The 69,362-nt window shown below is 40.3% G+C and overlaps 2 protein-coding genes across 2 annotated transcripts; both read left to right on the plus strand.

Moving 5' to 3' along the window:
- Positions 1–32,889: 32,889 nt before the first annotated feature.
- On the plus strand, positions 32,890–44,959 carry LOC131699733 (prolyl endopeptidase-like). The gene is made up of 15 exons (XM_058997684.1): positions 32,890–33,148; positions 35,351–35,425; positions 35,991–36,124; positions 36,693–36,823; positions 37,783–37,992; positions 38,250–38,371; positions 38,492–38,597; positions 38,807–38,998; positions 40,612–40,809; positions 41,251–41,354; positions 41,530–41,666; positions 42,081–42,175; positions 42,491–42,622; positions 43,523–43,679; positions 44,194–44,959. The coding sequence occupies exons 1-15, from the start codon at positions 33,107–33,109 to the stop codon at positions 44,486–44,488; spliced, it is 2,130 nt and encodes a 709-aa protein (XP_058853667.1). The 5' UTR covers positions 32,890–33,106; the 3' UTR covers positions 44,489–44,959.
- A 1,020-nt stretch (positions 44,960–45,979) lies between these two features.
- LOC117413307 (prolyl endopeptidase-like) lies at positions 45,980–60,295 on the plus strand. The gene is made up of 15 exons (XM_034022291.3): positions 45,980–46,232; positions 48,071–48,145; positions 48,321–48,454; positions 50,723–50,853; positions 52,798–53,007; positions 53,390–53,511; positions 53,650–53,755; positions 54,319–54,510; positions 55,284–55,481; positions 56,163–56,266; positions 57,189–57,325; positions 57,593–57,687; positions 57,849–57,980; positions 58,597–58,753; positions 59,653–60,295. The coding sequence occupies exons 1-15, from the start codon at positions 46,191–46,193 to the stop codon at positions 59,945–59,947; spliced, it is 2,130 nt and encodes a 709-aa protein (XP_033878182.3). The 5' UTR covers positions 45,980–46,190; the 3' UTR covers positions 59,948–60,295.
- The last annotated feature ends 9,067 nt before the right edge of the window (positions 60,296–69,362 follow it).

Genomic DNA, 69,362 nt, shown 5'->3' on the forward strand with positions numbered 1-69,362 from the left:
ATTATGAAATGGCAAGAATAGAGGGAACAATCTCATTGGTCAACAAGTGTTCCAGCCTGTGCAGATATGTCACAACACCAGCACAGCTTGGAACTAGCTGATTCCCTGGGGTAGGGTGCCATTTTATAAGCACAATAACACACCGAGTTGATGTTCAAATATGACATCTCTTATACAATAAGAGACACCCTACACACCACGTTTTAAATACAGCAGCTTGGATTGGAAGATTCCTGATGCTGTATTTTTTATGATTATGTTTTCTGGGTATATCATTTATACCTCTTGTATATACAGTACAGAATCTGATGCTTCACTAGTTAAACCAGGGACCCTAATGCTTCCCCGAACTAACCGTTCATGGATCTGCATAGCTCCAGAAAGCCAGTCTTCTGGGCAGGGTACCAGCACACAGATGGGATGGTTGATCTGGATGTTCTCCATAACCGCACTGTCACAATCTGATTGTCATTGCAATGATTCATTTCAAACCCTGTTGTCTGGGATTGCAGGTCTTGGCTGCCTCTTTTCTTTTTTTTTTATTGAAATCACTCAACAACAAAAGGAAATACCCCAAGCAACCCTTTGAAAATGCACTGCTGTAGCGGCGGGACAGGTAGAAATACAAGAGCCTATTGAAAGGTTAATTGTTACCTGGAATATCCAAGCACATCCGACACGCATGTGGATAATATTTTGTACGCGAGAAAGTACCATTTCTGCTGTCTATTAACACGTTTCCATCTGAACCATTAAAACCAGTGTAAATAAACAGAGACTTAACTTCGGCTTCAGACTGTTTTTAAGGAGGATTCCTGACAACCACACGTCTTCACAAACCCGGCTCATGTCTTTTAACTGCAGCTTGCATGCACACGGTGGTCTCTAATACAGAGGACAAGCTCTGCCTGGGTAATGCAAAACATCAGTGACTGTAACTGTGGTCTTCTGTTACGGTGTGGGTATCCGCTGAGAGATGAGAGAGACACAGAGGTTTGACGTTGAAAACACCTCTCAGGCGTCCAGATTTTAATTAAGAACACAGGGACAGTCAGGACCAGGCCGTCACCAGCAATGGTAGCTCTAGTGCGGAAGGCCACCAACACAGTGTAGATGGTGTAAAGGATTGGACCCACTCGAGTTCGTTGCCCCTTTAAAAATACGACCCAGCACACAGGAACTTGATTTTAAGCGCGGTTGCGCTATACTTTAATGAACACAAAATGAAAACAAAACACACAAAACAAAACAAAACCTAACTCCTCTTGGAGCACTAACTCAACTCTCAGGAACACCCTGTCTAACACGGGACAGCTAAGCTGTTTCCCTGTCCTTACATAAACACACGTTTGACACAGCACTTACTTTTTCTGGCTGCTCGGAGACAGAGCACCTCTTCTGCCTCCTTCTACTCAGCAGCCCTTAGCAGTCTAACCTCTCCTCTTAAATACCCTGCACCTGGTGCAGGGGATAATTGAATAATGAAACAATTAAACTAAACAATAAGACAATCTCTTATACATTAATACACCCTACACATGACTTATTCTAAATCACACAAATGAAGATTGTTCTTAGGGTCAGCTTTAAAAGAAGAACTCTCTGTATTTTTGTAAACCATAGCTTGCCCCTCCCTCGTCACCATGTCATGGCGAGACTGTTTATTAAAAACAAAAGCTGGAGAAATATGGGTTTTTAAATGTTTGTAGCGATTTCAGTCAATATTAGCGTGAAGTTAATTTGATCATTCATTTTACAAAAGGTACCGGGTGGTCCTGAACATCAGTGTATGAGGGAGTATCTGCATAAGCGGAAATGTTTCTCTCATTGAAAGTGAACAGCAGATACACTGTATTATACACTGTATATATGGATAGTCTGCTAAATGACCTATTCATAATAATAGCAACTTTATCCCATGCAAACAAATGTGATAATACTTTACATTGTGTCTCTAATTATTGTGTATTTATATAGTAGTTACTTAGTAAATACATGTGTACTTACACATAATTAAAATGTTATTATGCATAGTTACAATGTACTTAATGTGTACATTTTCTGGATGATATAACCCTAATCCTATCCTTATCCCTAACCGTTTCCCTAACTTTAACCCAAACCCTAACTCTAAACCTTGCCCTAACCCTAACCCTTTTATGATACAATTGTGTACTTAAATATATCATGCAAAAAGATTAAAAATGTATGGAATAGCCTACCAGGTGAAGTAGTTTCGGTGCTTTTAAATGAGTTCTTATGTTCTTATGTTTTCTAATGAGACTCATTTCCCAGGTGAAATTTCTCACTCGTGGTATAAACCAAGTAACAGGCCGGGAGTCTGTTTGGTAAAAATTGTAACTCTGTCCCAATGCAAGTGGGTGTTTGAATACAGACAAGCAGCACAAGGTTCCCACAATTGCTCAGCATGTCTCAGCTGTGTTTTGGTAAAAGAAAAACATCTGTGGATTAAACACAGCTTGCTGAAATAACTTGTCAACACATTGTCCTACAAACATATCAAATCAACCAGCAGCCTGGTTAAAGTTTGATCTGTGAGTGATTAAGCAGATTGGATTTGTTTGTACCAAGATCTGTTTGATGAGTCATTTGTTTTGGTCTTATTATCCCCTCCAGCGAAGCGTCTAAGTGTACAGTAGAGTGAATCGTGAATAAGGATATTCGTTTGACCTGACTGTCTTTGTGTCTGAAAATGTATAGTTTTGTATGAATCCAGATGGGAGATCAGCTTATCCAATTGTGGTGAAACTTGCACCCCCCACCTCCCAGTGTATCAGAATCTGGGGGGATGTGCAGGCAACCTGTTTGTATGTATGTCTCTAGGAAAAGTAGACATACTGTGACAAAGAGCGAATGAATCCTAGTCAGCAATCTCCCTCCCGACCTGTGAGGGCGCTGTACAACAGGAACAGAGTGCCTCGTACTGGATGGTTAGGCAGTTCATTCTAGGGTCAGTCGGAAGCCGGCCAGCCAGGAAGGGGGCAGAGTCACAATACCAGAAGTCATCGCCCTAGTACTGTAAGTGATGTGTCAGTCATGGATTGGAGGAGACGTGATTGAACTAGCTATCGGAGGGGGCGTGACTAAGGGTATTTTAGGGGATGTGACGATGCAATCTGTTCCTTTTGTTATGGTTTTAGGAAAGGACCAGGAAGGAATAAAAAACGAAACCGTGAGTGTTTGTATTTGTTTGGTTAATCACTGTTTATTTGTATTTAGTAGACGGTTAACAACCAGGAGCTGTCGCTGTTGCAGCCAGCATTAAACCTGGATTACAAATACTGCACTAGTCACCAATAATTGTGTATTCACCACCAGCACTGGAGCACCGCGAGAAAGAACACAGAGCCGTGCTTGTACTATTGTATTATTATTTCAGGACTGAAACCCTGATTTGCTTAGCTGTGCAATTACACATTGCTGTGTAGTTGCCAGCATTATTATGTAACGGTGCCAAACCGTGACAGCAATTAAAAGAACTGTCTGGACCGTGAACACTGTGTTGTTGTCTTTGCATCGCCTCTACACCTGCACACTGCTAACCACTTTGCCACACATACATGTTATTGTTGGCTCTCATGAACTAAAGTTTACCTTTTCACTGCTCTTCTGTATATATTTCTTTACCGGTACTGTGTTCTTTACTAATGCAGCTTCAATAATTCTAATATTCTTTCTCTCTAATGTGGATCACGACTGCAACGTTAACATCGTCCAGAATAAAATGTTAAGTGCCTTGATTTTTGCACCAAACGTTTATCACACATTCCAAGCCTCCAATATACAGTTCACATTTGGCTCTCTATTATTCAAACATTTTAAACCATTATTACGTGATTATGAGGAACCATTAGTTTCTCTTAATTCCAAAAATGCAAAGCTACTCCATCCTGGTAACTTTGCTTTTGGCCTGATCACAGACAGACCACCAAAGTGAGTTCATGGCACAACACATGAAGTGATTAAGTACCAGGAATGGTCTGGATTGGTTAAACCTACACAAAATCTCTTGAGTCTTACACTTATAAGAGATTTTAAAACCTTGCTTAGCACTCATTTAAAATACTCTGTCCAAGATATTTCGTGAAACAAGCCCTCCACCACAAACCACCTTCAGTACATTCTGTTCTGTACATTACCTCAATCTTTACAAATTGTGTAACCTAATTATAATTCAAAGTAAAAGTGGGGTATTCCTGGTAGCTCAGTGTCAGTAATGACATGACTCAATGTGTTATTGTAGCCACTTAGTGGTATTAGGAAAAGCCAATACAGCTTCGTTGTCAGACACCATTTTTAATAAGGGTATATATTACAAAGCCATGCCGGGAAACAACCACCGTCTGTACCAGTAGCCTGACTGTGCAAGACTGTTTGTCTTACTATTATACTCTTGTCACTTACTCACTGGCTCAAAACTAGAATCCTTTTTTAAACTCACTCAGTAAAACAGACTGTGATTCACAGATTACAAATATACGATAGAGAAATGACTGATATGTAGACACTGTTTCTGATCAAATATCACTGAATATGTTTCATAATGTTTAATGGACTAGTCAAGAGGGTCACAATCCACGTAGTGTGAAACCATGTACCTGGATCATACCTCAAGATGTGGGTCGACACACTTTGACCCAGGTCGAGCGAGACACAATGCATGATGGGCGCTCATAAGTGGACGAAGTTACAAACAGCCACGCCTGCGTGAAGGTTTCACTTTGTCTGTTTATTCTGTTTAGCCATATTTCTGTTGATTGAGACACACCATGAGCCGGATTGCAGCAGGGATGAAGAAACATTTGCTCTAATCAACATTTGGGCGGACGATTCAATCCAGAGAAGCTTGGATGGAAGTGTCTGTAACAAGCTGCTTCCAGAGCATTGCTATGCACTGTGGACTTGCTTCTGTCACCCAGGTTGACCCTGCTTCTTCAAAAAGCAGTGTGAAATCACGTAGGCCCATTTACATAAAATCTTCACCTTTCCATAAAAATAGTTTCATTACAGACTGGAGTAGTTTCTCATAACATTTTAAATAGGCTGCAAAAACAAAACTAATTGCGTAGGCTACACTTTCAAAATGGAAAGTGGTGTTTCAGTGGATAAAATGTATTTTCACATATCTGGTATGAAAAGCACTTAGTGTGCAAATAGTATGTAAATATAATCAGGTTATCAGATATATCATAAAATAGGCTCAATTAAAACAGCTCTTAATGCCTCATTTCCACTGCCAGTCACTACAGGCTTCGGCTGCCCACAGCTAGGGCACTGGGGGATTGTGGGATGTTTTCCCCGGATAAGAGCCATCAGCCAAAATGAGTTTTTCAACCAATATCTTTCTAAAAAAAAAGAGTTCACCTTGGAGTGTAGCTTTGCTTTTGAAACAATGGATTCTGCTGTTCAGACACAAACACAACCTATAAATAAACTGCAGTAAACAAGCTTTGATAAGGCCACTTTCACATAAAGCCTTTATGTAAAATCTAACTTCAACACCAGATTGTACGTTTTCCGATGTATTTATTTTAAGTGATAAAAATATGTGTATTTACACTATTCTTTCAGAAATTACAACTGTCACGGAGAACAACATATTACACAGCAATCTGTGAAAAAATACAGCCTTAGTCAGGCATGTTTTCAGTCATTGAAATCATGAAAAGCTGAGCTCAGCAGTAGCATTAGACATCAGGATAGTAAGGGAGGTTCTTATCTGAGATAAATAGCACCTCGCTTTTATGTAGGACACAGTATAGCTGCAACTAAACATTGTGTGCTATACAAGCGCCTTTTCCCCCCGCTGTGCACATGTTCCTATCATCAAAAAGTGAGGGGGCATGCACCCCCCAGGCCCCTCCGGCTCCGACACCCCTAAAGACAAACAATAAAGTAAACGTCATATGCATGCTTTACGTATATGAAAGAAAATCAGCCACAATGGTAGCGATTTCCCTGTCAGTTTCTTCTCTACATGCACCCCCTGGCTACACGATGACACACTTCCTCTGAGTATGAGACACAAAGCCTGACCAGTTGCTTGGGGGAGCCATGGAAACACTGTTTTGTTGCCGTGGGCAGCTGTTGCCGTGGGCAGTTGTAACCGGGACCGCCAGGCAGTGGAAATGCGACTTAATTGTGAGAGTTTGGCAGCAATGTACAAACCCTGTTTTTATCTCAATGAAGAATTCCATACCGTGATACTTCCATTGAATAAGTAGTTTCTAAGTGATGTGACAGGGCAGAGACCCTGCACACTGGGGAATGTGCTTTGTGGCTGCTTTACATAGACATGGGTTTAATTGTTTCATTGATTCACTGATTATCACAATCACCCGGCACTAATGTAATTAGGTACACCTGACTGTAAGGCAGGTGTATATAAGCAGGTCACAATGTGGTACAGTATCACATCTAAATGATTTTGTTTCCTGTTGGATTTGCATACTGCTACATGGAATATGCCCTGGTCCACCTGACACTGTTGGATTCCTTTGATTCTTTGACAAGTTAACCATGATCTCATGAAATAAAAGGATCAGCCTTATACAGATATGATATTTACATAAAAGCATCAAGTGTCAAGATTTGGTATGTGCAAACATATGGAATGTTACTTCACAGCCCTTTTCCACTTGATCAATGTTCAGTTGGATTCAGAAGATGTGTTAAATAATTTAATAAAGGTTGATTTTTATTGTCTCAGAGGAATAACACAGAAATGAAATGAGATGCACGGTGGGTTCCGTGGAAATCTTCCCTCTGACCGTGGCTGGCATGGTGGGTCATACTGGGGTGCGACGCAGGTTACCAGTCAGTTGCTGTGGACACTCTTTTTTGTAAAATCATGCATCTATTACAGTGGTACTCAACTCTGGACCTTGAGATCCAATCCAGTCCAGGTTTTTACTCCAAGCATGTTCTAATGTAGTTAATTAAAGCAGTTAAGAGACAATTAGCTAATTTAGGACCTGCTTGGAATAAAGAGCAGGACTGGAATGGATCGCGAGGGCCGGAGTAACACTGGTCTACCACATTTGTGAAAAATCCTGTGAAGAACTGCCAGGGCACCCTGGCTGTACAGCATACGGTGTCGTTTCAAAGCATGCAACACTGTGTCACGTTGTGGGAGGGGGTGGGTGATTCACTGACACAAGAAACAGCAGGTGTACTTGAAGCACCGCACAGGTGCCCAGTTTTATTGTGCTGGGTGTACTTTTTATTTTTAGCCCGCAGAGGGCGCTGTTCACCGTGGTCTGCGTACCAACTATGGTAACACAGAACCACGGGACATACCAGTACGGTACGGTTCAAGTGCGGGCGCACTTACAAGTGCTCAAACAATAATTCCAAAACCAAAGGTGGGAAAAAAAAACAGGAAAATAAAACACAGTAACAAAACTACAAAAGAAAAGGTGCTGCACTTCGGCAGCGTTACCCCAGCCGTCGCTAGCCGCACGGCCCGGGTCTCCGTCCTACTCTGGCCGTCTCCTCAGCCTACCCTCACACTACACAAGGGGTCTGCCCACGGGTTCCCCACTACAGTTAGGTTTTTTCCGTTCTTTATCTTTTTTTTCGTTGTTTTCCTCGTTTTTCTTTTTGGTCTCGGTTCTCTCTCGGTCCCGGCTCCCGTACTTCCCAGTACGTCTTTTGTTTGTTTCTTTAAAAGGGCAGACCTGAGGAAACAGCAGAGTATTATTTTTATAGGGCACACAATCCCATTAGAGCCCGCCTACCAGCCACTCAGAGAGGGGGAAAGCGCACCCCCCCTCCTCCCCACCTCTCCGTGTCACCGCCATGACTGACAGACCGACCCCACGGGACTGCCGCCCCCTCCCTGCAGCATCGTGCCTGCGTCAGACGGCCAGTCCAGATCTCTCCCTGTTACACACGTGTTAAACAGTAACTGAAGCCCACTCTCCGAAAAAAGAAAGAAATCTATACTGATGAGAGAAAGAAATTGTGACAATTACATCAAACCTAAATGTGACATTAAAGCAAAATCCGATTGCGTCTTATTTTGGCTTGAAAGCAGAATTGATACTGTCACGACCAAGATTTAGACTCTTGTTTTCTCTGTCAGGTTCGAATGTAAAAATCAAGAACTGTGTCGTGGTTGAGCTCAAGTCCTCCGTCTTGCTAACGGGTTGCTAAACCACATTTGTTTTTACACAATGACTCAGTTGGCCCATTGATACATGAAAAGAATAATAAAATTTACGGGAAAAGAATCAGATTGCTTGGCAAGGCACACTTCTAATCACACCTTCACTGCAGTCTCACCGCTTGTCTCATCACGTACCTCACAGAGGCAGAGAGAGGACTGATGGAGGTGGGAGCTGAAACTTCTCTGTTTCAGTGCAGTCTTTCAGGGCTGATGTGAACATGATAGCACAAGAGACCCATACTGAGCAACCATCTACTTAAAAAGTATGCAGACGCATGCATTATAAACACAGTAGTGTGTGCATGTATTGGAACAGCTCATTGCTTCATTTGTTGGGTATATGAAATCAAACTATGTCAAAATAGGCAACTTAGTGATTGTCTAATTTAATTGACTTTAATAGGTCTCACATGCAATTCATTTAAAACAGTAAGAGTCAAGGAACACATAGCCACAAATGGTAAAATGCATGATACTTTATTGTTTTAAGTACTATTCGCCCAGGACTAAAAAACAGTCGGTACATTTTTTATTAAATTCAAAATTGTTACCAGAGGAGATGCACGTGATCTGTGAACGTGATCTGTGAACAATGAACCGGATGTAAAACTCGCGCAAAATAATAATAACATAAGATTTATTTTTCTGTGTACAATTAACTAAGTTTGAAGTCTAAATTTTCGTTCCTTTTCCGTAAACAAACAAGATTTACAGGAAAAAATGACATAAAAAATAAAAAGAAATTGCAAAACTTACCAAGTGCAGTGAAGATCGAAGCACAAGTTGAGACTGAGACGATCGTCATTTAATTTGTATTCTTTTTTTAAGTATCTTGTCGACATTGAATAAATGTTTGTTCACATTTTTTTAAAATTTAGTAATCGCCAATTATTTTATTATTTTCTCCCAATTTGGCATATCCAATTAATTTTTAGGCTCAGCTCACCGCTACCACCCCTGCACTGACTCGGGAGCGGCAAAGACGAACCGCTTTTTTTCACACTGCAGACTCACCGTGCAGCCACCTCAGAGCTACAGCATCGGAGGACAATGTAGCACTGGGCAGCTTACAGGCAAGCCTGCAGGCACCAGGCCAGACTACAGGGGTCGCTGGTGCGCGGTGAGCCAAGGACACCCTGGCTGACCTAAGTCCTCTCCCCCTCCCCCCAGGTGGCACTCGGCCAATTGTGCACCGCCCCCTGGGAGCTCCCATCTACGGTCGGTAATAGAATAGCCTGGACTTGAACCGGCGACCTCCATTCAGAGTGCCTTTACCAGATGAGCCACTCGGGAGCCCCACATCCAAACATTCTTTGAGATGCATCGCTGAAAGCATCCACTTTTAACTTGTATTTTCACTCTCTTCTTCTACGAAAAGCATTGAGGCGAATAACCCGGCAATATTGATATTGATTTTAACATTACACTGACATGGACGATTTGCACGGGACTACAAAAACACATGACGACTGAGTTTGAAATTTTACAGGCGGTCGCGATGCCCTGTGGAGGACAAGCGGAGGACCGCTGGAAAAATGATCTGGGGTAAAGCGAAATGCACGATTCGCACGAGACTAAATTTCACAGATGTCAGCAAAAATTCTGAAGCCAGCTGAAAATCTGGTGATTTTCACACATGCATGCCTATTCACACATGCATGCCTATTGTTTCTATATCACTGATTACTGACCGAAAATTGAAATTCTCACACCCTGAGGTTTTCATGCAGGTAGGGATATAAAGGATACAAATGACAAATCTTAGGGGGTTCTAATAAATCTGTACACTACTGCAGTGATTTTTAAAGCTCACTGTATATTTAAGGGTAATAGCATTGCTGAAGCGTGTTAAATAGAGATTAATGCCAGGTGTAGTGCGTGATATGAGAATTTAATTCACACCCGAGGCGTGGCATGCTACATATCCAAGCATCCCACCCTGAGGGTAGGCATGCATGCTCATTTATCACACACTGTCCCATGCAGTATTTTTTAGAATCTCTGGTGAGCCATTTTTGGCTGCCAGAGTTCTAAAGTTCTGTGTTGCTTGTTGTCAAATTCCTTTCAGTTTGACAGCTGGTTATTACAGGAAATATCAACTGGATGAGCCCATTGAAAAAAATGCTCACCAGGTATTATAAGGCAATAGTACACAGCAATGGCAGTGTCACCATTATAGTTCAACTTCGCTTGGTTTGTCTGAAATAACCCTTGTACCCACTGAATTCTTTTGAAGAGCAGGGTTCTGTGGCAATGTGGCCACGCCCTTGTGCGTAGTTTGTTTATATGTTACATGTTGTGTGTAAATGTTGGTGTATAGAGATGGCTGCACGGGATGTAAATGGGTGTGTGCAGCACGAGTTATTTACGATGTAATTGTATTTAAGCACAAGGTTGCACATAATTAATTCACGTGCTGGGATTCAAGTGAATAATTAATTAGTAATTGAATCCCAGCACATCAGTATATATAGATGCACATTTCACTCACTCGGGGTTGGGTGTTCGTGAGTGGAGAACGGATGAGAGAGAAGGAGAAATAAAAGCTAAAGTAAAGAATAACAATTGCTACAGCGTGCTGGAAGTGCCAGCACGGTACTTGTTTAAACGTTCGTCCGCTTGTTATGTGTGTTAGTGCGTTTTGTTTATATATTTATTTTGGCGTAAGTGCCGTGTGCTGTTTTGTGTTTAAAACCTTTTATTTTGCAATAAACCTTCTGAACTCTACCATTGTGTCTCAGTTTCACTCACCACTACTGTCTGTCTGTGTTTCTTCCGGGTCTGACGTGTCACCACTCAGCCAGCCTTGTGACAGGTTCCTATAAAGCGTTTCATCAGTAAGAAGTGGTTTCAGAACAGGTGTCATTAATTAGGCTCATCTTCTCAGCCATGCTTCATTTGACCTTCAGTTATTGAGTAATAACTGCTGACCTCCATAGAAAACAACTGAATATTTTAACATCATGTAGCTCAAGGGTTTACTAAAATAAGGCCCAGTGACTGGAATTAGAATATAAAACAAGTTAGTAAGCCAGCAAATAGGTAATGTGTAAACAGGAAATCACATCAAGGGCACCAAAGTTACAATAGGCCCTAAAGACTCAACTCAGATTGTAGAATAAACACTTCATCCATATAAATAATAACACAATAATATAATAAAGATAATCGAGTAAAATCTCTACTGAAAAACATTACAATAGAAAACTGTGACAATTCCACCGTAAACTATGCAATGTGTTCTTAATAGCGATGTGTAGATTATCCCCATCTCTCCACTGCAAGCCACTGTTTTGATAATTCAAAGACAATTCCAATTACCTCACCCAGCCCCACCCATCTTAATTTATGTCACTTAAAGGGAAAGATAGTAAAATATATACAATGCCTCCAGGTTTCGCTATTTGACTTGCACAATAAATATTGAGGGGTGGTAAATTAGTAAAAAGTCACGCTAAAATGCAATTCATGTTCAATTTACTGTCAACATGTCCTGACCAAACAAGAAATAATGAAACTAAAACAAGTTAAACTGCCCTTTTTAATAATGACAGGACTGTAATGATAAGGCATGCCTTATTTCATTTAATTAGGTCAAACAATGGTGCTATAATCACATGTTCTGTAATTACAAATCACACAAATACAGTATTTCCACTTACTCTTAAACTACATTTATTTTCATATTGTAGTGTATGTCCCTAATGATTACACAGACCCTGATTAGCTCTAATCTTGGATTACCTTACCTAAATGAACATTATCCAAGACAGAGTTTAATAATTGAAAGTGGAAAATCAGGAGTGTATTCCTATAAAGTCTGTGGAAAATATGTTTAATATATGAAATATACAGTATATAAATAGATCAAATGGTTTGTTTCCTTGTAGCTGCGAATTATTGACCCAGATATTGCCTTTCAGGTAGCAATGATTTGCCTTCATTTTTAATGACAATACATATTTGTAACCAATAGTTGGAAATAAAAAATGAACATTGAGTCAAGTACAGAAACGCCTAGGAACACCTGGACGTGACCTACTTTGGATTTAAAGACCCATTAAATGCTGTAGCATTACTACATGCAATGCATATGAAATGAGGTTTGCAAAAAATCAGGTTTCTACATCTGATCTATTTCCCACTGTGTGTCACTGAACACTTCTAAACTCTGTTTACTCCTAAATGAGCTTAACCAGCACCTTAAGGATGTGCCGTTTTGCACATGCATCTCTTTAGCCCAATGCATTATAACTACAAGCTGAACATGTTCTGTTGCACAACCTCTTGTCTAAATATAAGAAAACCTAAAACACAAGGTCATGGCTCAGTGCCAAATACTATGTGCGCTCTGCAGAGTGTGTAACAAGATAAGGATTGGATCTGAAGAAATAATGAAGATGTATACCAGTACTGAAGCAGCCCATGCTTTGTTTAGTTCTGTTTCCTATGTATTTCATTCACTGGAAGGCTCTGAGCACTGTGGAGAAGCAGCCCTCTTTGCCATGTTGGGCAGACCCTGGACTGTGACCTCTTCCCTTTGGCATTGTCACTTAAGTCATGCTGTGCCATCATGTTTTCTTTAATGGGTAACACTTTACATTAAGAGTCTCTAATTACTGTGTAGAAAATAAATAAATGTGTACTTACACATAATTCCAATGCTGTTTTGCAGAGCTACAATGTACTTCATGTGTACATCTTTTTGCACGATATTGTAAGTTCACAATTCCGTGGGGAAATGGTTAGGGTTAGGGTTATAGTGTGAAAAAATAAATGTAATGTAAAGTGTTACAATTTGTTCTATCTTCTCAAACTGTAAGAAACCCCAAACCAAACCAGTCACACTTGTGCTAAAAAAAAATCACTTGACTCTAAGGGTTCATTATCTATAAATGTGTGAAATATATATATATATATATATATATATCATACTTTTATTATATTCAACTATCGTTACTGATATGATTAATTTGTAATCTAAAAAAATGACCTATAAAAAATATATATTAATTTTTTTTTAAGTATTAATGTTTTGAAAAGTGCAGGTATACGGAAATCTTCAGAAGATAACATTGACAATGTATACAAAAAGAGTTGAAAGTAATTGTCTCAACAGTTGAAAGTTTCAATGCTGCAGAACGGCCAGGTGAATCAAAATGACGCTGCATTCCAGGTGCACAGCTTGATAGGAGGAAAACAGCCCCCTAGAATTAGAATTTCCGTTTAAATGTTCTTTCTTGCTCATATATTGTTACACAAACAGAATGCAAAATAAACCAAAACTAAAAAAAAAAAGAAGTTCAGTACACAGGTATGTTTCGGTGGAAATGAGTGATTAATCAGTATCTCCGATCTGTGCAGGTGTGAAACACGCTGTGAAACTTACCAGAACATGCTTGTTCTTTTACGAGAACAACTTCAATAACACCAGTACCCTCTTTGGGATTGATTTCTCAGTAAAGGACGGCCAGATTCTAGAAAGTGAGAAGAGAGGGGCGAGGTGTGCGTACAGTACAACAGACAGGAATAAAATCAATTTAAATTAATACATTACTTCATAAAAGAAATGAATGAATTCATACAAACTTTTTTATTAATGATGAACTACTAGTAATGTTTTTTTTTTGTATACTGAGCATCAAAAGAAATGTATCACTTATATTTGGATAAAATTCACTAGATGTGATCGAAAAATGACAAACTCTGTTTTAGAGCAGGTGCAGTGACTTTTTATTGTTCTGATTAACAATTGACATCATGAAGATGCTGCAAAGTGATCTGTCGATCTTGGGCAGGTGTTGTGACTCTTGGTCTCCCAGTTCGTGGCCTGTCATTGACAGAGTGTGTCTGGTTATGCCATCACGCCAGGTTTGATATAGCTGGCTGTGAGCACCCAAGACGGCGAGCCACAGTACGCTGCCCTAGTCCAGCCTCCAACATTCTGATGCACGAAGGCGCTGCTCTCTTGACAGATGTGGCATATTGTTTTTTTTTTCTGTGATTTTCTTTATTGCTTTTATTAAAGCTTGCAAATCAACAGCTGAAATCGCTCCATATCCAGTGTCCAATCAACTGTCTCACTAATTAGGTGATTAAGTTCCTATGCTTCAGTCATAGTCACTCAAGTTTGTCATGGTCAAGGATGTATGATCGAGTGATTAAAAAGAAACCAAAAACATTTTGTCAATGTCCATCATTTATATACCTTATTTTTTTCGGAAAATAATTGTGTTATAATTCTTTTAATGCTTGATATATATAAAATGCATATATAAAATGCTTATAAATGTTTAGTATAAATTACATTGTAGTTAAAGGGCCCTATTAACCATTTGTGAGTACTAGGCCTCCTAAATCTCTCTCTCAAAATAAAGAAGTAGTAAAGTTTATCGAAACTACAAAAATAGTAAGTAGTTTCAAATGTCCTCTGTAATCCTTAGCGTTCACTAGCCTTGTTATCATGCTTGCCATTAGGGTGATTGATTATGGGGCTCCAATGCTGTTCTTAGCATTTTCTCTAAATCTGCTTTTCTCTGTCTGAATTCTGCATAACACTGAGTAGACTTTCTCATTCCATTCAAAGTGGCTTTTCAACTTGGCTAGTCCCATATACTCTCTCTCTCTCTCTCTCTCTCTCTCTCTCTCTCTCTCTCTCTCTCTCTCTCTCTCTCTCTCTCTCTCTCTCAGTATACACACACACTGCTGTGAAAAGTCTTAGACATGTTTCATTTTTCTACTCTGATGCATTATGAGTATCAACAATTTAACCAAAGCCTCCAAGTGAAATAGCTTGCATCACTTGATTTTCAAGGTGTGGTATCTGAAGAATCATTAACAAGTACAGAGAATCATCTGTAATTGACAAACCCAGCACTGGAAGACCCAAAAAGCTGTCTAACAAGGATGAGCAAAACTTAAAGACAAAATCCTTAAGGAATAGAAAGAAGACAAGCGTTGAATTGACAACAGAACTGGCAGAAGGCACAGGTGTCGTTGTCCATCAGATCAACAGTACGAAGGTCACTCTTGAAATCAGGACTTAAAGGATGTGTTGCTGTAAGAATACCTCTTAAGAAAGGGGAACAAGACTAAAAGGCTAGAATATGCACAAGAACACAGAAATTAGACTATGGAACAATGGTCAAAGGTGCTTTGAGTAAATTGTTGATGCTCATAACGCATCAGAGTAGAAGAATGCAACATGTCTAGGACGTTTGTACAGCAGTGTATATATGTATAAGTCAATTATTGTTCAAATAAGCTTGGATTAGTCAAAATCCCTGATACTACAAATTTTGTACATGGTCCAAACCAAATTTAGCAGTCTCTTTTTGTAAATTACTTCTTGTAATACAATTTCACTTGCACTAATGTCCTGATAGTTCAGGTATCCGCTTGAGCTCACAGGGTGTCTGACCAGTAGGAGCTGCTGTAGTCAGATCACTCAGTCTAGCCTCCTTTGATCGCCCAAGGCGTATTTCTCATTTGTGACAAGTCATTTGATTAGAAACAGCGTTGCTCATTTTTACTAGATGACCGTAAGCTGTAGTGCTGTGTTTAAATTCAGAGAAATCCTTTCCCTGGTTTGCATGCAGCCTCTCACTTCTCTTTGAGGATTTGAGCGGCGTGGGGTTGAAGAGGGTTGTGGTTCATGTCAGTGCGGTGGATCCCAGCCCTCTCTGAGTGTGTGGGCCAGCGCTGAGGGCGAGTGAAAATGAAACATTCTGCAAAGAAACAGGCGTTACATGAGTCTGTGTCCCTCCCACATCTTTCTCTGTTGGGTTTCCAGTAAAAATGACATGATGTATCTGGCACTGATACAGCAATGAGCTGAACAGCCTGTATAATATGTGAATGTGCTTACTATCCCAGGATCAATCTTAATCAAAATATATCTTACTTTGTTACTTACTGCACTCATGGACATGTGGCAACTGCAAGATCGGCAGTAAAGAACTGACCACTTGGGGGGTGCGCTGGAAACAATGAATTTGTGAAAGATTTGCAATTAAAAAAACTGTCCATTTCAAGGGGAAGAAATTACCGATGCACACTCAGTGTTTGTTTTTACAGAAGCTACTAACTTGTGCGAACAAGGGACGAGTCTTGATGGGCCTTTTCTTGTTCCCAGACTTTTCTTATGCTCTTATATTCTCAAACATTGGCCAGACATTGGCCAGTAAATAGCTTCAAATTACATTCTTACATTGTAATGATGTTCCAATCATTCTCAGTTGTTCTTACAATTCAGGAGATCAAGACAAACGCCCCCCTATGTGTAGAAACATTCTTTTATTGGACAGAATGCAAAGACGGTAGACATTGAATACATGTGATATAAACAGACAACAGAAGCTCTTGTGCTGATGTACAATATTTGGCCTCTTGTCTGCTGGGCTTAGTGAGACAATCGTTGGTAGATATTTTTATGGCAATCGGAGAGCCCCACGATAGTCTGCAGGCAGCTGCACAGGCGGAAAAGGGAGACGTGGAGGGAGAGCGATGCTAGTAAAAGCATGATAGACCGGCTGTAAATTGGTTTATTGTACACAGTAATAAACATGATGTACCGCTGGAGCTTTTTACAACAGCTCCTGACTTTATTACAGACGATACCTTGCTCAGGCTTGCTTTCATAAACATGTCAAATATACATGAGTCCAGAAACAAATGAGGCAAGATATATTATGATTAAGAGCACAGATGATAGGATAATAAACAAATACAAATATCAAAGCTGAAACATGCCACATATCCAGGAGTGCAGAAACATGATTAGATTAGGATTAAGATCACATATGACATGATAAACAAATATTATGCCAACTAGAGGGTATATAATTATATATTTAAGCCTTTCATTTGATATATAATATATCCTGGAAGTGTATCTGGGTTGAGCACCATTTATAGACGCCTAACAAAGCTTGATCAGCCTTAATTAGGTTTTTTTTAGCAAGCACCAGTGCCATCTAGAGCACTGCTGTGTATTGCCAACAAAACAAAAGGAAACTTGAGCCAGATAACTAAGTCTGTAATTCTATAAAGTATTGGAGTCGCTGCCATAGGAGCCACTCAGAAGTGATTGCAAATATCAGCCCCTGTAATAGGGGTGATTGCACCCACCCATCATGCTCCTTACTGCACAGTGGCACACACCTCTCACTAATCTCATATACCACGCCATGTGACCACACATGTGTATACATTGCCAAGTTCAAGTTGTCATTTTTTGGCCCAGTCACTGTGCAGTATTTACATCAAACATGTGCTGGGTCTGCACCCTGCTACAAGTGGCATTTGTCTGCTGTTCAGATCAATTGAATGCACCCCCCTGACCTTTACAAGTCGTCAAAACAAAAGTGAATGTGCTTCTGGGTATTATGATATCTATAGCATTGGGAACCCACAGAGTTTCGGAACTCTGTCAAAGATTCCCCCACCTTCTCCACTTGCTGCTGGAGGTATAGATAGTACACGGAGCTGCTTCGGCCAGGATAGGATGATATATGTCAAAGTGTTACTGAACATCCTTTAGTGTTTACAACAAACACACGACTTACAGTTGCTGTCTCCTATGCTATATGTATTACTGAACTATCTTTTTCAGCATAATAATGATCTGTATTCATATACCCTGGGTCATAAATCTACTGAAGCATGAAAGCAAACAAATTATATCTCTAGTGAATATTTACACAGTAGTTACTTTGCAATCATGTGTAAGCACACATGTATTTACTATGTTATTATGCATAGTTACAATGTACTTAATGTGTACCAATATTGATATTTTGAGTCTTTGTAACCATGCATTCAACAGCAACCTCACACACATAAAATAATGGAAACACAGGATATTTTATTTTTTAGCAAAATAAGCTTTGTTTAATATAAAATAAATACATTATTACATTAATAAATATAGAATTCACTGTGTATTGTCTCCCATCTCTTTGTGCGAAAGGAAAGAATAGAAGACTTTTAACTTTGAAATCCAAAATGAGTTATTGTTCCTAATTTTGTAACATTATAGTTTTATTAAATTGTGTTCTGTAATTCCCATCTAATTACAAAAAATAAATAAATAAATAACGTTAAATCTTTTTTTTTTTTTTAAAGCAACATTCAATTTACATATAATTAAGCACAATAAGGTCAATACAGATTTATTTCTATGGTGAGTGACTGTACACATGAATGGGGTCCTAAATCATGGAATTAGGGGTAACAAAAAAAAAAATAGCCTATGAACATCCATCCATAAAAATGTTGTCAACCATTTCAGAATGTTTAGTTTAACTAAATGGCTGCACAACTAAAATCTTATTATTCTTTTCTAAATGTCCAGTGTATAGAAACGTTTCACAATCACTGTGCTTCATCAGCATCAGGTATAAGGCACACATGGGAAGAGGCAGGCAGATGCACAGCCAGAACATGCATGGCGTAATCCTCGCTGGGGCTTTTGCCGTCTAACGAGTCTCTCCAAAGAAGTTTTCTGATTTCTTTTCATCTTCATTCCTGAAGTTTAAAATAAACATATAGGCCTGCTCTGTTTAAAACCTACCTGTGCTTGTGTGGAGTACTGTTTCTTTAACACAAAGGACAAGTGAAGACAGCCCTGCATGTGGCAGGGCTGTCTTCACTTGCATTTGTCACACCAAGATATGCAAATAAAAATATCAAAGCAATCAGTGTTATGCTGAAAAAGATATTTCAGCGATATGTTTAGCACAGAAGACAGCAATGGTGAGTAGTGTGTTTGTTCTAACATTAAAGGATGCTCTGTAACATTTTCACAGAAGTACCAAAGAGCTCAGTTTAATGAAGTACTGATTGAGAATTTCCAAGGGGCTCATGGGAAGTAGAACATTCTAGTAAGAGCTCAGGGTTTCAAGAGCAAATTGCTTCAAAATGTCATTTGAATTGCTTTTTTTATTTACATCCTCCTTACTATTGTCTGGTGTTTGAATCAAACCATTCTGAGCGGTTCTGGATTCTGTTGCTCCAAGACTTCCATTCAAATCATGTGACAGTGTGACCTCCAGCCCCACCTCCCCCTGCCCCTCTATATAAATGTGGGTGGGTCACATGGTCACATGGTCACATGATTCCAATGGAATGAGGAATACTTTTTCAGTCACTGCATTTCTCTTGACAAGCTCTGAGCAACTCAAAGCCAGGCAAAGGCAGATTTTGAGGGAAGACTCTCTTTGAAAAGGTAATCCACTGTGATCCTCACCCCAGCTACATTGAAAGAACCATACTTGTAGATTTGAATCCACACATCCAAGTAAAAGGCATTGAATCTGTGAATCATCCTGCTGCTCCACTGCCCTCTCCACGTTGACGAAACCAGTGACGGGAACGGTGGGAGGCATGTGGTGGGAGCTTCAGTATTTCAGTATTTGCAGGCATTTTGAAAGCAGTTGTAGATCTGTTTACGAGAGCAATTGCTTTGGGGCTTCTGTCTCCATCCCTCCCTCATTCCACCCACTGTTCTCTGATGCAACCCTGTACAGCAGCTGCTAAGCTGCTGGATTTGCAAAGCTGAATACACTTCTAAAATGAATAAAAGGAGGAAAAATGTAACCTGACCAAGATAATTATGTTCACATAGTGCACCTGACATCAGAAACATATTTAATAATATATTTCTTTAAAGTGACGACTAGTTGACTTATTGCACTATTTTTGCTATAATTATTCTACTCTATAAAATAGAAGTCTTTGGGAGATGTAATATAATGGAGAGTATCTGTGGGAACGAGATTTGAGGGACATTTGGTGTCCCCTTAAAGGGGAGTCAATGGCAATGTGGTCTTAAATAGGGGGTGGTTAAACATTAGTCAATGGGAAAGTCCCCCTGTAGGTATCAAATAGATAACAAGTTTTTAATATTATTTTATATAATCCCACACAGTTCTGCATTGATAGAAAATGAATATTATTTGGGATATCTCAGCTCCTGGTTGCTCATTACAATCTTTTGTGTGATCTATTCAGGGATACTAAATTCTGCATTATGGAAAATGAAATGATAAATAGATCATGTATAAAAACAGTACCTGCAGTGAATGACAGTTCTGTAAAAGAGTACAATAAAAGTTAATGATGCGGAACAGATTATAGCATAGCTTACGGTATTTGTTGTTGTTTTAAATCTTCCATGAGGTATACCGAGCAGGTAAAGTGATTCATCTTTTCTACTAGATTACAGCGGTTTGTTCCCATAGAAGAGACATTTTTAAAAAAACCTAAGAGGACAGAGAAGAAGAAAGGCAAATTACTGAAAAGTGTCGGCCAGGTTCCCGTAGATCTCGGCGCGTGGAAATGCCTCTGAGCGCGTGCCGTAGGGCGTGGGTGTTGCTGAGAGTGAAAACACGGGCAGAGTCATAGCTGGAGAGGTACAGAGGCTAACCTGAACTGAAAGTACACCCTCTTAACACAGCCCCCTCCTGATCACCCGCCCCCTCGCCGATACGAAACCAAAACAAGATCTTCACAGCTCAAGCACTCTTCTCTAAAAACGCTTTCATGAAATGGCATTCATGTATTATGTTTAGGGGTTATTTCAGTTCAGTTTCACTTGTTTATTCCAAATTCTTTCATAAAAGGAAAATAAAATCAATGTCTTTGTATCTCATGAATCATTATGGGGAGAACCAAACTGTCACTTGGGGGGAAATTATTTAGTCATTTATTATTTATTTCTTAGCAGACACCCTTATCCAGAGCAACTTACACATTATTTTTACCTACAATTACCCATTTCTACAGTTGGGTTTTTACTGGAGCAATCTAGGTAAAGTACCTTGCTGAAGGGTACAGCAGCAGTGTCCCCCACCTGGGATTGAACCCACAACCCTCCGGTCAAGAGTCCAGAGCCCTAACCACTACTCCACACTGCTGCCCTATATCCTGAACACATGGTTTAAACAAACAAACTAAAAGCAGGCTCTCTGTATTTACTGAGTCTCAACTGGGATAGGACTGTAGAGATGCTATATCTTATTACCAAAGTTCTGAAGGCACAGAAACACTACAGATAGATTACATTAGCTGCTTTTGCTTATTTAGCAAAATATTATGATCTGTTACATCAAATGCTTTGGACAAGTCAAGAAGAAACTGATCCAGCATGCTGATTAATGTCCAAAGTGATGGAGGTGTCATTTGTTACTTTCATCGGGGCACTGCTGTCCTGATCTAAAACCAGACTGATAACCAGTAAGACGTGATTCTTTAATACAAAATACTCAGATGCTTGTCTTGTTTCTCCCACCTTTTAGGGAAGTACATACCAAGTCTGCACACAATTCTCTTTTTCAACCAAACCTCAAAAGCAGAATGAAATTTGTTGAGTTTTGAAGCTGAATGGAAACCCAGATTTGTATGTGTTAATTGAATGTAGCAGGTGTTTTTACTCATGGATTCGTTTGAATGGTACTTTATGAATATTAACAAATATTATGAATGCAGACTCTTTCCAGAACACACTTTGCCAGTAAAACCAGGATGTTGGCAGATTGGTCCGAGCCACATCCTGTTTCCTGTGAACTGCACTAATGGTGCCCTGAGCAATGAGGCAATTTGTCCGGTCATGTGTATATCCCAGCGAAGCAACGTTTAGTTTTATGCTGAAATGGCAAGTTTTTCATTTTTATTTGAATACTTTGTCCTTTTTCTTTCTGTCTGGATTCATGTGACTCACCAAACCCAAGTTGCAACCCAGGCATTGATGAGGGAAATTTAACAGACTGTCCCGGCTATTCTCAGTGCTGTGCTAGCCTCAGAACTAACCAAGGGTGATTTTGGAGCATCTGCAAGAACCAAATTCAATGTGTGCAACCCACAAGGAATATTTGTTTGTATCAGTCGAACAAGGCTGAACGCCTTTTGCCTTGCATGTTTGCCCCCCTATCATAAGATTGACCTCTGCACTCATCGAATGGAATATTGAGCTCTTCAAGCTTTTCCAAAATTGCATTTGACAAACTGAGACCAGTTGTTTCAGGCACTATCAGGAATGTTCTTTAATTTCTGGCTTTTCATCATCTGCAACAACTCTAATTATCACAGACACCTGTTCCTGATGGCTAACATCAGGGGTGCAGTCTAAAATGACTGAATAGCATTTTGACTCTTTCACTTGTGTCACTATTTTTTGAAGCAGTTTTTTGCTGACAAACAGTTCATCCTGAATAAAGAGAGCGTGTATTTCATACAATATCTCTATTCCTTTTCTGTTAATGTGTGTTGGTGTTTTATCTGTTAATGTGTGTTGGTGTTTTTGTTCAGTTTACATGGATCCTCTTTAAATAGCTGTTTTGTGGGTTGATTTTCCATATGTCTGATTTAACACTTTACACTTTAAGTCTTATTCTGTTGAGCAACCTATGATTAGTAGGACAAAACCTACTGACCGATGAATTCACACAAGAGTTTTCTTTTGGTGATTTCTCTTTTTTTTTTTTTTTTGGTCGCATTGCTTGAAGAGGTGGCTTCATCCCTTTCAGAATGACTGTAAAGTAAAATCAAGTTTGTATCTGCCCCCCTGCTGTTTTAAATCAAAAAGTGTTCATGTTTGGTGATTTGGCAGCCTAAAAAGGGTGACTGTGTAATTTCTTACACCTGTGCAATATTAAAAGGAAAGTGTTTCACAAGATGGGAAATCCCCGAATGGTGCTTTGGACTACAGTAAAAGACACAGTGAGTCAAACCCCAATCCCCAAGTGACTGTAGTGGCAGCACAGCGACATTTAGAGGCACCTTCACAGGCACAGAGTTGTGTTTAGGGAGGAGGATACTGTATAACCTTTAGAGAAATTAATACATAGACTTTGGAGTTCAAAGTGTGACACACAAAGCTGACTTAAAAGATTTTCAAGTTTCGGGTACAGCAGCACAGCTTTGTTTTCTTCCTTGTAATGCATGCAGTTATTGCTGTAACCGGCTGCCATCTTGCTTGCTGATCTTTGTAGTTTGCCATTTTAAGGTTTCTGCCTGTTCTTGAGAACTCATGTGACATTGTGACCTTTCACATGATTCCAGGTGTTTCATTTTTGCATCGTGTCTGTTTGTGTTACAATGATGAAAGAGCCTGTCTGATTGGCTGTACTGTTGTTGGATGCACAATCTTATGTACCAGGATATCCAATCAGAGGCCTGGATGAACAGTTCTGAATTTTAATGAGTGTCAATAGAGGTTCATGTGATGTAACTTTCTCTGAGAGCAACACATCCATAATAGTGCTGCTGTGTATGTAGACATGTCCTGGTTTGCAAATGTCCACAAAAGAACAAACTATGTGGGAATGCGGAGAACCAGCAACTAGTGTGTTTTAGTTTAAATAATCATGATTCTAAGATTTAAAAAAAAAATAATAACTTTGGTTATTGTGACCACTAACACAGGGTAACCTGCTTCACTAAGAAGTTCCAGAATCCAGACAGTGGAAAGGCCCATTTTATATAATTTAGAGAATAAAATATATATATATTAAAAGGTGTAAATTAACAGTTATAGTCTCCATCTTGCAAATAAGCTGTTTGTTTGATTCCTCTCAGGACATCTGCCCTTGTGCTTGCGACCCTGTGCCCAGTGTGTGTTGTACTGAATCATGTCACAAGAGCACCACTCACTTCTGTTTTACTCACAGAAGCTTTTCTGAGACCTACTTTTCTTTTACTGTTCCTCTGTCCAGTTTTAGGTACTGCAGAAAAAGGGAACTGTGGTTTCAGAATAGCATTTGTAAGAGGAAGAAGAGTGTTGAGCAATGAAGGAAAAAGTGAAGAGATGGAAAGAGGCCAGGAGGAGAGAGTGGCAGATATTTGCAGGGATGAGCTTTAGAAAACTGGGATCACTTAAACAAAATAACATGCCGTTCTTGAAATGCTCCTACCTTGTTTAAAAAACATTTACTGCCCAAAGAGGGAGCCTATCAAACTGAAAGCTGTTAGAACCCAATCCAGACTTGGATTCAAGGACGGAACTAACAAGGCCAAAAGCCACAAGGGCTAGTTGAGGTTGAGCCTGGAATCCTCAAGGCGGTGCTGAGGCTGGGAGGCAGGTAGTCAGTGTCAAGGTAAACAATCTTAGCCTGATTCCAGACCAGGGACATCCAAGACCAGACACCCAGACACAGGTCAGCATGCCAACCTTGAGGTTGAGGGCTTCAAGGCTGATACCATCCCTCCCTGACAGAAAAGTGTTCCCAAATAGGAGCATTGGCATGATTTTTTTTTTTTTTTTCCTAAAAGTGTCGTAATTGCTGTACCTCCAGAGATGAAAGGAATGAGAGGCTGGTGAACCAAACAAATTGTATTAAACATTCCAACCCTATTTATACTGCTTGTGTATTTCTTGTTTAACCTCATTTTAGAATTTCTCTCTCTTGCTCAATTGAACTCCATCTTGCTGGCACGCATGTGTGCTTGTGCTGTTTTCTTTGTTGCTACTTCCTGGTCTTGAGAAATCATTTGATATTGTGAAGTGTTTGTCCCTTATACAAGTTTACCCTGGTATTTTTGCACTTTTGCCTGCTTTTTCCATGGTAATACCATGTATTAACTATAATGTACCCTGGTTTACCATGTTCATTAATACACTTTACCATACCTCACTGTTCTTTACATTGTTTTGCTGTGCTTTACCATGCTTTCACTATGCTTTATTACGCTTTACTATGCTTTTACTGTGGTAAACTTTTATAAGGGGTTCATTAGAACAGAAATAAAAAAGAACCAAAAACATAATAAACAGGTGTACATTGTAAATACAATTATGTTAAATGCAAATTTACCGTGGCAAACTTTTATAAGGAGTGTTTGTTTTTGTTTCTTTATAAAATACTGTAAAATTGTGCAAGATGTGTTAAAACTCATTCATCAGTTGCTGTGACTTCTCCTGACCTGCCTTTCTGTTGGTGGTTTTGTCACAATGCTCCAACATGCTGTTTAGGTATGTCAATTTATTGCACTCTGTTAATACTAGTCATTTAAAACACTACCCATTTAAAAATGGCATATTCATATAAATGTCCTTTTACTCTGGCAGAGACATGACTAAGCTCCCTGAGGGTAGTCTATTTAAGTCGTGTAATTATAGATTTTCCCGAACCCAGAAGGCACTTACTGGCACACAGTTAAAAAGTTTCTTAGTCAACCTTGTCAGGTTGGAAACTTTTAAAATTGACATTTTACTCCAATTCTGTTTTACTGACATTTTTTCACTCCACACACATGTGTCTGACCTTCATAAAGTGAATCCCAGAATGTTTTAGAAAGATTTTAAAATCCCCACCACTAATACTCTTTTAATTGCCCACCTATATTGTGCATTTCAAACACGTTTTCTTCTCCGTAAAAGTCTGTGGCAGTTAAATGTTAGGTACATATTTTTATTTTTTTTAATTTTTAGTCTCTAACTTTTTATGATGTTTCCAATGTCTTTTTTATTAGTAAGTGCCAGCACCATCTAGTGCACAGCTAGTGTATTGACAGAAAAACAAAAGGAAACTTCTTTCCCACAGAACTCGGGAAAGCACCTTGTAAAATAAATAAATAAGAAATAAATAATAATAATAATAATAATAATAATAATAATAATAATAATAATAATAATAAAATACAGACGACAGTATTGGAGTAATTGCCATTTAGAAGCACTTAGAATGATTAAAAAAAGATAAATAAAATTAAATTTCAATTTACTTCATTTATATTACTCTATTTAAAAAAATAAAATAAAACATGATATGCTAAACAATCTAGCCAAGACCCCAAACCTAAGCACTTCCTGTCCTGTAGGTCACGTTGTCAGTGTGCAGGTAAGCCACTACACATGAATTTGTCACATGGGTATGGTACCAGTAAGAAACAATGGGATGAAAACTAAAATATTTGCAGATCCCGAATTAAAGGGACAAAAGATCTTCAACACAAGAAAAGGGAGGACCAGCGATTCTATTTCTAGTGCTTTTAATAAGTCGGTTATGAAAAGCTTCCCTGGGGGTGAACGGCTTTGCTCCAGGTTCCAAAGGCTTGGACACAGTGTCATAGTCGTGAGTTTATGGAAGACACCAGCAGGGTTCCCATAGCCTTCAAGCCAAGGAACAGAACCCCATTTCCAGTAAAGAGCTTTGTACCCTTTACCAAGCCAAGTGAAAGGTGTTGCACAGCTCTCAAAGCAAGGCAAACAATTCAATAGTGCATATGACACATCTGTGCCAATTACAGCAAGCCTGAATTAAGTTACAGAAAACAAGTAGGCTAGGTTAGAGAACAGCAGATCAAGATTAGGTAACATGTTAAGACAGATCACTTGATAGGGCAAGACCTTAAAAAGGCAAATGCACTCAGTCTGTTATGAATACTGTTGCTTATGACACATCCGTGCCATTGGTAGGTAAAAGCAAATGCAATCAGGTTCCATCGTTTACAGTGGTAGATAGTGCCCAACAAAAATACAAGACAGTCTGCAAACATTTGAAGGTGTTGCCACATCGATGAAGAAATATGATAAACATTTAGTATGTATCAGATCGTTCTGTATCATAGCTTATATCGAATGGCAATGGCATCAATTGCTTAACAATAATAATTATAGTGTATGATGGTGTAAGATATGAGCCCACCCTCACCGTTCAGTGTATGGTAAAAGTCTGGAGAAGAGTAAGATGACAAATTGATGTGGATTGAGAGTAGACCCCCCAAGTCGCCGCCGCAAGTCAGAGTCATCAATCGAATATCACTGGAGTCAGTCGAATGTCACTGGAGTCAGTCGAATGTCACTGGAGTCAGTCGAATGTCACTGGAGTCAGTCGAATTTCACTAGAGTCAGTCGAATTTCAATGGAGTTGTTAGCCTCGTCACAGTCAGATATTTCTGACTGACAGCGAACGCAGATATCTTTATTCTTAGACTGAGAGGCAGTCGGTTCTTGAGTGATATTTTCTTAGTCTCAATGTCAGTGTGCACAGTGGGCATTATCTTGAGATGTCAAGTGGCAGAGCCGGGGAATCCTGGGACTTGCAGTTTGTTTAGCAGCAGGGAACGTTTCGTTTGGTTGAAGAAGACGCATGAGTACTCTCTACAACGGATTCACTTTATCATATTTAAACAAAAATGCAAGTCGTTTTACTTACATTTTTCTTAAATATTGTTTTAGCAATTAGTTCTGTGACAGTGTGTACATTGTTGTTTGCATCCCTGTGGGCTTTTGAAAGTTGATGGGTATAGGCTGTAAAAGGTTGTAATTGATAACTATTCAGTAATTGCCATTTAAAAAGAGCAGGGTTCTGAAAAATATAGTGGTACACGTCCCCACGTGTTGCTACAACTATTTAAATAGCGTACCTGTCATTTTTCTTTTCATTGTTAACATCCTGACAACTTTCTACACTTAGAACTTTCAGGTCTGTTTCAAAGCTCTTTTCAAAATGGCCGCTCTAGTGCACTGATAGTGTAAGGATTATTGCCCACATTATTGCTTATTGTCAGACAGGTAACACAGAACAAAAAATCCAGTGCACTTGTTATGTTTTCTTTTTTTTTTTTTTATTGTTCCTGCATTGATTTGAGGACAGATCTCAAACCCCAGTGCACTAGAGCAGACATTTTGAAAAGAGCTTTGAAACAGACTTTAAAGTTCTAAGTGTAAAAAGTTGTCAAGATGTTAATGAAAATGGCAGGTACATTATTTAAACAGTTGTAGCAGCACGTGGGGACATGCAACACTATATTTCTCGGAACCCCGATACTTTCTCTTTAAAGTCCAAAGCACAGGCCCGAAACTTTCCCCAAACTAGCCATATGATTTTTATATATATATATATATATATTGTAAAAGGATTGCACCCACTCGGGTTCGTTGCCCCTTTAAAAATACGACCCAAGACACAAGAAATGGAGTTTTTTTTAAGCGCAGTCGCGCTATTATTTTAATAAACACAACAAATAAACAAAATACAAACAAACACCTAACTCCCACTGGAGCGCTAACTAAACAGGTTTTTCCCTCACTACCTTGCAGGACGGCTAAGCCGTTTACCTGCTAGTAAAAACCACAACCACACAGGTTTAACACCGCACTTACGACTGCTCGGAAGCAGAGCACCTTCCTTCTGCCTCCTTCTACTCAGCAGCCCTGTGCAGACAAGCTGCACGTCTTAAATACCCTGCACCTGGTTCTAATTTGCAATTGTACCCAGGTGCGGGTGATAATTAATCAATAAACAAATTAACAAAACAATAAAACAATTAAACAAAATGTGCATTTCTTTCGCAGGGAGGTTTTAACCCCCTCCCTGCTGTCTCTCACAACCCTCTATCTCACAATATATATATATATATATATATATATATATATATATATAGTTAGTTAGAATGTAGAATATGTAGCTATATATAAAAGATAATTATCGTGCTTTGTTGGAAAAGATTTTTTTTCAGTTGAAGATAATCAATGTATAATGTTACTAATTCATTTCCTGACATCAAAGTGTAGTTCCTGTTTAATGGTGCTTAAAGTACTTTAAAAAGCATTGTTGATTTCTTCAAAGATATTTTCAAGGAAGAATTAAAATGGCAGAAAACAATCTGATTGGAATTCTGTTTTTTCTGGTGCCTCCTTAAGTTTCGGGTGAATTGTTTGTCTTTCTATTGCTCATAGTGGAGATAAATGTGTAATTGCATTGTAAGCTTACCAATGATGATGAAGATTTTCCCTTCGTGTTTTGGAAAAGAAACAAAGCAAGATATCCAAGCCTTGCACAACTCACAACAATATATCTTCATGTAACTGCTTTAAGTGTGCCTGTGGAAGCATGTTCTGTCACAGGATTCATGATGAACTACCATTTCTCCATACCATCTAAATTATATGTCCTTTGTTCACCATAATTATCCTGTTTTTCCCTCTGCCTCAGTAAAATGCTTAAGAGCACGCTTCAGGTTGAAAACATTTTTAAACAGCAATGTGAAAAACAAGCTAAATATATTTTATACTGAACAGCAAAGGTTATTTCAGTCACAATATGTTTGTTTTTCATTTTTCTTTATTCAACATTATACAATTATAGATTGTTTGTTGCAATGTTAAGCAAGCAGTTCTCTGTTAATTCACTTTTTTTGGTTGGACGGTTGAGGCAGTGCAATATATTTCTGACATTGCTTCTCTATGTTTCACCTTCTGTGCTAATCTTATTTTAAAACGTCTGGTCCGCCCACAGGTCAAATGCATAGGTTAGATAATGTCAATTATGTACTTCTGTTTTATTACAATATTTTCATATTAAATATACAATGCCTATTTTTTTCCTATGCAATTTATGTTTTTGTATGATCTAGCTTGTGTATAGACAATGTAGTGTATGTGATACACTATTGTGGAGTTGAAAAAGTAAGTCACATTTTTACCAGTTAGTTGAAGTCATATTTTTCAAACTAGCTGGGGAAAAGTCCATTGAATTTCCTTTGTCAGTCACATTGTCAGATTCAACTGACTTGCGATTCTAATTGTGAGGCTACAGCAAAATGGGACACTTTTGAAACATGAAAACATGATTGACCCAATGGATTGATCGTCAAAGGGAGTTTACAAGGGGTAATCTAATAATAGAAACACTGAAAGCCCTTTTGGAATGTACCTACATCACTGGGGCCATGCACAGGGCAGAATTCCCCTGGGCACCACATGTAATAAAAGCATTCATTTGCATGTAACATTTACTTTGGGGGTTTCTTTTCTTGAAACATTGCAATGTACTCCAAGAACAGATAATGCTGTTTTACTTTGTCACCACCTAATACACACTGGAGCTGCACAAACTGATTAGTCAATTATCTGGATTTCCATCTTCTCACGTGAGGTTCTGTGGTTGGGCTTATTTACCATTCTGACTAAAACAACAACTGAAGAAACAGCTGCTCCTGATCGCTGCCCTCCACAGAGGCTGAGATAAGCAGCAATCCCCTTATAAAAGTTTATCATACTAAAAGCATAGCAAAGTGCAATAAAGCATGGTAAATCACAGGCAAGCATTGTAAAAGCCAGTGAGATATGGTAAAGCATATTAATAAACGTGGCAAACCAGATCAAACTATGGTTAAATGCATAGTACCACAGGGATGTAAGCACCCCCTATTCCATAGCAGTTTCACCCATTTCAGGTTTTACTATGAGCTTGATTAGCCACAGTGTATAGGAAACAAGCTCAGATGTGTTCTATTAATCTCATTGTAAAACCAGGAATGGATCAAACTGTTATTCAATGGGAGTCTTAATTCCATCCCTGAACCATGGGGAAAAGCATGGGAAAACTGCAAACATGCTTGCTATGGAGATCTCAATCCGAACACTTGGTTTGTGCAGCTCTAATACACACTAATTAATAAAAAGTGGGAGGCTGTTCCTTTCCAGCACTTTGGAATCTCCAGACAAGCTCAAAGCCAGGTATAGGCAGAGAAATATGATAGCACAGTATTGGATCAACAGAAGCCAGACCCACTCAGAATGATTGCAAACACCATGAAACAGCAAGTGGAATATTAGTGTCTCCCCTTACAAAAGTTTACTTGTGTATTTGTGCATGTTACTGTAGGTTTAGGTTGAGTTTCCCAACATGTTCAAGAAACTATTCTAATGCCTGACCACAGGATTAAGCAAGGGCTGATTCTGTATTCGCCTGAACTCTGCGATCTCTCTTCTACAGAAGCACCTTTTTCCAAGAATTTTGGAAATTGATACATAGCCAGGATCTATAGCTTCTGGTGTAAAAGCCACTTTGGGTATTTAATCAAATTCCACTGTTCTCTGCAGTTCTGCCAGTAAGTTATTATGAAATAGTCTGGATTCTGCACAACAAACCCTGATCACTGGTAACTCTGCTCTTGGGTAACGTAAGTTGTAGAAATGTGGTTCAGCATGAACACAATGTTAACAAACACTGGTAAGGAAGCCCTTTTATTACCAATGCAGAATGACTGGGAGCAATTCGAGCAAGCAAGCTCCTGACCGTACAACTCGTCCTGCACGCTACACCGGAAACAAAGTGCTAGCATTATCCATTTCCTAGCACTGCAGACTGACTGCGAGGGGCAGCACTGGGGGAAGCCCTCGAAGGTCGACTCGCTCTTGCTTTTGCATGCATTTCAGGAGGAAACACTATCTGTTCAGACTGTTGCTGGCATTGACCGGTCAGCACAAGTTTCATGAATACTGCACGTGAACCAAACTGACAGAAAGTCTACCAGAAAGGATTGTTCTTTTTGATTCAAGTAAAATGCTTTAAAAATGAACCCTTTAACAGGTCTATAAACTACAGCACAGGCCTGTACCACATGACTTTTCTGTAATTCTCTTCCATGCTGAATATAAAATTACAGAGGGCAGTTGTGTTTACAGCATAGGTTTTGACCACATCAACAAGCCAAACCTTAAAGCCCACACAACCAACTTTCAAATAATGTATGATTTTTTTAAGAATGTGGGATTAAACTCCTTCATAAAGCCATGCAGCTCAATCTGCTGCTCGCCTCATTTGTTGTGTATTAAATCATGCTCTGCAGTACGTTTTTCTGACAGGAGATGGCAGCATAATCAAGGGAAGACCATTGTTTTTCTGCAGTTCATTTGGCTTTACAGATTCACACACTCTTGTGATTTCATTTTTTCAGCTTTAAACCATTTAGATTTGTAATTTAATTAATTTTCCATTTCAAGAAATGACACGATCTCGGATAGATTATAAAAGACATTTCAATTTTCAGTTAGTAATCAATGATATAGAAACAATAGGCACGTGTGTGAAAATGTTAGACCACTTTATGCTTTAATTAGACATCTTAAACAATTCATGCATTTTGCCATTTGTGGTTGTGTGTTCCTTTTCTCTAACTATTTTAAATGAATTGCATGTGGCCTATTAAAATCATCAATTAAATCAGACCATCACTAATTTACCTATTTTGACAATGTTCCAAGATTTCCAGTTCCAGTTTGATTTCATATGCACAACAAATCAAAACTACTGAAGTGTTGCATGTGTACTGGGAGAAATATAGAACAGTACATAGGAAACAGACTTATTTGTATCAGGTCTTATGTGTTTTAATGCTTATTTCCCCATTATCGGAGAACTCCTCATAAAGTTAACTGTCCATTGCTATTGTAGTCCCTTTTGAAGTGATATTGAAATGGTTTGGCATCCAATCAGTTTTAAATGGGCTTATATTTTTGTTTTTGCTTCTTTTCATGAATACAGGAAGAGCTGCAGCTGGAGAGAATGGAAACAGCCTGGATACATAAATTGGCTTTATATTAATTCCATCATTCACTACTTGAAGCAAAATTCATTGAAGGTTAAAAACCAAGCATTGTAAATATGTTGCTGAAGAGAACACTGATCTACCATGGTTGTCATGTTGAGGTTGCATTCATTAATTTTTTTGCTGCACAGAGACAGTAGATTTGGAGTTATATTCTTACACTTTGATACACGGCTGTATTCTTTGATTTTCTTACTTATGTTCCATTGTTGTCTAGTAAAAATGAACCGTTTCCGTGTCGCAGTTTAAAGTTCTGACCCTATCAATAAACAGAGCTCACACTTTGACACAGTCTTTATAGTTGATCAGTGTTTTATTCTATGATTCATTAAAGGTGGTGCCCAGACCAGTAGAAACAAACCAATTCACTGCCCCTTGGTTTCAGCTTGAAACGGCCGGGTTGCAGGACACTGCAGCTTTAAGCAGTATATATACGACAATAAATCTGTTTGTTTTGCGAGACTTCCTGCAAATACTGAAAACTTGTATTTCACTTTCACTTTGCAAGCAGCTACCGTTGTAGTGGTGCATGTAGCCTGGGAGAAAAATCGAAACGTCTTCATTCACTTACAAGTAAAAATGGTGCTCAAATACCCAGAGGCCCGGAGAGATGAAAGCATAGTAAGTAATATTTGCTATTTTAGATGAATAGCCTTCCGCTTTTGAATGTGTGCTCCGCATTGTCAAGAAGTGAATGACAACGCCCCGTAAACGTGGGCCAAAAATATCCTTAGTGCATAATTCACGGCAGTAATAACAGTAAATGCCTCCTGTATGTGTGTTTAATATGCGACTGCAGCTGGAAATGCAGAAATGTATTTCAGTAGCCAAACGTTTTAGGATCAGTTCTATAATAATCGTGAAGGCATTAGTTGACACACTAATCCACTTGACTTGTTGGTTTTGCCTCAGTGTTAAAGTTCAGAGGAAAAGCAGACGCATCATTGTGTGGTCTTGTGTGCACGACACACGGCAGAGGTACATGATTATCCGTATTGGTTATAACTTGGGCATCTTAAACATGACCGTTTAACAATCTTTACTACAGAGTTTAAAATGTAAACCCCCTCACTGACCGTTCGATAAAAAATATTAACTTCTCAGCAAAAAAAACCAGCACCCAATAAAAGAAAAAAAAACACACCCCAACGCTGACTGGCTCACATGAGAATTATATGAATTAAATTTTCTTCAGAAAAATAGCAATCTATATAACCTTGTAGGACTGTGATGTGTTCCCGATCCTTCTTCTGTTGCGGATCCTTAGGAAACTTTCTTCCCAAATCCCGCCCAGCAGTAACGTAGGCGGTTGCTAGGTTACAGTGGGCCATATTTTCAAAGTGTTTTGTCCAGTCTTTAATAAACTCCTATTTTTTAAAGGTTAAAATTCAACAGTTGTACAAAACTGAGAAAACTGAGAGTGCTTAAGATACTTTCATTTACATTACATAGATGTGTGATACTAGTTCTGTTAAGTCCATTGATATTTTCTTTTTTCAAAAGGCAGGAGTGAAAGACTGTAGTAAACTTTTTTGGAAATATGGCCCTGTAAATCATAAGTAAGGCTTCTGTTTTTTTGGTTTTTATTAATTTCATTTTTCTGTGATTATTTTTAGCTATTTTTGATTTTTTTTCCGGGGCTTTCACTTTGTATATACTGTATGGAATTATTGTTTTCGGTTACTTTTCAAAATGCTTGGGCGTTTTTTTTCTGTCAATATGTATAGTAACTCGACAGTACTTGCACACCTAAATTGTACCTTCTCTCCTAGATGTCTTCCACAACAAAATCCTTAGTTACGGTTACCAGCACATTCTTCTGCGGCTTTTGTGTGTGGGCATTTTTTGATATTTCGCCACAATCTGCAATTGTTTTAAATCCTCAGTATTTTAACTCATACAGCTTTAAATCCAGCGAACAAGTCTCCATTCCTGATTGTAATCTCATATTAAACCTCGCAAGCGGATTCAGAACGAATCCATACAAGTCAGGAAGCATCTATGGACATTGCTATTGCACTGGGAAATTTAGTTTTTAGGGGTTTGTTTAATGGGAAATGGATGGTCAATTTGAACTGAGTAACCATTTTCATGTTTTTCTTCCGGTGTTTATTGACTATAAACCAATTTTCTTTTTTTTTTTTTTGTATCGGCGGTGTTTTATCGGGTTTTTTTTATTGGTTAAAACCGAAAATCAGAAGCCCCAATCATAACGAACTTCTTACAAAAATAAAGTAAATTAAATGCATTTCCTTATATAAAATACACGTGGTATAAACAGGATAGCTGATTGCAGGCTATTTGTTAATATACTTATCTAACTTGTTCCATGCGCTTGTCACTCATTAGATAAATAAACTAATAGCCTGGTCAGCTATCCTGTGTTAATGAACTGTTAATAGTTTGAAAAATCCCATTAAGATCCCATTATAATCTCAGTAAGAAATATCTAAGAAAATAGCAGGACTATAAGCAAGCCACAGCAATGGCAGCATAGGATTTGGAACACGTATTGCATAGTACTCCTGATACTTTTGCATGCTGTATGGTACCAATTCATAGGACTGCAATGGATTAGCCGTTTGCATTGGAATGGCAAAATATGACACTGGTATAATTGTACCAGTGACAGTTCTATTGTCGCTTCCTTGGACCATCATTGCCTCTCAGCACAGAACCAATCTAATTCTACTGTCCTGACAATGGTATGACGAAACTTCCAAATATTCCAGAACGCTGTGTAGACCTGGCAGTAATAGATTTGATTATTAAATGTATTGCATGTTAAGATCACTTTTCAATGGTCTGCTGTGTGATCCGCAGATTGACGACTACCATGGCACAAAAATCCCAGATCCCTACGCGTGGCTGGAGGACCCGGACAGTGAGGAGACGAAGGTGAGATCCAGGAATCAGAGGAGAGGAGAGGGAGAGGGAGGTGTGGAGGGTGATCAGCTGTAACCACACTGCCTCGTCTGTGTAGAGAAGCCCAGCTGAAGAATGGGGAGTGGATTCTCTTGTCATGCGCCTGTAATAGAGCAGTGGCTGGGCGCGAACCGGTGACGCCGCAAGCAAGCACCTTAACCGCTATGCAAAAGAGCCAGGCTCATCTGCATTTAAGGTTTTGGTTAAGGACATTACCAAAGTCATTGTATTTATCTTGCTCTTATTGTATTATTACTTGTACTGTAACACTTAAAATGTATTTGCTTACGATTGTAAGTCGCCCTGGTTAAGGGCGTCTGCTAAGAAATAAATAATAATAATAATAATAATTTTGGAGCTTTTAACCTCCTCTCATCTCACCACCAGGGGGCAGAATCCATAACGGCAGTGTATCGCACACTACCCATTACACACCCATTCCTGGATATCACCACAGTGATATCCAGGGGCAATCAAACATACCTTGGATTCCTCCGAACAGCTGACATGCTGTATGTGTTGTGTGTTTGTGTTGCAGGCATTCGTGGAGGCCCAGAATGAGCTGACCATGCCTTTCCTGGAGAAGTGTGCGGTGGGGACGAAGTTTCACCAGAGGCTGACTGAGCTTTATGACTATCCCAAATACAGCTGCCCCTATAAGAGAGGGAACAAGTGGGTACAGCCCAGCACCACCAAAATCCTTTCAGAAATAAATCTCTGAGTGGGAAATCAAGAGGGTCTATTCAGTTGCTTATCACAGCAGCTGCTCTAGAACATTACACTGTTTAGATCATTCAAACAGCTCTTTCTCCCTGAGTTTCACAACCCCCTGTTAGCAATAATCTTGAGAGTCTGTGAAACTGTAGTAGGACATTAACCCCTTACTTGCTTTTCTTACCCTGAGCTAAACTGTCTTCCATTTACAACACTGTCTCCCTACAGGCCATACAGAAGGAAGGATAAAGTTCTGTTTGGAAAGATTTTGTCATATATTTGGATCTAATACTTTCTTTGCTTTAAAATTCCCTTCCCTTTTGTGATTGATAAATGTATATCAATTTCAACAGCGCTGTTGTTATTTTAAGCTGCAACAGAGCCTGAATGTGTCATTTTTAACACCATACTGCTGCAAGTAGTAACAGAAAGCATATCCATTTGGCTCGAGCATGCTTTATGAAGTATTGGAAATGTAATCTAACTGAGCTGTCCCTTTAATTGCAATGCACTGCCTTCTCTCCAGGTACTTCTATTTCTATAACAAGGGGCTGCAGAACCAGGATGTGCTGTACATGCAGGACTCTCTCCAAGGGGAGGCGCGGGTCTTCTTTGACCCCAATCGGCTCTCTGAAGACGGGACTGTGGCTTTGAAAAGTAAGGCAGCTTGTGGAGGGGGGGGGGGGGGTGCTCAACCCATTATAGGTTTATGAATGAAGGTAAGCATGGAATTAACGGCTGTGTTACGCTATAAGGATGAGACCAGACCATGTTTCAAATGGGAACAATGTTAACCATTTATCAGTTCCAAATACCCACATTACATTCTATATTGAACAATACGTGCCATGAGTATTAACAGAGATAGGCAATTGATCAGATTACCTGAACCCCTGGAGAGATCCCTCAGACTGAATCACCGATGGTCCACAATGATCCTGGAGGTATTAGAGGCTTCTCTGTCTGTGTCGCCTCCATGCCTTGTATTTATACCATATGGGCTCAGGACATACGTGATTACAGTCTGTTTCTGTTATCTTACTGATTCTCAATAGAATTGAGCCCTTTAGCTGTTACTCCATTCAAGTGCAGCCAGCCATTAACCAACCTTACAAGGTGACCGTAGTTAATTGTGTACCATCTTTCATCCTGAACATTTCTGCACATGCTTTATACTTTCCAATCATTTTAACCCTAAGTTCTACCAATATATTTTACTCTCCTACGATTCCAAATACATTTTCATCCCACATTACCACCTTCTCACCATCTGGGGCATGACTTTACACAGCTCTTCCTCTGCATTTTGGTCTTCACTTTGCTCCAAGAAAACTGGTTGGAGGCTGGGGTGGAAACTCGAATGAAGACGTTGAAAAACACATTTTTGTTTCTAGTTGATGTCAACAGAATGCCAGCCCCTAATGTGTCATACAGGTCACTGGTGGAATAGGTAGAGTGGTGTCACACAGGAGCAGACAATCAGGTACTATGTCTGCTTTGAGACAGTCCCAGACAGGCCTGACTAACCATAGCTCAGCACCACCAGTTAGCTAGACCAGCACAACCAGTGTGATTTGTCTGAGTGGGTTCCCCCTCCTGTGTGTGTGTGTCTGCAGTGGCGCGTCTGTCGGAGCAGTGCGAGTGCTTTGCCTACGGGCTGAGTGGCAGTGGCTCGGACTGGGTCACTGTGAAGTTCATGACGGTGGCGGATCAGAAGGAGCTGCCTGACACTCTGGAGAGGGTGAAATTCAGCTGCCTGTCCTGGACTCACGACGACAGAGGAGTCTTCTACAACTGCTACCCCCGGCAGGAGGGCAAAGCCGACGGTACTCCAGCCATTATCATTAGCATCATTATTACTTGTCCCAATTCAAACCTTTTCTTAGCAGTATTATCAAGTCAGGGCCACATTTATTGATTACTTCTGTAGACATTTCATAATAAATGGTAGAAAATGTTTTTAGATTTGTCTTGATAAATACATAACATTTTTTTTTACTCGAATTAGCTCTCAAAAAAAAAAAAAAAAATAATTCCTGTATCTTTGAATTTGGTCAATCCTTTTACCTCTGCATTCTAACAGGCACTGAGACCACCACCAATCTCAACCAAAAGCTCTTCTACCATGTGATCGGAACCAGCCAATCCGAGGACATCCTGGTAGCAGAGTTTCCTGATCACCCCAAATGGCACAGTAGCGCGACGGTGAGCCGAAAGACATCCTTCAAAGAAATCTGAACTGTTTTTCCATTCCAAGCGATTTCTCTGGATAAACATGATTTGCGGTCCTGTAAATGCACTCATCTCCATCTATAATGATCCTAGGTGTCGGACGACGGGCGGTACGTGCTGCTGTCTATAACAGAGGGATGCGAGCCGGTGAATCGGCTGTGGTACTGTGACCTGCAGCAGCTGAGCGGCGGCATTACTGGTTAACAATTAACAATCACATTTTTAACTCTTTTAAAATCTGTGTTTTGAATGTAACTGTTTAATTGTTCATTTGCGTGTGTGAAGCGCTTTGGGATCCTTGTGAAATGTGCATTGTTGTTGATGTGGTATTACAGTATATCTTGTTAGTGGGAGAGAGTATGAAACCAATAGCATCTCAGCTCTTGTTCCTCTCTTGCATTCTTGAAGGGATTCTGCCGTGGGTGAAGCTCGTTGATAATTTTGAGGCTCAGTACTCCTATGTGACCAACGAGGGCAGTGCCTTCACCTTCCGCACCAACCTGCTCGCTCCTCGATACCGTCTCATCAACATTGACCTGCAGAGTCCAGACCCCTCTCTGTGGACAACACTGATCCCAGAGCATGAGAAAGACGTCCTGGGTAAGAGAGACTTCCTGGCCTTTCACCTGGATACATGCACAGGGAATATAGCTTCCAGCAAATGAAATGACTCTTACCTGTCATGCCCGCCCATTCACTATGAGTGGTACAGAAAATACCTATTTCACGGCTCCACACTATGGTTCTTTTGAAGGATCTCGTTCAATCTGGCAATCTATAGTCTTAAGTAAATGCAAGTACAGTAAAAATGTACCTGAAGGTGTGTCTAAAGCTGAGGGATCACAAAGCCACTTTTTTTAGGAATAATGGCTTGAAATCTGGTTCCAAGAGACAGGGAAACATAGTCTGAGGCAACTTTACTCTATCAAATCCCAAGTTTCCCCTGGTGTCCCATGCAGTGGCCTGAAACCCAGTCTCCTGAAACCAAGTTCCAAGCCACAAAGTGGCTTTGTGTTCCCTTGGTGTAGAGTCTACCAGTTCGCTAGCTTTTTAGTCCATTTTTTTCCCCCCTTGGTGATATTTCTGTATGGCTCTATAAGAGCCAGGTATTAGGAATAGCTGGTTTAGCCAAAAAAAGGTTCTGATCTGTTTCATTATAAAATATATATTTCTGGTACCATATTTAAGAAGCTCTTCTTCGTCTATTCACCAGCAGAGTGCAATTCTCCCCTCCCCGCAGCTTTCTTTCCTGTCATTAGCCTGCCATCTGTGTCCTCTAATGAATGAATGTTTTATAGCGGGTCACATGCTCTAGTCATGGCTGGGGTGCAATGATCTAGGAAGTGAAACAGTGACTACTGAAAGTAAGACATGCTGACAGATCTTTGGGTGGCCAAAGTCAGCATTTCCACTCCTGGTCTTTGTTTCAACCCTCTACGAACTTGTTTTGAACCAATTCAACCTCCATCCAGACCCTGAAATAGCTAATTATCTCATTTTACATGTAAAACCTGGAGTGGAATTGCCCTCCAGGACTGTGATTGGACACCCCAGGGCCTCATATCTTTTTTTTAATGAAAATACATGTTTGTTTCAACGTGCTTCCAAACTGCACAGGTGATACGTGCTGTCTTTTTTATTTGTATGCATTTCTATACGGTGAATAGAGTTTGTTTTTCCTAAGTAATTCAAAAAAGTTATTTAATAATTTAAAATAATTTAGATCTACTTGTTCAGAAAATACCTGTATCGTTTTTTTTGTTTGTGTTTTTTTTATTTTTTTTTTAACAGAAAGGCAATTCAGCTTGATAGTGCCATTGTACTAATTTGAGGACAGCTCAAAGTGAAGCATTTTTAACTGTTGGTTTTAATTTTCTCTTTAACTATCTTGTTATAACTTACTCTAATTTTGTTCTCCGCAATTAAAACATTTTTTGGTGTTTTCCTCCCCACAGTGATGATAAAGCTCCTTGTTCTCTGTGTTGAGCTTCATAGCCAGTGTGAATTTTCACTGCTCTGATTACAGGCACATCTATGACTGTCCTCAACATACGACGCAGCAGTTTGTAGCCAGAATGATTGATTTAGAATGTATCAAATTACATAAATACAGCCTGTGTTGTGATTTTTTCAAAGAACAATTCATTCGGTACTGAATGGATTAATGAATCACTGAGAAGCATTCTAACGCAGCGCTGTGGTTTCGGTGGCAGGCTTCGTGGCCTGTGTGAATTACAGCTTCCTGCTGGTGAACTACCTGCACGACGTGAAAGACGTGCTGCAGCTGCACCAGCTGAGAACAGGCGAGTTCCTCAGGACCCTGCCCCTGGCTGTGGGCACTGTGGTGGGGGTGAGCAGCAGAAAGAAACACGCAGACTTCTTCTATCAGTTCAACTCCTTCACCACTCCAGGTACTGAACATACGGAGGAGGGCCGGGCAAGAGTCCCGGAATAACTCCCATTGTTTTATTTTAAAGAGCAATGTTTCATTTTACAAAACTAGAAACTAGTCTCCTAAAGAAGTCCTAACCAAGGTTTCAAATCCAATATATTTGCCCATGCATGCTTATTACTGGTCATTCTTTAATTGTGCTGAGAACTTTTTCAGATATTCAGATATTTCAAGTACAACGCTATTGATAAACTGCTGCAATATAGTGAAAGAATAGGGAAGCATTGTGAAGACCAGAGAGGTAAGGTGAAGTATATTAATAAACAAGGTAAATTCTGGTAAATGCATTGTAGATCTATGGGGAAACGCATGGTAAAGCTACAAAAGCACCAAACTCTTATAAGGGCTGGCCCACATAGAGGTGCACAATGTAAAGTATTCCCACTGTGTGTTTTTATAGGAATAATCTACCACTGTGACCTGACCTCAGAGACTCCGGAGCCTACAGTGTTCAGACAGGTGGAGGTGAAGGGCTTCGACCCCTCGGACTACCAGACTGTCCAGGTAACACTGAACACTTTCAACGAGTGCATCCCTGCTGAATCCCAGTTCCTACCCAAACATAGATCTCAAATGAGACGAATACGTCATTAAAGCGGGGAGGTTAAAACGTTTTCAATTGTAACTTTCTGCATTTGGGTGCCCCGGACACGGAGTGACCCGATTATCTGTGTTCCAGGTGTTCTACCCCAGCAGAGACGGGACGAAGGTCCCCATGTTCCTGGTGCACGCGACGGGGATCACGCTCGACAGCTCCCACCCAGTCTTCCTGTACGGCTACGGGGGATTCGAAGCCTCCATCCAGCCCTACTACAAGTCAGTTCCACAGCCAAGCCTTAAAGATCTGTGGATCCCAGTTCCCCCACTGTGCAACTTATCGAAGGAGTGCTAACTGAGACCTTCACATGGGTTCATTTCATACCGGCCGACACAAATCCTGTTAAAGGGAATTACTTGGAAAATCCGATTTATCTGTACAGCCAAGTCTATGAGATGTGGATTAATGTCTACCAGAGAAACTTTTTTCATTACCCCACACAGACCCCGTTTACTGTATAGATAATCGCCCCTTCTTCAAAAGTAGGATCTGCTACATGTTAAAAGTGTATAATATGTGTGTAGATTTTAATCTCATACTGACTTTCTGACGAGAGAGAGTTACCTACCTGCTGCATTCAGCTGCTGCCTCTGTATTGTCAGCAGTGACCCCTCACCTGTGCTGTTTTACAGCGTTGCCTACCTGCTGTTCGTGAGACACCTGGGTGGGATCCTGGCCGTCGCCAACATCCGCGGGGGAGGAGAGTACGGGCAGACCTGGCACAAAGGTATGCAGCTGAAAACGGGCACTATAGGTGTCACATGTTCTTAGTCACTTCAGACATCCAACAAGATCAAAACAGGACCCCACATGGCCAGATAAAGACTGGGAGACCACAGTATTTTTTGTTTCACCCTGTAAACCCTATAACAATATTTTAATGATGAGACAATTAGAGTAGAAATGACAAGACTCTCATTAAAGGCGCACAAATACCCCCAAACAAAACCATGCTGCACACACAATGAAGACACATTCCTATTTCTTTTGAATATGACTGCTGGTGTTTGACCCTGATTTCCCTGACTGACACCCTCTCTAGGTGGCTGCCTGGGTAACAAACAGAACGGTTTTGATGATTTCCAGTGTGCTGCTGAATATCTGATCCATGAGAAATACACCACGGCCAGTAAACTCGCCATCAACGGAGCATCAAATGGAGGGCTTCTGGTTGGTAAGGAAACGGAATGCTTCTTAAGAGACAACCACAGGGTCTGGTGAGTGTATGAGACCCTAACGTGACACCTGAATAGATGACCACGAGGCAAATAAAGGGTTCATTGAGTTTTATAAGATGCTACCATGCTGAAAGATTCCAACTTACTTTAATATGGATATTAGCATTTCTATCACTTTTCTTCAGCATCTGTTAACCAGACAAAATGTACATTAAGGATAGATTTCTAGACTATATCATGGCAGTTAAACATTTAAGCAGCAAAGCAGACATTAGTTTGCTTCACAAGCCACACATGGGATGCCTTGTTCAAGAAATTTCTATTTCCTCTTGTGACTTGAATTTGAGCCCACTGAGGTATGAAAGGTTGGCAAATTAGCCAATAGGTGCAATCAAAATATTGCATTAGAAAAGAGTCTCTCGGATCCCCTAAATGGCTTACCTGATAAAGCCGTGTGATATTCAGGGTGAGTCATACAGTCAGGGGATTGAGGTTTGTGTCCTGGCTGTGCCAGGTTGCTGGTCTTCACTGGGGGTTCCAGAGCGTTTCATTGGCTCTGGTGCCCATGTGGGTTAGGAAGGTAAAATCAGCAGGGAGAGCTGAGCTCAAAGCAGACATCGGCAGGGCTGGCCTTTGTCCTCCAGGGGCTGCTAGCTGGGTCTGAAGAGGGGATTGGCTTGGGGATCGGAGGACACTCACTGACCTTCAGTTCTGCTGGGCTGTTGTAGGGAGTAGCTGTAATCAGGGATCATAATGGGACATTCTAAATAAAATGTAAAAAAACGGGTACAATAATTGGGCAAACAGCATTAAACAGAGGTGCAGTATACAGCACAACGCCTTTGATTGAATGGCGATATGTGAGCAGATTTGAACCCGTGGTGTTTGGTTGACAGCCGCCTGTGTGAACCAGCGTCCGGAACTGTTTGGCTGCGCCGTGGCGGAGGTGGGTGTGATGGACATGCTGAAGTTCCACAAGTTCACCATCGGCCACGCCTGGACCACGGACTACGGCTGCTCCGACAACGAGGAGGAGTTCCACTGGCTCATCAAGTGAGTCTCTTATTGGAAGGGGGATGCAATTCAACATCAAACACTCAATCAGAGATCATGTTTCGGCTAGTGCGTCCATCAGTGCAGTAATCCATGTCTCCACAGTCTAAGTGGGAAAGAATGAATTGCATTGCAATTATTATAGGAAGAGTTGTACAGATATTATTTCTAGAATTGATTTTTAATAGATTTGGCCTACCACATCTCATAGACTCAAGGTCAATTCTTTCCAGTAAGATAAAGATAATAGCGTTTTTGTTTTGTTTTTGGCTCCAAGGATAATAATGGGTTACATTTGGCAGGCAGGATAACTGTTGAACCACAGAGCATTCGTTTGTGTTTAGATCTGCCATAGTTTACATCATTACAATAGACCCCATTATAATTAAACCTGTGCTGTAAATTATTCAAATCTGACTTCATACTGGTTATCATTCATAGAACGTTGTTTGAAGTTATGAGTGTCTTGATCCAGCGACACTGCAGTTTGTTAACACTGTCCCTGTGTCCTCAGATACTCCCCCCTGCACAACCTGCCCCTCTCCTCCAGCCCCGCGCCTCCCTACCCCGCCATGCTGCTGCTGACGGGGGATCACGACGACCGCGTGGTGCCCCTGCACTCCCTCAAGTACACAGCCACCCTGCAGCACTGTGTGGGCCGCCGCCCCGGCCAGAGACAGCCCCTGCTGATCCGCATCGACACCAAGAGCGGGCATGGAGCTGGCAAGCCCACTGCCAAGGCCATCCAGGAGGAGGCGCACATCTTCAGCTTCATCGCAGAGACCCTGGGGCTGAGCTGGAGGGACTGAGCACAGGCAGAGGGGCTCGGCTGAGACACTGACACGCTGACGCACTCTTTGATTTTAGGGCTGTGTTGGATTGAGGACAGACTGGACACACATCTCCTTCAGGGCTGACACACACAGACGGACGCACACAGTCTGACAGACACTTACACACACTATAGGCACAGACAGATGAAGAAAGACACACATATAGTAGACAGACTAACACTCTCACAAAGACAGACAGATGCACACACAGGAATAACAGGTGCGGGGGGGGGGGGCTTTGTTTACCTTGAAAAAGACTTGATGCTGTGTTTCAAAATAAATCAATGAATGTATTTTTTAACAGTTAATCTGTCTTTAATATTCTTGTTGATTAAAAACCTTATCTTAGGTAAGGTAATCCTAGATTAGTTCTAGTCGAGGTCTGTGAAACCAGTCAACAATGTCTTCTAAATGTTTTACACACTCTACATAAACAGATTAAATAAGTCCAGCTTTTTGTCTGTTTTTTATTTAGATTGAATGTATGATAGATCCAACACTGCTAAGACTGCTCGAGAAACACACGCTATTTGATTGGAGGCAGCGCCACCAGACACTTTGAAACAAGCCTGATCACAGCTGAGCCGGGGGACTCTAAAGATTGTCCTCAGTTAATGTTCCTGTTTACTCTTACCTGGGCTCCTGAGACAGCACGTCTCTGCAGCCACAGCAACTCACACCTGCAAGTGCTTGGTTGCAGCGCTGCACGTTATGAAGAGGTGCTGTATATACTGTATTAAGTCAAGGGCTTAGAGACAGCTGTGATAAAACTGTATGGGGATGTAAATGATGGAAAGCGACATTATTTAAAAGGCTTCTCCTAATGAAAAGAATTCAGGACAGAAAGTACAAATAAAATTTTCTTTTATGAAGGGTAAACAAATTGAACAGTCTCACATCTACAATAAACTGCAGTGGACTACATACACTAAGAAAAGTACAAACGGGAAAGCTAATGGAACTTAGAAAACATGCACAACATACTCCCGTGTACACAAAACAGAAAGCATCATTAAAGGCAAGTACTGCGAACTACAACACCGAACAATTAGAGAGTACAATAATACGAACAGTGGAGTAGCGTCCTTACTGGAAAGATTAGGTCAAATAAATAGTCATAACAGGTGTGTGTTCGGAGGGTGTCCCCTTATAAAAGTTTATCACGGTAACGGTAATTTTGTATTTTTTTGCATGCTTTACACACGGTTATAGTGTAGTATGCATTTGACAAAGCTTACTCCGGTTGGCCATGTTTTTAAATATGCTTTACCATACCTCTCGGGTGCCCACCGAGGCTTTGCCATGCGTTGACTGTACTGCACTTTGCAACGCTTTAGTAAACTTGTATAAGGATTCGCTTATGTATGGAAGTCTGAGAATGGCATGTGAAACTACTTCATATTTGTAGACGGTATAAAACGACTACTTTAACACAATATAGTTGAACTACAACCTGAGTCCAAGGAAACAAGCGTTGCAGCGCCACTGCGTACCACTAATCACCCAATCAGCCCCCACAGTGTTTCACAGTGTGTCACAGCGTGTACCATTGAGTTTCACCGGCAGGGGAATCCCCGGTCGTCTAGTTTCACTTTCACTTTAGAGTACGAGGAGAAACGGACTTCTTTGTGAGGACGGAAATTGTACGGCACATTTAAACAAAAAAACTGAAGAAACTATGGAGTTCAAATATCCAGAGGCTCGCAGGGATGAAAGCAAAGTAAGTCTCTCCCCTTCCCGCCTCTTAAATCTCACCCTTAAATCTCCATTCACTGCCTGCAGCTCTCCGGTTTCGTGTACAGTTACTCGTCACGCCATTGTAAATATACAGTTTGTAACACTGCGTTTAGAAGATACTGTAGACGTGCTGGGTTGTTGTAAATATGTTTTGTGTCACGTATAGACAAACTATGGTGTAACAGTTGTCTTTTTGTTGTTGGTAGCTTAAAATAAAACTTTTCTTTAATGAGGCCAAGTAAATGTATTAATCACTGCACACAAAACGTAACCACATACTATATCTGATTATTATTTCAATTTTTTTTCTAAGGTTTGAGAGTGCTTTAAAACACAAGAACACTCACAACTTAACATTCAAAGGGACTAAATTTGAACCTAATTAATAAAGTCTGATTCAAGAAAAAAAAAATCAATTATTTTATGTAGAGAAAGGGGAGAGGTTTAGTGAAGTGTCATGTACCCTTGACCTGAAAGTGAAAGGTCAAAGGTTTCTCTCTGCATATTTGACATAGTAGGTCCTTGTTTTTTCACAGATGGACGGGCGCAGCCACCATTTTAGTAGTAATCACTACTGGACTGCAGGTGATAACAGTCTTTTGCTATTAGGAGTTGATAGATGAAATGGTGGCCCTATCAGTCCAGAGATGATAGACAAAGCTTGTGAAAGTGTGGTGCACACAAAGAGGCTATGTATGGCAAAGCTAACTAGAACCAAACCATTGGTTAGCAACATTTAAAACAACACCCACATTGACAGGCACTGTGTTTGAATTTGCTTGGATTTATACATTGATTGGAAATGACACAGCAGAAGACATGACTCGCTCAACACATCAGCCCTAATTTACAGCAATTGCATACAACGTAAACAGTCTGTAACGAATCTAAATGTGACTGCACAATACACATTCAGCTTTAAAGAAACAAAGCAGTGCTAGTGGTATCCAAATTCAAAATCGTGTAACATACAGTTGCACACAGGGCTTTTATGACTTTCAGTTTCGTTTTTGGTTGGGGCCTTGGTAAAGTGAACCGAGCACAAGGACAAACTGGCAGAATAATTTGAGAGATTACATTTGAAAAGAAAGATATAACTGTTGGTTTTGGGCACACTTTTGACACATTTTTATTTGGTACTTTTAATTAAATTTGAATCCTAAAATGCTATAAAGAAGTGCTAACCAAGGTATTTTCCAATTCCCTTTACATCCTATAGCAATTATGACTTTCTTTACTGTGCTTGAGATGTGCCGTATTGACATTTATTTGTTCTTGTTGTCTGGGACTCACAGAAGTTTCAGATTTAAATGGCTGCTTCCTGGTACTGTAACACATCCTGAGCTGTAGGTCTCACCTATACCATGAAAGTAAGACTGTCCTACAGTACAGGAAGTGATTAGGTAAAAGGAAGCAGTATCTGCATATCTAAAGCAAGGATATATACAACTTTTTTTTGCATTATTAGTTCCACACATCCTTAGCATTGCTTACTTTATTTCTGAATGCACAAGGAAAGAGTCCCCATGTTTGTCCGCAGGTATTAGACTCCCCCATTTCTCTCTGTGCCGGACAGAATGTCCCAGAGGAAATATTGAACATGTGTTAAGTATCCAGTAAAGAGAACATGGGGGACTGTAATAGGTGAGGATCAATAGGCTGCTTATTACAAAAATATAGTAGAAAGGAAAAGATCAGCTAGTAGTTAAGGGTTAAAAATGAGTTTGAAAACTTTAGGGACTACACCTAGATACTCAATCTAATATTCTACACTTGATTTCAATCACACATCCTGCTCTCGCGCTGTTGTGTGATCCACAGATTGACAACTACCACGGCACGGAAATCCCAGATCCCTACGCGTGGCTGGAGGATCCGGACAGTGAGGAGACGAAGGTGAGCGTGTCCACAATACGATTCCAACTTCACAACTCCGCACACAATGTCTCTGATGGGGAGAGGCTGGGACTGAGGGGCAGCTTTGAGAAATGTCACCAGAAATACAAAAGCGTGCATTTGAAAGTCCTTTATGGGGGCTCTGCAGTTTGAAACAGTCATGTTTGTGTTGCAGGCGTTCGTGGAGGCCCAGAATGAGCTGACCATGCCTTTCCTGGAGAAGTGTGCCCTCCGGGGGAAATTCACAGAGAGAATGACAGAGCTTTATGACTATCCCAAATACAGCTGCCCCTACAAGAGAGGGAACAAGTGAGCACTTATTATTAAAAACTTTGAAGCAAAACATTTTGTAGACACTTTACAAAAGCCTTTAGATTCAACTGATTTATTGATCAATGAATGTTAACTGAGGCAAAATAAAAGCCATGGTGTTCAGTAATCAATTAATCCATTCAGTGTAATGAAAACAAGTCATTAAGAAAGTAACGTGCAAGGATAGAAACAATTTAAAAAAGTCCACTTCAGTGTTGAGTACAACTACATTTAAGTACAAATACAAATGCATCTAAATCTTACACATACAAATACAAATACAAATGCAAGCACCTCAGTTGCATTTAAATGCAAATACACTTGCACTTGAACCCAAGCCTGGTCCACTTGTGCCTCAAATACAAGCATGTGAGGTGTGTGTGTATTTACAGCGGTTTGCAGAAGTATTCACCCCCCTGCAAAGTTTTCACATTTTGGTGAATTATAATGTATGCACAGTTTTTCAAACAAATTTTTTTATTCAAAGCTGTAGTGGTTAAACTGAACACTGTTATACGAGGAGGTTAAATGTCAGCAAAACTTGCAAAGAAAATGTACAAAATGAAATTTACTGGTTGCATAAGTATTCAGCCCCTTAAGTCAGTACTTGGTAGAAGCACCTTTTGCAGCAATTACTGCTATGAGTCTTTTTGAATAGGTCTACTAGCTTTGCACAGTAGGATGGTGAATATTTTGCCCATTCTTCATGGGAAAATTGCTCCAGTTCTGATAAGTTTGTTGGGGATCGTCGATGGACTGAAATCTTCAAGTCTCGCCATAAATTTTCGATTGGATTCAAGTCAGGACTTTGACTAGGCCACTCAAGAACATTAATTCTCTTCTTGTTCAACCACTCCAGTGTGGCTTTGGCTTTGTGCTTCGGGTCATTGTCCTGCTGAAATGTGAATTTCCTCCCCAGTTTCAAAGTCTTGGCTGACTCAAACAGGTTTTCTTCAAGGATTCGCCTGTACTTGCATCATCCATTCTCCCCTCTGTCCTGACAAGCTTCCCAGTCCCTGCTGAAGAGAAGCATCCCCATAACATGATGCTGCCACCACCATGCTTGACAGCTGGGATGGTGTTGACTGGGTGATGTGCAGTGTTGGGCTTGCACCAGACGTAACGCTTGGAATTTAGTCAGAAAAGTTCAATTTTTGTCTCGTTTGACCACAAAACCTTTTTCCACATGTCTGCAGTATCATCTACATGCTTTTTCGAAAACTCCATACGTGCTTTAAGATGAGGCTTTTTGAGTAATGGCTTCTTTCTTGCCACCCGTCCATACAGGCCAGCTTTGTGTAGGGACCGGCTTATTGTTGATGTGTGAACACTGACTCCCATCTTAGACACAGAACTTTTCAGATCTCTCAAGGTCATTGTTGGCTTCAGAGTGACATCTCAAACCAGTTTCCTGCTTGTCCGGCTGCTCGGTTTGGGAGGGCGACCTGATTTGGGTAGTGTGGGGTGGTATGATGCATCTTCCACTTCTTAATGATGGACTTCACTGTGCTGAGAGGGATAATCAGCGCCTTTGAAATTTTATTGTACCCTTCTCCTGCTCTGTGCCTCTCTACCACTTTATTCTTGACTTATTTCGAAAGCTCCTTGGTCTTCACGGTTGCTTTGTTGGATCACTATGTGAGTTGCAGCTTGAAAGTCTTTATATACCTGAGGGAAATTATCTACAAGTTAAACCACTTTGAGTACACACAGGCAGAAACCATTTCACTAATTTTGTGACCTTTCAAACAAATCATTTGCACCTGAACTGATTTAGGGCTGCAGTAGCAAAGGGGTTGAATACTTATGCAAATTAGATGAATCTGTTTTTCTCTGTAAATCTTACTTATTTATATTCTATATGCATTTTTTAACTTTATCAATGTGGAGTAGTTTGTGTAGATTCTACATGTAAAGTCTAATTTGAAAGCATTGTGGAGTACGCTCAGGTGCCAACAAAATGTGAAAACTTTGCAGGGGGGTGAATACTTCTGCAAACCACTGTGTATGTGTGTGTGTGTATATATATATATAGCCCTTAAAAACACTTCCTTAATACAAAATGTGATACAAAATGAGGTCCATACATGTTAATGTGGGCAGGATTTTCTGAAATGACTTCACCTTCTCTAATTTTCTTTAAGACCATGTTGTGTTGGTCCCTTGACTGTCCTTAACAGTTTTCCCTGTAATTCCTGGCACGGTAAGCCACTGTCTGTGCAGTGGGGTTCATGCTGATTCCAGGGGTGTTTCTTTGGGTTTCAGGTACTTTTTCTACCACAACACGGGTCTGCAGAACCAGAGTGTGCTGTACATACAGGACTCGCTCGACAGTGACCCGCGGATCTTCTTCGACCCAAACAAGCTCTCCGCAGATGGGACGGTCTCCCTGCAAAGTAAATACCCTCCCCAAAAAACTTCAGACATCAAGCATGTGGTGCCTCGCATCATTCTTTGTAAATGCCATGTTCATGACCATTGAGGGACAGTGACACTAGCCACTGTCAGGCACTATGAGAGCATCTCCTCACAGCACACCTCAAGCAGAGCCTGTTATTGTACCATTCAGACTGACTACCCTTATGCCTGGATGGTATTTCATCTTATTTTCTGTGATTCAAGAAGCCCCCAACCCATTGCTTTCCTCCTTAACTAACTACTGCACATGTGTCATATATAGCTGTCACTGCTAGGATTGTTCAGAGAATCTGAGTAATTACCTTTAACATGTTTTAAGATGCTAGGTATTATTGAAATGAAATATAAAGTGTAAATTGCATAACATAAAACCAAGCGTTTGGTCTTGTAGACACAATTATCAAGGACTAATCAAGCACAATCTGACAGTACGATTTAAAATAAAGCATATTTTATCTGCGACTATTTATCTTACCTTTCACGTTTCATATCAGATCTTTTTAATTTCACTACCTGATTTTCACTTCGCTTGTTTCCATAGAAATGCAACATCTCTGCAGTCAATTGTGGGATTGTAGTTCTGTTAACTTCTGATTAAACTTGCTAAATAATACATCTCCCAGGTCACACCGCGGTATATCCTACAGTCAGAGTTGTTATCTCTAAAGGTAGGGCCAAGGGAAGGTCACATGTACCTACAAACCAGTGAAATCTGCTAGTAGCGTGACACAGGCCCCGGGTGAATTCACTTCCAAGCGGCTTTTGAAACACCCACAGCGGAATTTAACTGCCATTGATTGGCACTCAGTTGAATGGATGATGAGGGCAAATGAGAGGAAGGCAGCTTTTTTTGTTGTGAAATTAACACATTTTTTAAAAGGCCTGTTGTTTATTTACCCATATACAAGTTTACCACGGTATATTTGCATGGTATTTTTGCACTGTATTTTTGCATGGTATTTTTGCACTGTATTTTTGCACTGTATTTTTGCACGGTATTTTTGCACGGTATTTTTGCATGGTATTTTTGCACTGTATTTTTGCACGGTATTTTTGCACGGTATTTTTGCATGGTATTTTTGCACTGTATTTTTGCACGGTATTTTTGCATGGTATTTTTGCACAGTATTTTTGCATTGTATTTTTGCACAGTATTTTTTGCAGCTTTACCATTCTTCTTCCATGGTTGTACTATGCATTTACCATAGTTTACTCTAGTTTGCCATGTTTTAAATATGCTTTACCAAACCTCTCTATTCTTTACAATGCGTATTACAACAACGTATTACTCCCTTAAAATTCCAGTTCATTTTTTTGACATCCCTGTGCTTTGAGCAACAGTGCCACACAGCTGTAAGTCATTGCAGCTTGGCTGTGCTATTCATGCAACATTTTCGTGAAACAATATACAACTCGGAATATTCGTTTTTCATGTTTATTTTTTCGTTTTCAGTTTGGTTTTAGTTTTTAAACATTTTCCAGTTTCTGTTACTATTTCGTTAAGGAAAAATGCATATTTTTTTGTTTTTTGGCCATTTTCGTTAACTGAAAAAACACTGCTTTACCATGCTTTCACTGTGCTTTATTACACTTTGCTGTGCTTTTATGATAGACAAAAAACATGTTAAAGGGAATTACTCAGAAAAGCGGAGTACTTGCACAGTCCTTATCACTACAGTATATTACAGAAATCCTCTAACACCTGACAGATGAAACTAGGTGCACAAGTGAACAAGCGGATCATAGTGCAGTAGCAAGCAAGTGAAATGAAAGAATTATTGAAATGCCAACTTCAAAATATTCAACCTAGCGCTGAGTGCATGGTGCTGAGTGGAGGATGTGTTATAGTACGCTCATTGCAATGCCTTCCTGTTATAATCGCTCATTGCAATGCCTTCCCTCCTGTGCGTGTGTGTCTGCAGTGGCGCGTCTGTCGGAGCAGTGCGAGTGCTTTGCCTACGGGCTGAGTGGCAGTGGCTCGGACTGGGTCACTGTGAAGTTCATGATGGTGGCGGATCAGAAGGAGCTGCCCGACACTCTGGAGAGGGTGAAATTCAGCTGCCTGTCCTGGACTCACGACGACAGAGGAGTCTTCTACAACTGCTACCCCCGGCAGGAGGGCAAAGCCGACGGTACGTGGGCAGAGAGCCAGCGGGGACTCACCCGCACCATATTGGGGTCTCTTTGAATGATCTTTTTCCATTATATTTGTCATATTTGAGAGGCTTCAGTAAGTAACTTGATTAATGTAGAGTTAAAGATCCGCCTGGAATAGGGTATGAGATATCAGAGTTGTATTCTTCTTGGTGTTTAGATCTTATTCTGGATAAAGTGTTGTGAAGCGCAGTCAGGAATGATTATCTTAGGCTGCATCAACATTTGGTGATTTCTTCATGAAATATAGCACTGGGGAAAATGCTTTGTGAATGTGGCCCTGTATGTCAGGAACCATTACCTTCCTGAACCCCTTTAGGTACAGCTGAAGAGCCATCACTAAAACCTAGTATGTTCCAGGTACTGAGACCACCACCAATCTCCATCAAAAGCTGTACTACCATGTGATCGGAACAGACCAATCCCAGGACATCTTGGTTGCTGAGTTTCCTGATAATCCCAAATGGCAGAGTACTGCTGAGGTGAGTGACTGCCTTGTTTCACAGCAGATTTCAATCCCTTTTCGTACATGTGCAGGTCCTATTGATCAGAAAGAGGAGCCAGTGTCAGACTGGATACCCGTGCCAAGCTCTCTTCCAAATCCCTCTCTCTGTTTACAGGTGTCAGATGACGGGCGCTACGTCCTCTTAAATATCCGTGAAGGGTGCAAGCGTGTCAACCGTCTCTGGTACTGTGACCTACAGCTGCTGCCCAACGGGATCAAGGGTAAGAGCAATCCAGAATAGCCCTGGGGCAAGGGGCGAAAGGAACAAGAGGAGGCGTATTCCATCTGGCTGAAAGTCTGGAAAGAAAAATAGGCATGACTGGCTGTACAGCCTTCATCATGCCTAGCCTAGCACTAAGACTGGCTTAGCTTTGTACTTGAAAAAGCTGTATCATATTGACACTAGATAATGAAGCCCTCAGTCTGAATCACCGATGATCCTGGAGGTATTAGAGGCTTCTCTGTCTGTGTCGCCTCCATGCCTGGTATTTATACCACACAGGCTCAGGACATACGTGACTACAGTCTGTTATTGTATCTTTCTAATTCTCAATAGAATGGAGCCTTTTAGCTGTTACTCCATTCAAGTGCAGTCAGCCATTAATCTCTTTTACAAGGTACCTGTAGTTAACCATCTTTCTTCCCGTACATTTCTGCACATGCTTTTACCCAGTACATTCTACTCTCCTAGGATTCCAAATACATGTTCATCCTACAGCCAGTGGAAACAGAGTTTCAGATCACAGCTTTTGATTTGTTTTCCAATCCTCATTAATATGTGCAGGCCTCCTTCCCTGGGTCAAGGTGATTGATAACTTCGATGCCAAGTACTCGTACATCACCAACGAAGAGACTGTTTTCACCTTCCTGACGAACCTGGATGCACCTCGCTCGCGAGTCATTAACATCGACCTGAGTGACTGCGACCCCACCCACTGGAGGACACTGATCCCAGAGCACCACAAGGACGTCTTGGGTATGCGCTAGCAGGAGACCGCTACCATTCTGAACAGCTCCTTCCTGCAGCTAATGTATTGAATTCAATACTGAGCCCTGTTCACAAAGCTCTCACTCCTACATTTTTTAAAGAATGTTTAAATGAATATAATACATATGCTCGTGGACAACTGTAGTTTTTTCAGAATAAATGACGGTCCTCGTGTGTGATCTGAAGCGCAGAATGTACATGGAGTATTCTGTGTATATAACAAGTACAGTGTATGGAAAAGAAAGTAAACCGAAAAGCTATTCAACGCTAGATCTCTTAACACTTGTATAATGTTTGATATACAGCTGTTGTTAAAGAAGCAACATTCTAGACAACTATTTTAAATAGACTATGAAAAAAAAACGATCTAAAATAATTCATCAGTTAAAGTTTGGTGAATCGGACCAAAACATCAACTAAAACATTAATGAAATAATAACTTTTACTGCAAAATTAAGACAAATGTAGCTATTTTAGTAAAGGCATTTCACATTTTCAGCTGATTTTCAAGGTTATTTTTATTTAGTTTTTACCTTCTTATATTCAACTTGTTGTACAAACTTGACTCAACTTTTATGCAGTGACTTTTGTCCAAATTTACTCTGGAGGTCAGCTGCTCAACTGGGGGGTATTCAGACCCCAGAACCCCCAGTAGCACCTCTGGTTCTTTGATGTTCTTTGTAAACACTTCCTGTAATTGATTCAAAGCCTGAAATAATAGTGAAGTAATTCCGCTTCTCCTTGCCCTGCCTGTCCTATAGATTTTGTGACCTGCGTGAACGGGCAGTTCCTGGTGGTTGACTACATGCGCGACGCCAAGGATGTGCTGCAGCTGTTCAGCCTTACCTCTGGGAAGCTGCTGAAGACCCTGCCCCTGGATCTGGGCACCATCGCCGGCTTCAGCGGCCGCAAGAAAGACACTGACATCTTCTACAAGTTCTACTCCTTTCTGCAGCCAGGTCAGCTTCTCTCTTGTGCTTTGAATCTATCGTTATCTATTGCTGTCTCTGCTTTGATCATTAGCTGATCATTAGCTGATTACATCACACGTGTCCTTTTTCAACCATTGGTTGTGAAAATTGATTTTCCGTTTAGTAACGCACAGTTTTCTAATGCAAATGTTTTGGAGACAGCTTCAAGGCAGGCAGAAGCAGGAAGAGCAGACTGGACAAAGGCATTGCAGTTCAGCACTGGGACCACTTTACAAAAACAACTATTAAATAAGAGTATTGAATAGTCAAAATGCAAAACAAACAGTATTCCTCCAAGCTAAAGCTACCACACCGACCAGGACCAAGATCAAAGCACCTGCTGGTCTCGAGTCCTTGGCTGAGCCGAGGGTCTGTTTCCCAGCTCCTCCTTTATACACGTGGTCAAGCTAAACTGGCTTGTGGGCAGGCTCAAATTCCCAGTTTAGCTTGAACACATTCAAACAGATTTCAGATCAGTCTAAACCTAGTCCAGCCACATTCACACATGGCTAGCTTGTCTGCCTGTTAAAAATCTCTGCTGATACAAATGCTGTATACAATATTCATTTCATTTACATTATTTAGCCAACACTGAATCTATACATTCTCGTGTGCAGAAATGCAGCGTTTAGGAGTCTTTTCAGCCCCTGTGGTTGTTTCGTTGTGCAGGAGTCATCTACCACTGTGACCTGACCTCAGAGACCCTGGAGCCCACAGTGTTCAGACAGGTGGAGGTGAAGGGCTTCAACCCCTCGGACTACCAGACTGTCCAGGCAAGCCAGTCACTTTCATTAAACAAGCCTGAAACCGCATGGTTCTGTTGAAGTTCCACTCGGAGAAGATGCTTCACATCCCATATTATCTCAAACTAGAGCACACATCAGGTGCACTTGTACGCAACTGCCCCCCTGCCTCTTGGATTTTAACCACTTGGAGCATTGTTCTGTTATAAATCAGGTCTTTTTCTATTAAAAATATCAAGATGTCTCCGAGGGGCTTACCTGGTAAAGCACAGCCGCGTGGTGCGCAGGGTGAGTCATACAGCCCAGGTTCGCATCTTTACTGTATGAAGTTGGCCAGTCTTCACTGGGGTCTCTGAAGGGGGCGTGGGTTAGAGGCAAAACCAGCAGGGACTGTTTCTCCTCGTCGCGCTACAGCGGACCCTACTGGCCAGGGGCTCAGTGAGTTCAGAGCGGACACCTGCAGGGCTGGCCTCCAGAGGCCGGTAGCTCGCTGACATCCGCTCTCGAGTTACTGGGTGTAGAAGAGGAAGCTGGGGTCGGAGGACGGCCACCGAACATTCTCCTGAGCTGTGTGGGGAACTGTGGCGAGGAGAATTGGGGCGATAATCAGGTGTAAAATAATTGGGGGGGGGGGGGGGGGAGGTATTGTCCAGTCTTCCTGTGTAAGGTGTTGGAATGTTTAATCAAATTTGAATGAATAAGGCATATGTGTTCTACGTGGTATTTCTTACGGATGTATTTCTTGCATCCACTAGGGGCACTGTTGTAGCAGCTGAACTTAGAGGACATGTTTAAGAGTCCCTTTGAGATCACAGGGGTGCTTTCAGCTTCTGGTTGGATTCAAACAGATATACAAAATAAAAGTAAATAAGATTGATTCATTCAGTAAGATTACTGTGATAGACCTCTACCAAGTTCCTCTTTAAGATATTGGACCCTTTTTTCTCAACAGGTCTTCTTCCCCAGTAAGGATGGCACCAAGATTCCCATGTTCATCGTGCACAAGAAGGGCATTAAGCTGGACGGGTCTCACCCGGTACTGCTGTATGGCTATGGAGGCTTCAACAACTCCCAGCAGCCTTCATACAAGTAGGAACATCCCACTGCACCCTTAACTAATATATACAGAAGCACTGAAAGGAGACAGTAAAATGTTAAGATGAGGGAACGCTGTAACAAGAAGATCTCGCCTTCAGACCACTTCAAAGGAGTGATAAGGAATGTCATTAGCATTGGTCCTAACTGTATTATCACTGCCAGACTGTTGCTTGTTTTTTTAATAGGACATGTATTCTTTAAAGTTTAAAGTTTCTGTTGCTTCCCGGTGCCTCATCCCTTCCTGTTTTGTGTCCTCAGTGTTGCGTACCTCATCTTTGTCAGACACTTGGGGGGAGTCCTCGCCGTCGCCAACATAAGAGGCGGGGGGGAGTATGGAGAGACCTGGCACAAAGGTGGGGCCCCTAGTACAGCTTATTTTAAATGATAAACTTGAAAGGGAGATGGTGAGCGAAAGAGATGGTTATCAGGAAGGAATCATGCTAGAATTCCGGAATTCAATGCCGGAATGTGTTGGACTCTTTCTCTCGGAAGACACACTGTCTCTGTATTCCAGGAGGAAGTCTGGGGAACAAGCAGAACTGCTTCGATGATTTCCAGTGTGGTGCTGAGTATCTGATCAGAGAGGGGTACACCTCCTCCTCCAAACTCACCATCAGGGGAGCGTCTAACGGAGGCCTGCTAGTCGGTAGGTACATTGTGCTGTGTGCTGCTCTCCTGTGAAATACTGCATAGATTTGCTGTTTTGTGTGGTTTTCTTGCAGCTGTAAGTTTGTCATGGTGAGGGGAATTATGGATTATCAATGTAAAAAAAAAAAGGAATAGTATTGAAACCTTTTTATGATAAGAGTGTTTTCTAGTTATAGATTATGTTATGTAAGTCTATTCTTCATTGGGACAAGCCAGCCCTTTCTAATTGATAGAATCCAGCTCCTACAGTCTGAATCATTAAACAAGTGAACAAGTGACTAGACAAACAATTCTGATTGAAGTCTCAATGACTTCTTCTGTGGTAGCCTGGGTCACATACTGTATGAACTGAGTTTTGTGTTTTCAGCCAAGCTCCCAGTTGATATTAGACCCTTTCTCACGGGGTAAGGGAGGCAGGGAGCAGTTCAGTCCATGCCTCAAGCCTGCCCTGAATTGGAGGGAGCACCCTTTCTCTTAGGGGTGAGGGAGCAGTTCAGTCCCCTTGCCTCAAGCACATCAACTCATTTTATCTATGACCAGGTTTTGAATCCAGGCCTCCAGAGGTGAAAGGCTGGTGTATTTAAACACACTCTTTTTTATCCCCTGCCTGCCAGCCGCCTGTGTGAACCAGCGTCCGGAGCTGTTTGGCTGTGGCATTGCCAAGGTGGGTGTGATGGACATGCTGAAGTTCCACAAGTTCACCATCGGCCACGCCTGGACCACGGACTACGGCTGCTCCGACAACGAGGAGGAGTTCCACTGGCTCATCAAGTGAGTGCGGAGCTTCCTTCTGGTGCATTACTAGAGGGGCACCTCAGCAATACTGAGCACAGGGCTTTCACTCTGTAGTTTTTTGGTAAATGAAATAAATATAGGAGGCTATGTGGTCCAGTGGTTAAAGAAAAGGGCTTGTAACCAGGAGGTCTCCGGTTCAAATCCCACCTCAGCCACTGACTCATTGTGTGACTCTGAGCAAGTCACTTAACACTCCTTGTGCTCTGTCTTTCGGGTGAGACGTAGTTGTAAGTGACTCTGCAGCTGATGCATAGTTCACACACCCTAGTCTCTGTAAGTCACCTTGGAAAAAGGCATCTGCTAAATAAAGAAATAATAATAACAGAGGCAGAGCTAAATAGGGTTGTCATTTAAATAACTTCTGAATGTTCCAGAATTCTTTCCGATTATAACATTAACTGTTTTATTTTTGATTTCCGTAACCTTTGACACTTCATTATTTAAATAGCCAGTATTAAGTCTGTATACAGTAAGTTCAACCAAAGTCTGGAGATTAACTTGGTGTGTGACTTCAGGTACTGCCCTCTGCACAACCTGCATCTCTCCTCCAGAACTGTATACAAACCTTTATATATGCTTTTAAAAAGTTTTTCTGTGTTTTATTTAAAAGATTTTTGAAGCATTGTTTTATTGTTTTAATAATGGGTTACATTTAGCAGGCAGGATAACCGTGAGCTGAACCACAGAGCATTAATTTGTATTTCGATCTGCCATAGTTTACATCATTACAATAGACCCCATTATAATTAAACCTGTGCTGTAAATTATTCAAATCTGACTTCATACTGGTTATCATTCATAGAACGTTGTTTGAAGTTATGAGTGTCTTGATCCAGCGACACTGCAGTTTGTTAACACTGTCCCTGTGTCCTCAGGTACTCCCCCCTGCACAACCTGCCCCTCTCCTCCAGCCCCGCGCCTCCCTACCCCGCCATGCTGCTGCTGACTGGGGATCACGACGACCGCGTGGTGCCCCTGCACTCCCTCAAGTACACAGCCACCCTGCAGCACTGTGTGGGCCGCCGCCCCAGCCAGAGACAGCCCCTGCTGATCCGCATCGACACCAAGAGCGGGCATGGAGCTGGCAAGCCCACTGCCAAGGCCATCCAGGAGGAGGCGCACATCTTCAGCTTCATCGCAGAGACCCTGGGGCTGAGCTGGAGGGACTGAGCACAGGCAGAGGGGCGCGGCTGAGACACTGATGCACTCTTTAATTCTGGGGCTGTGATGGAGAGACACTAACACAGATAGATCCACACACACATACACACACACACAAACACACACAAACACACACACACACACACACACACACACACACACACAGAGGGGGCATTCATAGGGGACAGACAGACAGATCCTCAGACACAGGGACAGGTTGAAGAGGGGCACACCTTCTTCAGACCCAGGGTTAAGCCAGAAGGACCCAGACAGACACATGGACAGACAACCCAGGGTTATAAAAGACTGTTGTTTTTAAATCTATTTGATTGATTAAATAACATACCTGAAACTGTTCTGGACTGTTTTTGATTTTAATAATAAAAAGAAAGTTACTTTCTTTAACGCACCAAAATTCAAAATTACAGAGCCTCTTGAGTAGCCTATAGGTAGATAATTTATCATTTCTGTAATATTCCAGTATCTGAATATATTACATACATTGTCGTGTTATTATTCCGTATTATAAAGTTCCTGGGTTTAAGTGCAACAGTTGTATTTTTTCCAGTTCGTGGTATTGGGAGATCCCATAGTCTAGTAGAAGTCTGTAAACTTCTTATTGTGATGTAATGTGTAGCACATGTAAAACATCATATCTGCTCATTTTTATCAGAGATCGTGTTAAGCCATGAATCTAGTTCTTTTTTTTTTGTCTTTAGACATTTGCCGCTACTGTGATTTATGTAGACTAAAAATCTAAAAAGAAATGAATATCTCTAAATCTTTGTAATGGTTCTTTGTGTGAAAGCTTCAAGTAACACATTTCAGCAAGGCAGGGTCAATAAAAACACCTGGGTGCAGGTCAAGGAGACTGGGTTGCCCCGGGAGCAGGAGAACATTAGAAACGTGCATGAGGATACACAGACACCACCAGATTGCTATGAACAAATGATATCCTATTTAATTTACACTCGTTGTGTAATGAATTTACAAAATCATTACGGAATCAGTGAACACATCTTCATTGCACATGCAACTAATATCCTGTTCTATTAAGTGTGTACGTTGCGAGTAGGGGTGTAAATGTATACAGTTTGTGATTACTGTATGTATACAGGGTGATTAACATTATTGAACCGCCCTCTGGTGGCCAAACGGTGCATCACATACAGTGTCATTCACATTTTTCCTGTGTGGTCCAGTGGTTAAAGAAAAGGGCTTGTAACTAGGAGGTCCCTGGTTCAAATCCCACCTCAGCCACTGACTCATTGTGTGACCCTGAGCAAGTCACTTAACCTCCTTGTGCTCCGTCTTTCAGGTGAGACGTAATTGTAAGTGACTGCAGCTCATGCATAGTTCACACACCCTAGTCTCTGTAAGTCGCCTTGGATAAAGGCGTGTGCTAAATAAACAATTAATAATATGATTCCTGCTATATACAGCTCTGGAAAAAATTAAGAGACCACTGCAAAATTATCAGTTTCTCTGGTTTTACTATTTATAGGTATGTGTTTGGGTAAAATGAACATTGTTGTTTTATTCTATAAACTACTGATAACATTTCTCCCAAATTCCAAATAAAACTATTGTCATTTAGAGCATTTATTTGCAGAAAATGACAACTGGTCAAAATAACAAAAAAGATGCAGTGTTGTCAGACCTCGAATAATGCAAAGAAAATAAGTTCATATTCATTTTTAAACAACACAATACTAATGTTTTAACTTAGGAAGAGTTCAGAAATCAATATTTGGTGGAATAACCCTGATTTTCAAGCACAGCTTTCATGCGTCTTGGCATGCTCTCCACCAGTCTTTCACATTGATGTTGGGTGACTTTATGCCACTCCTGGTGCAAAAATTCAAGCAGCTCGGCTTTTTTTGATGGCTTGTGACCATCCATCTTCCTCTTGATCACATTCCAGAGGTTTTTAATGGGGTTCAGGTCTGGAGATTGGGCTGGCCATGACAGGGTCTTGATCTGGTGGTCCTCCATCCACACCTTGATTGACCTGGCTGTGTGGCATGGAGCATTGTCCTGCTGGAAAAACCAATCCTCAGAGTTGGGGAACATTGTCAGAGCAGAAGGAAGCAAGCCATCAAACAAAGCCGAGCTTAAGCCGGGATTTCTATATCAAATCCCTGCACTGTGTTTGGTTCCCAGCCAACAGGCAGACAAGCCAGCCATGAGAGGATGTGGCTGGACTGGCTAATCTGGCCTGATTGGGTCCAGGGTTCGGTATTCAGTCAGGAGAGTAGTTTTGTGTCCTGGCTGTGTGAAGTTGCTGATCTTTGCTGGGGATTCCAGAGCGTTACATTGGCCATTTTCGTAGGACCCCACCCAAGCTGTTTTCCTATTAAGTACTGAAATTCAAATTGTTGAAATATTTATTTTGTTCGTCTATTTAGGTTACAGGGGGCAGTGAAGAGTGAAAGAGGAAGAACTCTTGTTCTACGACATTCGCTGTTCAATAAATGCTGAGCATGGATATTTTTCAGTCACATTTTCGTTTCTCCATTCTTTGAAGTCACAACATGGTCACTGCTATAGCAACAGAGGCTCACAGTGAACACAAATAGCTTTGGTGGAGAGAAGAGTCACAGCCAACGCAGAACACTCTGGTAAATGCAACTTCCTTTCAGGGTAAAAAGCTGACAGGCTTTCACTCTGGTGAGGTAGCTGGCACGCTGGCACGCTGGCACGCTGCTACCTGATCTAGCTTCTTATATAACAGCTTTTCCTCCGAATATATAATATTGTGGGTGATGTCACTTTGTAATGTTTAATTTTCACTACTATTGGGTGTACTGTATCACAACCTTAAACATGTGAACTCAGGATGCACTGTAAAACTGCTCTGTGTATTCTTTATGCATTACATTTAAATATCATGCAGAATTCATATTTTTGCAATGCATGAAACATCCAATACACATATTATCTGGAGCGCTGGGTCCTACAATCCCTTAGAGATGTTTAGCACAGTGCATGTTCATGGTAAAGGTTTCCTATGGTTATACTCTGCATTCATCATAGTTTCCAATGGTTTAATATGTTTTCCCTCTCTGTGCTCCTGAAAGCTCCTCAATTGCAATAAGAACCTCTCTGAATGATTGCAGCTATCTTAAAAAGACACGAGGACTGACAGCCGAGTGTGCTGATTTCCACCACTGAGAGGACATTGATCACATTACCATATCCATGTGTAACTAATAGCTTTGGGACTACCTGCTGCTGCAGGAGTATCTACAGACACACCGAACACATCTACAGTGCCCACTAAAGTTAGTAGCAAGGTTCCCAGTAAAATAAAGTACTACGTTTGTTTTCAGTGCGATTACTCAATAACGGAATGGCCAACCAAAGCGAGGTTGAGAGATGACCTTAATTATCGACACCTGCTCTAAATCCACTGCTTACTGATGAAAGGCTTCACACAGACGTTCCAGGTCGGCTCTCTTTCAGTGGACTGCAGTTGTAATATAGTTGTAATAATGGCATTGCTGTAGCGTCTTCTTCAGTAATAATGGAACTCCCCGCTATTGACTCCGGAGTTTAATTATTACCTAGTAACACCTACAGCAATGTCATTATCCCTGCAATGTGAGATTATTGGAGTTTATTACTATTATTGTGCATAGCTAGCAACATAATATATTTCTAAACTTCGAAGCCATTTTACATTATTTTATATTCATTGATTTTTGAATTTAATAATAATCTGTTAATTTAATGTGTGCATGCATGTAATATTTTAATAGTCAGTTCATAGCCTCAGACAGATAACCTCTTTTTTTATATATAGATACTGAAACTAACGGTAACTGGCTGAGTAATTGCGCTGTCACGAGGAGGAAAAAAAAGCTGCAATAATGTTTTTGGACACTAGAGGGAGCGGTTACTCTGTTCTGTATAAACCAGTGCAGGACAAAATCTACCTCGTCAATGGTTACTGTCCCACTGCGCACTGTATAAATACATATAAAGGAAGAATACCTTGTTGTTATTTTTTCAACTCTCAAATTATTGATTTAAAAAACATATTTGGATGTCATAGTTTTACAATAAGTGTGCATTATACTTCTGTGTTTTTATTGGTTTCCTGTTCTTTTATCTATTAACTGCTCTCTACAATAGTTAAGTGTATTTTTTTACTATGGTTTACCAAGCTGCTCAGTTAATTACACTGTTCACATTGACTTTATACTGCATTGTGCTATGCTTTACCACGGTTTACCACAACAGACTTTTACAAGGATACAAACAGCTATGGACTTTCGAAGCAGTTTATCTTGTTAGTTTTTTTTCAGTGTCCTGAGCTCAATTGCATCATCACTGGGATCCAAGTTCAAAAAGGTTATGTCATCCATCTGATGCGGTTGGAACTCCATGATTGGCTTTTAATCATGTCAATCAAAAGAACCAGTATCCGATTGGTTAATAAGCAGACAACAGGCTGTCAGGTAGTGTTGCATTGCCATAATTGCATCAATCTGTTCTGCAGTTAGGTAGATGTCACAATTGGGGTTTTGAAGTAGACGGTTCTAACAGATCACTCCAGTAAAATGCATTGCAGGTGTTTCATAGGTCTCACATTGTCCTCAGGTAAGCAATCATGTGGTTGCACACTAGAATAAAGAAAGTTCTCAGTCCCAGTGTCTTAATCTCAGGAAGTCTGTTAGTGTTGCACTTCCTCTGTCATTTCACCTCGGTGGTGTCTTGTCTAATGAAAACGTCACTCTCTAGCTGAAGTAAAAAGCATTGACTGAATTGGACTTTACTATTACTGCTATATCAGTGTCTTCTTCAGCTGCTGAAAACCTGGGCAATCTGTGTAGATTTCCACTGTCTTGCCACTGACATCCACACCAAAAAGATTGATAGGCTCTTAGCATGGCAACAGGTTCTCAGGTTCCTTAATTGCCTGGCTCGGCAGTCTAATATTTACAGGGCATTAGGTATCACAAGTATATGCCACGGATACATGAAACCAAGTTGAAGCGATGTGATATAGTCTTTGGTGGCTGACACCCTAAGGCTGCCTCTTCCAGCATGTTAACTGGAAGCCTGCCCCTCTCTCTGCTGCACTGACAGGACAGCGCTGTCCAGGGTCCTGAAACAGAGTCTGCCATCTTGGTCTAACTCCAATCAAAAAACACACAGGAGACTTTTTTGCAAAGAGCTCTAGTAAGTGATCTCTTCTTTTGTTCCTTTTTTCCCCTCTTGCTCTCTGTCAGAAAAGAAAAAGGAGATGTTTTTCAAAGATGAGCGTCTGACTATAGGAGAAAATAACTGGTAGCGTTGTGGATTGCCGTTGCTGCTGAGCTCAGGTTCAATGCTGGCAAGCGCAGGGAGAGGGATACCTTGCTCTGGTATTGATTTCTGCTTCCTATCTATTAATCACTTAGCCGGGATATGAATGGGACAGGATCATGCATCGATCTGCAGGGAGCCACTAATCCAGCTGCTTATTGTAAACAGTGGAAATGATCAGAGGCAGCCAGTCCACGCTACCTTCTCCTTGTGGGCCGGAGGGATCTGAATATTAAACTAAATGAATACAAACCCAAAAATTGCTGGTGTACTGGGGGGGGGGGGGGGGGGTGGGCGTATAGGAATTCCTTAATGGATTTCTGCAAAGCCTGTTGTTATATTGATCTATATGGTCAATAGTTTTTAATGCAACGTCTCTTAAAATAGCCCTATGATCCAAGGCCTCACTGTTTACAAAACGGGACAAATACAAACAAAAAAAAACTGAAAGCATCATCATCATCATCATCATCATCATAATCATAATAATAATAATAATAATAATAATAATAATAATAATAATAATAATAATAATAATAATAATAATAATAATAATAATAATAAATAAATAATAAATAAATAAATAAATAAATAAGTAAAACACACAACACACTCCCAAATTGGTTTTAAAATAGCAGCTCTAAGCAATCTCAGAGGATCAAATCAATCCTTATGAAGTGGCTGTATTGATTATTTCTCTCTGGGCAGTGTCAAGTCACTGACAGCTTCTCGATGGCTGTTTGGGGTTGTTAGCTGCAGTGGTCACTATGCTGGGGGTGGGGTGGGGGGCAGGTGGTGACCTTAGCTATTGATTTTATCAGGACAGCTATTACATGGTGTGAAATTGATGTCTGCTCACTGGCAGGACATTCAGCATTGAGGGGTATGGACTTGTTACAATCTTCAGCTCACACAGGGTGTTATCAGACCTTCCAGGGGAATTGAAGGATCCAGCCTCGTTTGCATACAAGAGGGTGGTGTTCCATTGCTAACTGGGGGTCTTAATAAAGTGGGCACATTGCTATGAACACAGATTCTTACATTACCATTTATAAGATGTTGTTTAAATATATTCCCTAATCTCTTCACTTGTGAGTTCCAGCCCATGCTTTAAAATCGATTTTCTTACCTCTTATCAGGTTTTTTAACACAACCAGTCCCCTTTAATGTGCCAATGACCTAAAACGTGGTGGATCTCTGTGGTTTCCGTTCCCTGGTATTTTGTAGTTTTCTATACTATGAATGAATATGTTGTGTGTCTCTCCATTTTATTTGAGGTGTCATTCCTCACACAAACTGCTTTTTTATGCTCTATGCAGAGGATGACATCTATGCACAATGTTTTGATGAAAACAACACTGATTGGTTGATTATAATATAAATGTAATCAAGAATACATTTACAGTATATATTTTCCATATTAAGTTTTCAGTTTTATAAGAATATATATGAAAATATATGTACAGCTATGGGCAAAAGTTTTGCATCACCTTGAATTTTAGGATTGCGACATTTTTTTTTAAGTTATACGAACATAATTTAGATATTTTATTTAACATAATGTAATCAAAGACATTTTTTCCATTTTTGTCATGTTTTTTTAAGTATATGGGAAACTACAAAGCGGTATGTAATTCAATACGCTAATGTAACATTATTCAGCAGGTTTCATTCGACTTTATGAAGCACAATGAGTTCATTCTATATTGTGATGCAAAACCTCCGTCCATAGCTCTATATATGTATATTGTAAAATATATATTTTTCAGAATATATACAATATTTACTCTGTATATTTGCCTTAAAAATAGTATTTTTAAATATATTGTAATATAACTAAACATATCACAGTAGATTCATAAGCACTATATAGAGAGAGATACATTTGTAGTATGTATTTTTTTAATGTATTCAGTTTTCATTTTATATATTTTACATTTTCATAAGCGCATATAGTAATAGCATTCATGTTGTGAATTACTTTTTAGCGTGAGAAGATGATTAACCTACCCCACTTAGAGTCGTGCAATGTTTCAGATGCGCACTTCCTGTAGAGTGTGGAACGTGTGTGGTATCTTCTGCTACGTCACATTAATAACTGTGTGACGACTTTCTAAGCTGCGTGGAAACTCGGCCATTGAAACTATTACATATCTTTAACAAACTAATTGTTAAAATGGAGAAGAAATTAGTGGGTGCACAAGCCTCAGGTCATTATTTTACTGCCGTCCTTACTGAAATTCCACCTTGCTCAAGCTTGCTCAGAGGCTGCAACACAGGTACAGTATGCTGGTGTGACTTCATTAAACAAGCCCACTATCTGTCAGCTCAGAAACAGCAGTAAACAGATTAGAATGAGCTCAGAAACAGCAGTAAACGAGGGTTAGAAACACATATAATGAGATAATAAACGCGTCCAGATATATCCCACGGGGCACATTTAAAAAAATAAATAAAATGAAAGATGTTTTTAAACTGCATTTGTGAACTTTATATGGTGCGAGAAACTGCCAAGACACACACGTGCATTATAAAGTATTGTACAGATAGGAATTTAACATGCAGCAATCATACATGCAGTGAGCGAAGGGTGTATACAGATAGATACAGATCTACAGCAGTGTGCACATTTACACTTCAAGACCTGTCCTTATATACCTATCTGCATGAAGTCAGTAAGTGATATAGAAACAGCAGGCACTTGTCAAAAACAGTAGACCACTTTGTGCTTTAATTAGGCCCCTTAAACAACTTCTAAAAAGTCTCGTGCATTTTACCATTTGTGGCTATGTGTTCCTTTTCTCTTACTATTTTAAATGAATTGCATGAGTGGCCTATTAAAGTCATCAATTAATTTAGACAAACACAAACTTGCCTATTTTGACAATTTTCTAATATGTTCAGTTCCAGTGGTTTGATTTCATATGCACAACAAATCAAAACTACAGAAGCAATGAGGTGTTCTAGTACACGTGTACACTGCTGTAGATATAGAGAGAGATGTAGATGTATCTCCCTCAGCCACAATATTATTTAAAATCTAAGGAAATAGGCGAAATAAATGCATCATTACTACTTTTCAAAATTAGACACAAGATTAATTGTATATATTTAACAACATTTTATTTCCACATCTGTGGTTCCAGGGCTGAAGGAGATATAGCTACAGACAGACAGACAGACAGATAGATAGACAGATATAGATAGATAGATAGATAGATAGATAGATAGATAGATAGATAGATAGATAGATAGATAGATAGATAGAAAATTCCAATTCAGAAGGTATAGAGTATTCCTTTAATGATAAACGTCATAGTCTTGTGACCATTATGATTCCAGTCCCCTGCATGCCACAGCAATAAGTCACAGGCTCCCAGTCTGACACTTCCGAGCCTATCGTTCACCAGTAATGGTCCTGTTTGCACGCGTGTGGGATTGTTTAGAGGAATCTCCCAGTGTCAAAGGTCAGGTGAAGGTCGTTTCCTCTTACCAGAGGGAAGGAAGGGCAATTGTGTCACTATGGAAACCACGGTTAAATCAGTTGTTTTAGAAAAGATCTCCCAGGAACAATGCAGTAGCTGTAAAGAACAGGGGTTCTGTTAAAAAGGTTATTCACAAATACTTGAACCTGTTGATTGTGTCAAACATACCCATAAAGTATATTAGGTGCTGTAAAAATGCATGTCACATCAAAATGTGTATTTTAAAGCTGTAGTGATAATTACATAAATTGTATGTAGCCCATAGAAAATGTTATAGAAAAATTAATATACACATTATATAAAAGAATCATAATTAAAATTGCTTTTTATTTTGCAGTTTTTTCCAAGTTAAAACTAATTTTAAAGATAACTTTAACATTATTATTCTTGTATTCAAATTGCATTCAACTGGATGGCATGAAGGTTGTTTTGATAGCAGTGAGGCAAAACAGCTCAAATGAATACTGTGCATTTCCTTCTAATACACAATCTTTACTTCACTTTGGCTTATAGAGAAAATAAAAAAAGCATTTTGGTCAATGATTGCTTTTTGTAAAATAATGCATTTTTAATCCAGAAATGACCTCACAGGGGGTTGTGAAAAGAAATTCATTTTAATAGGAGCG

The sequence above is a fragment of the Acipenser ruthenus genome, chromosome 23 (genome assembly GCF_902713425.1).
Source record: "Acipenser ruthenus chromosome 23, fAciRut3.2 maternal haplotype, whole genome shotgun sequence".
Classification (NCBI taxonomy): domain Eukaryota; kingdom Metazoa; phylum Chordata; class Actinopteri; order Acipenseriformes; family Acipenseridae; genus Acipenser; species Acipenser ruthenus.

Excerpts from the sequence above, each read along its gene's own strand:
- LOC117413307 (XM_034022291.3), top strand. The coding sequence starts at position 46,191 with ATGGAGTTCAAATATCCAGAGGCTCGCAGGGATGAAAGCAAA. Across the intron at positions 48,146-48,320 it reads CGGACAGTGAGGAGACGAAG|GCGTTCGTGGAGGCCCAGAA; the intron begins GTGAGCGTGTCC and ends TTTGTGTTGCAG. Across the intron at positions 57,326-57,592 it reads TCCCAGCAGCCTTCATACAA|TGTTGCGTACCTCATCTTTG; the intron begins GTAGGAACATCC and ends TTGTGTCCTCAG.
- LOC131699733 (XM_058997684.1), top strand. The coding sequence starts at position 33,107 with ATGGTGCTCAAATACCCAGAGGCCCGGAGAGATGAAAGCATA. Across the intron at positions 36,824-37,782 it reads CGGGACTGTGGCTTTGAAAA|TGGCGCGTCTGTCGGAGCAG; the intron begins GTAAGGCAGCTT and ends GTGTGTCTGCAG. Across the intron at positions 37,993-38,249 it reads GCAGGAGGGCAAAGCCGACG|GCACTGAGACCACCACCAAT; the intron begins GTACTCCAGCCA and ends GCATTCTAACAG.